The sequence below is a fragment of the Lemur catta genome, chromosome 17, assembly GCF_020740605.2.
Source record: "Lemur catta isolate mLemCat1 chromosome 17, mLemCat1.pri, whole genome shotgun sequence".
Classification (NCBI taxonomy): Eukaryota; Metazoa; Chordata; class Mammalia; order Primates; family Lemuridae; genus Lemur; species Lemur catta.
The window spans coordinates 25,564,756-25,625,703 of NC_059144.1; the positions used below are offsets into that span (position 1 = coordinate 25,564,756).

The 60,948-nt window shown below is 43.2% G+C and overlaps 6 protein-coding genes across 7 annotated transcripts; 5 read left to right on the forward strand and 1 right to left on the reverse strand.

Annotated features, from left to right (window-relative positions):
• Positions 1–976: 976 nt before the first annotated feature.
• Positions 977–4,619, forward strand: DEFB124 (defensin beta 124). The gene is made up of 2 exons (XM_045529502.1): positions 977–1,139; positions 4,402–4,619. Exons 1-2 carry the CDS (start codon positions 1,082–1,084, stop codon positions 4,557–4,559), a joined length of 216 nt encoding a protein of 71 aa, XP_045385458.1. The 5' UTR covers positions 977–1,081; the 3' UTR covers positions 4,560–4,619.
• Positions 4,620–12,931: 8,312 nt separating this feature from the next.
• Positions 12,932–19,615, reverse strand: DEFB123 (defensin beta 123). The gene is made up of 2 exons (XM_045529503.1): positions 19,411–19,615; positions 12,932–13,284 (listed from the first exon to the last, which is right to left on the reverse strand). The coding sequence occupies exons 1-2, from the start codon at positions 19,466–19,468 to the stop codon at positions 13,139–13,141; spliced, it is 204 nt and encodes a 67-aa protein (XP_045385459.1). The 5' UTR covers positions 19,469–19,615; the 3' UTR covers positions 12,932–13,138.
• A 4,298-nt stretch (positions 19,616–23,913) lies between these two features.
• On the forward strand, positions 23,914–29,652 carry LOC123622855 (beta-defensin 122-like). Its single transcript, XM_045529504.1, has 2 exons — positions 23,914–24,055; positions 29,455–29,652. Exons 1-2 carry the CDS (start codon positions 23,998–24,000, stop codon positions 29,598–29,600), a joined length of 204 nt encoding a protein of 67 aa, XP_045385460.1. The 5' UTR covers positions 23,914–23,997; the 3' UTR covers positions 29,601–29,652.
• A 2,978-nt stretch (positions 29,653–32,630) lies between these two features.
• On the forward strand, positions 32,631–34,000 carry LOC123622856 (beta-defensin 121-like). Its single transcript, XM_045529505.1, has 2 exons — positions 32,631–32,761; positions 33,763–34,000. Exons 1-2 carry the CDS (start codon positions 32,704–32,706, stop codon positions 33,954–33,956), a joined length of 252 nt encoding a protein of 83 aa, XP_045385461.1. The 5' UTR covers positions 32,631–32,703; the 3' UTR covers positions 33,957–34,000.
• A 6,946-nt stretch (positions 34,001–40,946) lies between these two features.
• DEFB119 (defensin beta 119) lies at positions 40,947–49,388 on the forward strand. 2 transcript variants are annotated; one of them, XM_045529506.1, is made up of 2 exons: positions 40,947–41,177; positions 49,110–49,388. In XM_045529506.1, the coding sequence occupies exons 1-2, from the start codon at positions 41,120–41,122 to the stop codon at positions 49,301–49,303; spliced, it is 252 nt and encodes an 83-aa protein (XP_045385462.1). In that variant the 5' UTR covers positions 40,947–41,119; the 3' UTR covers positions 49,304–49,388. The 2 variants fall into 2 exon arrangements, with proteins under 2 accessions (XP_045385462.1, XP_045385463.1); XM_045529507.1 differs by lacking the exon at positions 49,110–49,388 and adding an exon at positions 42,304–42,561 and having other exon boundaries at positions 40,991–41,177.
• A 7,723-nt stretch (positions 49,389–57,111) lies between these two features.
• On the forward strand, positions 57,112–57,398 carry DEFB116 (defensin beta 116). The gene has a single exon (XM_045528429.1). It carries the CDS (start codon positions 57,112–57,114, stop codon positions 57,364–57,366), a length of 255 nt encoding a protein of 84 aa, XP_045384385.1. The 3' UTR covers positions 57,367–57,398.
• The last annotated feature ends 3,550 nt before the right edge of the window (positions 57,399–60,948 follow it).

Consider the following 60,948-nt stretch of genomic DNA (forward strand, 5'->3'; position numbering starts at 1 on the left):
TAAGTGACAGCTTGCTGGGACTCAGTCCTAGTACTTTTAATTCAGTAGGTTTGGGTAGGGCTAGAGAATTTGCATTTCTAAAAAGTCCCAGGTGTTGCTGCTGCTGCTTGTTTTGGGGACTACACTTTGAGAGCCACTGTATTATTTAATTTAATCCTCTAAACAAGATAAGTAGCTATTACTGTCTGTGAGGTAGATACTGTTACTCTTCCCATTTTTAGAGTAGGTCTAAATACATATTTGTTTAAATAGGCCAGTAATTTCTGGTCCCATCTTCTTGGCAGTAGGAAGGGAAACCCTCATTTATTAACGTTGCCAGGGAAGCTTGTCATCATTTCATAGACAACAGCTTGTGGCTTGCAGAGGTAAAGTGACTTGTCCAAGGTTTCACAGCAATTAGGGGGAAATGCTGAGATTGAACAAGGTCTCTCTCAAGTCAAGGCTTTCCCCACTCTCTAAGTGGGGAAGATTTCCAATTTCTGACCCCAGGCATTGCCTCTGAAAATTCCATCCCATAGGCTCACACCTGTAATCCCAGCACTCTGGGAAGCTGAGATGGGAGGATCACTTAAGGCCAGGAGTTCAAGACCAGCCTAGGCAACATAGTGAGACACCCCCCCCCCACTCCCCGCCACCGCCATCTCTGAAAAAAATAAAAAAATTAGCTGATTGTGGTAGCCCACGCTTGTAGTCCCAGATACTTTAGGAGGCTGAAGTGGGAAGATCACTTGAGCCTGGGAATTTGAGGTTACAGTGAACAAAAATCGGGCTACTGCAGTCTAGCCTGGGCAACAGAGAGACTCTGTCTCAAAAAAAGAAAAAAGAAAGAAAAAGAAAATTCTGCCCCCAGCTTCAGAGCTCAACAGCCTCCAGAGGGTGTGGCTGACCAGTTCTCACATAGCTGGCTGACAGCCTGAGCAGCCTGGGGACCACATGGCCTCATCCTCCCACTTAGGTCTGCTGCCCACAGCCCTGCCTTTATTTGCAGCCCAGTAAAGGCTGGGCCAAAAGCAGCGGGGCTTGGCACACTCTGTTCCTCTCCTGCGTTCTCCCCAGCAGCCTCCCCAAGAGCCCCGTGGCCATGACACAGCTGCTTCTGCTCATTGTGGCTCTCCTGGTCCTGGGTCATGTGTCACCAGGTAACATCACCTGTGTGTTTGTGTGTGTGTGTAAAAATGAGGACGGGGCTCTTCGGTCCTGGAGGATGAGAGGGACCTAGATCAGCACTTAAGTTCTGGCCCCACCACTGACTTGCTGGGCAGCTTAGAACAAGTTGCTAAATTGGACTGCACCTCAGTTTCCTAATCTGTACAATGGGCAGATTCCCTCTCTAAATATTCATTTGAAAAATATTTACTGTGGGTCAGGTGCTGTCATGATTGCTGGGGATCTAGCAGTGAAAGAAAACAATGTCCTTTTTTTTTCAGGAAGCTGACATTTTAGTTCATGGAGATAGAAAATAAATAGATAAACACATAACATGTCAAGTGGTGGTAAGTGCTAAGAGAAAGGCAAGGTAAGGGATTAGAGTGGTGTGCACGTGTGTGGGGTGGTAGGAAAGCTGATGGGCTGGTCAGGGAAGGCCTCGATAAGGTCTTTTTCTTCTTGAAAACTTTTTCTTTTGGAAAATAATAAATATACACGAAAGTAGAGAGAATAATAAACAGGGTGAGTTTACAATTTTTTTTGCTGTGGAAAATTTTAAACTTATGCAAAAATAGAGAATAATGTAATGACATGAGTTTTTTTAAAACACCTTTTTTCTTTTAGAAAATTAAATAAAAAAAATAGTATAAAGGACCCCTGTGTACCCAACACTCAATCTCAATAATTACCAACTTGAACCAATCCTGTTTTGTTTTTTTCCTCCTCCAACCCCAGTGAATTGTTTTGAAGTAAATCCCAGGAATCTTATCATTTTACATAAGGTGGGCTTGAGCAGAGCTCTGAATAAAGGGAGCAGACAGGAAGATTGTTCCAGGTGGAGGGAGCAGCAGTGGCCAAGGCCCTGCAGCAGGAGGTGATAGCTGTATCTGAGTAGCAGTGGAGGCTGATGTGGCTGGAGCTGGGAACACGGGGGAAATTGGTAGGAGACGGAGTCTAAGAGATGAGGAGGGGAGAGCAGATCATGTAGGAGAAAAGAGCCACTTCTGGATCTTGGGGTGATTGGGAAGTTCGAGTGTGATGCTGTGTTAAGAATATTCATTCTAGGAATTGTCTTTGCCTGGGAGTCAGGGTCTGAGGCTCGGGTTCCAGACCCACCACTCAGAGGCTAAGGGAGCTTGGGCAAGTCCCTTCCTTTCTTTATCTGGAAAGTGAGAGTATTTACCTAAAATAGGCCCGGGTTGTTCCAGCTATCTAGACCATCATTCTGGTAATCTCACCTCCTGCTTATTGAGCATTTACTATGTGCCAGGTGCTAAAATGATCCTATCGCTGTCCTCTGAAAAACAGCTGTTCAGATGAGGAATCTGAGGCCAAGTTCACTCAACTGGGAAACGACTGAGCTGGAATCTGGACCCAGGAGGTCTGAGCTGGCTTCATGCCACACGGTTAGCCATTATACCGCACACCCTCATCAGGGTGTGGATTTTTTGCCTCATGGAGCTTTTATTTTTTTATTTTTTATTTTTTTTTGAGACAGAGTCTCACTCTGTTGACCAGGTTAGAGTGAGTGCCGTGGCGTCAGCCTAGCTCACAGCAACCTCAAACTCCTGGGCTCAAGCAAACCTTCTGCCTCAGCCTCCCGAGTAGCTGGGACTACAGGCATGTGCCACCATGCCCGGCTAATTTTCTCTATATATTTTTAGTTGTCAAGATAATTTCTTTCTATTTTTAGTAGAGACGGAGTCTTGCTCTTGCTCAGGCTGTTCTCGAACTCCTGAGCTCAAACGAGCTACCCGCCTTGGCCTCCCAGAGTGCTAGGATTACAGCCATGCGCCACCGCGCCGGCCATCTCATGGAGCTTTTGAGGCCAGCACCGCATCATTTTAAGATTCTCCACCTTGCCAGGATGGAAGCATGGGCTGGTCAGCAGGGCTGAATAAAACCCGTGGATAGGCCGGGCGCGGTGGCTCACACCTGTAATCCTAGCACTCTGGGAGGCCGAGGCGGGCGGATTGTTTGAGCTCAGAAGTTCGAGACCAGCCTGAGCAAGAACGAGACCCCATCTCTACCAAAAAAACAGAAAGAAATTATCTGGACAACTAAAAATAAATATAAAAAATTAGCCAGACATGGTGGCGCATGCCTGTAGTCCCAGCTACTCGGGAGGCTGAGGCAGTAGGATCACTTGAGCCCAGGAGTTTGAGGTTGCTGTGAGCTAGGCTGACGCCACGGCACTCACTCTAGCCCGGGCAACAGAGTGAGACTCCGTCTCAAAAAAAAAACAAAAACCAAAAAACCTGTGGATAGGCCCAAGGCAGCCCAAATCCATCATTTGAGGATTATGTGGGATCTCTTTTAATCCAGGCAGATGTGGGGAAGACATTCTAGTTGTTCTGAGCTACTTGCTTTCTGCTGGTCTGGGGCCATATGTCTAGAAACGTCACTGTAACAGACAAGGCTGTCTAAGTCCTGGTCTTTCCTCTCCTTCCCCCATTCACTCTAATTGGCCATCACAGCACCCTGATCATCTCCACTGTGGTACTTACCACAAAATCTATTTGTTGTATTTATTTCGTTGCTTTTCAACTGCTTTCCCTGCCAGCTGGAAGCTCCTTGGGGGCATGAACCATGGCCATATCGTTCATTGTGGTAATTCCAATTCTCCATGTTTGTTGAATGAATAAACCAAAGAGAGGCTCCATCCCATCTTGTGACCAAAGACCCTTGGAGAGGATATAGGACCTGTTCCCCCAACCTCTTACCTTTCCCATGACCCATCATTGGAAACTCCCTCACTAAAGCCTAACGTTAAACAGATCCCTGTGTGTTGGGACAGTTTGTGTGATGGTTATGGGTGTGGATTCTGGAGTCAGATTTCCTGGGTTTGAATCCTAGTTCTGTTCCTTAATGGCTGTGTGACCTTGGGTAACTTTATTAACCTCTCTGAGCCTCAGTTTCCTTACCTGTTTAGCGGGGATTGCAGTAAGACTAACTATACTCATATAGTGTTGTTAAGAAAAGTGTTTAGAGTATACCTAGTGTGTGGTTTTACCTGGACAAGAAATGAGTCTCTAACTTGTAACCAGTGGTCTAACCTATGACCTGTGGACTAACCTGGCCTAAGATCTGTAGTCTAAATTGTAACTAGTACCCTCATCTATGACTAGTGGTCTAACAAATGACCAGAGAACTAATTTGTGACCAGGGTGGTCTAATCTGTGACCTGACTTGAGATCAGTGGTCTGACCTGTGACCCATGGGCTGTTCTGTGACCTGTGGTCTTCCTCTGCATAGGGAGAAGTGAATTCAAACGGTGCTGGAAGGGCCAAGGGGCCTGCCGAACCTACTGCACAAGGAAGGAATCCTACATGCACCTGTGCCCAGATGGGTCCCTGTGCTGTCTCTCCTACGCATTCAAGGCTCCGCCGGCCATCAAGCCTGAGTATGACTAGCCGGTTCTGGGGCTGGCACCCTTGCTGGCCAATAAAACACATGCTGCCAGCTGTCTCTTCTTTCTGCCTACTCCTCTGTGCTCCTCTCCGCCTGGGTAGGGGGCAAGGTCCAGGGTGTGGGAGAGATGGTCTGGGGAGGGAGGGGAGGTGCCTGCGGAGAGTGGGCATTGGTGACCGTTGTAAATGGTTCTGGTCCTGGCCACATCACTCCCTCTCTGTCCAACTCCGGAAACATGACTCACCTCTGTAAGCCTCCTCAGCCTCCTCATCCATAAAATGGGGATAATTACAACATCAGGAGATGAGCATTTTATAGAAGGAATGCAAAAAGAAAGGTAGAGTTAATAACAAATTAATACTATAAAGAGTTAATATTATTATAATAGCTGGTAATAATAAGAGTCCATAATAGTAGAGTCAATAATAAGCTTCTGATGTTCAGGGTGAGATGGTGTGACTTGGAAGGCCCTGCTGAGGGTGAAAGGATTCTTCTAGATTCCTTTTTCTGCTATTTTAGCATTTCAAGAGTCTGCCTAGGTGGACAGAACTGTAAGAATTTTACGAAAGCAGTTTTCATGTAAATGGGAAGAGGTAATGGAGGGAATGTCTATCTCTTCCAGGCCCAAGGACCTGTGGGGACAGGAGGGCAGGGAGCAAAGTGAGCAGAGTAAGGGAGGTTGATAGACATGCGGGTTAATCACCCTGGGGCAGTTAGGATTGTGTGTGTGTGTGTGTGTGTGTGTGTGTGTGTGTGTGTGTGTGCGTATGTGTGTGTGGCTGAAAAAACAGGAAACTCAACTTGCAGGGCATTATTTTTCCCATGTAAAAAGAAGTGTGGAGGTAGCAGCACTCGTGCCAGGCAAGCATGTCTGGGATCCTCTTGGGTCACAACATGGCTTCCAAAACGTCAGGCCTTATGTCCTTGTTTAACTCAGGAGAGGGAGGAAGGTTGGTATGGGCTGCATTTCTCCTTTTTATCAAGAAAGCCCAAACTTTCCCTGGAATCCCCTCAGCAGTCTTCTGCTGACATCTCATGGCCTGAGCTGTATCATGCAGCCACTCCAGATGGGAGGGAGGTCAGGGAAGAAAGGATTAAGCGTTTCCAGTTCTCTAGCAGACTGGAGCGTGGGAGGAGAGGAGTTGGGAAGACCCCCAGTGTCTGCTGAGACTGAACTCAGAAAGAGGCAGGAGTGTTGGGTAAGTTGAGGGACAGAGGGATTCTTGTCCACTGTCCTTTGAGCTCTTCCGAGAAGACAGCTGTTCTGGGTAGCCGTGGCCCAGCCCAAGTGAGAGAGTGGACCCTGTGTGGTCAGGCTAAGAAAGAGGCAGTGACATTCAAAATCCTAGGTGTCTGGGTCTTGGACACTACCTGCTGCAGCAGCAATTAACCCTTTAGCTTCTGGCATGAGAGGGACCTGGGGATACACCAGAGGCAGTTGGGGTGGAGGAGGGGGGATGGAAGGCGCTTGGGCAGCAGCTGTTTACCAACCTGGGCTGAAGCCTTAAATTATTTTAATCTCAAGGTGTACCAGCTGGCTGTCAGTCCTGCTTCCCTACCTCCCTCTGTTCCTGTGTGGTCTGGATGGAGAACTGAGAAGCAGTGGACTGTTTTAGGGCCCAACATGGTGGGGATGAGGTGGGAATAGAGATCTAGAGCCCCAGAGAGCTCAACAGAGCCATGAGAGCTGACATGAGGTGCCATTGGCCTGGTGTCCCCACTAGGCCTCAATGACAGAGACTAGACCAGTTCACCAGCAGCAGGTTGTAGCTGGAAAGCCAGTGCACATTCCCGGTGACAGGCCCAAGTCACCCAGACCCCAGCAGATGCCAGCCAGCACGGGCGATCACATCTTCTCACCCTTACCCCAGCCTTCATATTTGGAGGGAGCAGGGGGTGGAGGGAAACCTGAAAGACCGAGCAATTCTAGCAAAGAGCCTAAGCCTCTCTGAGTTGAAGAAACCACAAGAGAATATTTAAATTGTTGGATTAGACCAAGTTTTAAACGGAACTGAGCTAAATTTAGTTCTGCATTCTGACCCCTCCCCCTCGGTTGTTTTAGAAAGAATAAAGCAGCTACCTTGTCTTTGCACAGCCTCAGATGTAGTGTCAGGGGCTTTGTGATGTTGCCATGAGGATGGTGATGACTTCTGGGAGTGGGGGGGTGGTGGGGGCAGGTCAGACTCAAGTTCATACCCCAGCTCTGCCATGGGCTGGCCATAGACCGTGTGACCTGGGGCAAGTCACTTCCCAAGTCTGATTGTCACATTCCTCCTCTGCAAAATGGCCTATTGATAGCTGCTAATGAGGTAGCTGTGGGGTCAGATGCATTTATCTGGCACTTTGTAAACGTTCGGGAAATGAAAGCAGCTTGCTGTCACTTCCACTTAGCAAAATACACACCACTGGCCTTCTTATCCTCCTCCACACAATTCCACTTTCTTGCAGAAAAGCTGCAAGAATAGTACAAAGAATTCCCGCAGACCTTTCACCCAGTTTTTACCAAATATTAACATTTTCCCACCTTTATTCTTCTCTGTCTCTCTCTCTCTTTAAATGTATTAAAAATATAATATACATCTTTTGTGAATTGTTCAAAAGTAAATTGCAGACATGATGCCCCTTTGTACCTATCATAAATACGTCAGTGGGTTTTTCCTAAAAACAGGCATTTTCTTATACAGCCATATGCAATATGATTATAAAATCAGGACATTGACACTGACAAAATTCTATTGTCTAATCTTCAGAACTTACTCAGATTTCACCAACTATTCCAATGAAGTCCTTTATAGCAAAAGAAAAATCCCTTATTCAGTTGTTTGATGTCCTTTAATCTAGAGCAGTTCCTCGGTTTTTTATGACATTGACACTTTTGAAGAGTGCGGGCCAGTTATTTTGTGGAATGTCCCACAGTTTGAGTTTGTCTGATGTTTTGTTATGTTTGGATTCAGCGTATGCGTTTTTGGCAGGACTATGACAGAAGTGACGCTGTGTTTGTCTCAGTGTATCATGTCAGAGGCAGCCATTGGCCTTCTAGGGGCTGAAGCCAAGACCAATACACACGACAGTTCTCTGAAACTTGAACCTCACACATGCGCAGCTGTTTCCACCTGGTGTTCAAACAGACCCTCATCTAAGCATATATCCAACGTCCTAAGTCATAAAGATGCACCCCAAAAGCCAAAGAGACAAGGCAATTCCAGGGTGGAGGATTCCTCAAAATACCTCATGGGTGACACTTGCAAGCCTGGAGAGGCAAAGTGACTTGTCCGAGGTTATACAGCTCACAAGGGAGAGAGCCAGGGCTTGGACTTAAATCTTTGGATGTCAAATTAAGGCTGTTTCCAAGATGGAAAGATAGCCACAGATTGGTAGGGCAGGCCACTGTGATGCGGAAGTTTTGGGAGAAAGGGAGCCCCCTGACGCTGGAGGGGGTACAAAGTGAGCCAGGGGGTTGGGGAGTGCAAGAGAAGGAATTTTTGCTTTGGGTAGGTGCTCAGAAGCAGGACACTACTCAAGGAGGAATGGCTGAGATAGTGGAAATATCAGTTACCCTTTGCTTTACAAATATCATCTCACTTAATTCTCACAGTCATATATTATTATCCCTGCCTTTTCTTTCTTTCTTTTTCTTTCTTTCTTTCCCTCCCTCCCTCCCTGCCTCCCTCTCTCTCTCTCTCCCTCCCTCTCTTTCTGACAGAGTCTCACTGTTGGCTGGGCTAGAGTGCCATGGTGTCAGCCTAGCTCACAGCAACCTCAAACTCCTGGGCTCAAGCGATCCTACTGCCTCAGCCTCCCGAGTACATGGGACTACAGGCATGCACCAACATGCTCGGCTAATTTTTTCTATATATTTTTAGTTGTCCAGCTAATTTCTTTCTATTTTTTTTTAGTAGAGACAGGGTCTCGCTCTTCCTCAGGCTGGCCTCGAACTCCTGAATTCAAATGATCCGCCCACCTCGGCCTCCCAGAGTGCTAGGATTACAGGCGTGAGCCACCGCGCCAGGCCTATCCTTGCCTTTTCTATAAGGCAACCGAGGCTCTCAGTTAGGTGAGTTGCCCAGGTCTTATACTAGTAAGTGGTGGAGCTAGATGTCTACCCTAATCCTCTATTCAATTTTGTCTGCCAGCGTCACTCTTACTTTTAAAATAACACTTTTTTTTTTTTGCTAATTATAAAAGGAATACATGTTCATTGGAAAAAAACGTTAAAAAACCAGAGACCCACATATAAGAAAACTAAAATGACCAGTATTTTCACTGCACAGAAATACCCAGGGATAATAAATATGTAAAATGTGATAAAAATATAATGGAATCAAACTGTAGATATTTTGCATCTTATTTTTTTAACTTGTCAATACATCATAAATATTTCCATATGTGCTTAGATATTCTTCAAAAACAAGATTTTTAGAACTAAAATTCCTCCTGAAATTTCTCGAAAAGCTTCCAATTTTTATAACTTGAGTAGTATGTTTAAAACACATTGTGGGAAAATAAGAAAGTATAGATAAACCTCAAAAATATTCACCACTCTTTCATAATCTCTGTTAGCATTTTGGTACATATCCTTACATATATATTTAAAGCATTTTCACATACATCAGACATTCTCCTAAGGGAGTAGTTTCTCATTCTGCCGATCAGGTAGATAACTTTGTGGGTGCAGGGAAAGAAAAGAATAAGGAGGTTATAAAAATGGATATTGTAGGGGGTTCAGGCAGGCATTGGGTGCCCTGACTTCTGCCCCCACTCCCTTTTCCACTTGGTTTTTCAGTGGTAGAGTGTTCAGTGGAATTGCTTATGATGCTAGGGCTAGTTTTGAGTGTGAGAGCCAGGCAGCAATCACATATGGCTCAAACTACCCTTGAAAAATGCTCAGGAAGGTACCTTTTTGGAGACTGACATGCACAGCAAGTTTTCCTCCATCGATGGAATGCATCACATTTCTCTGGTGATGCACTCAAGGAAGTGGTTGGTTATGTTTAGGGACCAATTTTGTGAAATTCTTTCCACAGTGGAATGATACAATACAGTGTGATGCCAAATGCTTTCCCTGCATAGGAGATAATACAATTCCCACCTTCTGCTCACTCAGGCACTGGTTCAAGATGGGATTCCTCCAGCTTGTTTGGACAGTTATCGCTTTATTTGCAAAACATATATGGGACAAAAGATTCCATATCCACAATATATAAAGAATTCCTACAAATCAATAAGAAAAAGACAATCCAATAATAGAGTGGGCAAATATTTGAACAGACATTTTACAAATGAAGCTAGATAAGTGGCCAATAAGTCCATGAAAAGATATTCAATGTAATTATTAATCAAATTAAAACCATAATGAGATATCATACACACCTAACAGAATAATTAAAAAAGACTGACAATAGCAAGATTATGAGGATATGGAGCAACTGGAATGCTAACACAGTGCTGGTGGGAATGTAACATGGACAGCCACTCTGCAACTGGAAACACTGGTGCAGAGTGACTTATAAAATTAAATAAATGTTTACATATGTCTAAACATATGTCTATACAAAGACTTCTCTAGCAATGTTATAGCAGCTTTATTCGTAGTAGCCCATAAGCGCAAGCAACCCAAATGTCCAACAGGTGAATGGATAAATTGAGTTATAGCCATACAATACAATACAACTCAAACAGCAACAACAGCATAAATTAATCTAAAAAACATCATGTTACGTGAAAGAAGCCACATACAAGGAGTGCATACTGAATAATTCCATTTATAAAGAAGCAAAGCTAAGGTGAATTTAAAAGAAAAAAAAACCCACCAGAAATCTTATTTTCTTTATATTTCTCTTTTTTCCCCCAAGTACATGTAGTTGAATTTGGGTAAGTTATTTGTGCTTATCATGCAGCTCCGCTTGTCTCACAAAGAGTAGAAAATAAAGCCCCAAGAGAAAAGAATCACTTTTTCAGAAGGCTAGATCAATGATTCTCAAGGGAAGATACTGCCCTCTAGCGGTTATTTTGGGAATTTATGGAACCGTTTTTGATTGTCAAAATTCATGAGCACCCTATTGGAATTTAGTGATTTGGGGCCCAGGGAAGTTAGGTGGCATGCAAATGTGTGTGACTGTCCTTGAAAATGAAGTATTGGCTTATTTCTCAAACAAAATTCAAATATCCTACCTGCCATTTATGTAGGTGAGAAATCCATTTATAATTTTCTGAGCCCAGAATTAAGCTGTTTTGCAAGTATTTTTTACCAATTGAATTTTCCTGAAATGAAACTACTGTGTAAATGAAGGGATGATTATACTTTATGTCGGTTGGAACTTTACCCAAGCAGTTCACAATTTTGGAAAACCAGGACATGAATAACAACACTATGGGTAGTATGCGAGTTGTGCACATAGCACACCTATTTGAGTTTGCATTGATAGCTGTTGCACTCATGTTATTTATAGGTACAAGATTTATTTTATTAGGTCTTTTGTGTATTTATGCATCAAGATATATATTATAAAATGTTTTTTACTCCTTTTAAAATAATATAGTTAGGGCTTAATTTGATTTTTCTTGAAATTATGTGAGGTAGATTACAATATTTATGGATTTTATTTTAGGGCAGAAAGGGGGCATTGCAAAATATTTATTATAAGAAAGGGGCATCGAGTCTATTAGGGTCCAGTGAATGTCAAGCTCTCACTAGCAGATTAGTGAGACCTCATGAAGGGACGGAGGGGCTGTCTCCTTCTCCAGAATTTCACTAAAAGGGCCCACATCTTGCATTTTGGTGATGTTCATTTCCCTCTAAGCCTAGGGGCTCTGCATAACATGGAGAGAGGAGCAGACGTACTCCTCCCTATAGAAGTTTATTGCAATGATACATGGAACTGTGAATACACAGGACATTGTGCATGTTCCATACATTCATACCCTTCCAGCCCTGCTCATGGCCTTGGCTGAAGTGAAGACATAGGCGGTTGTATGATGTCAAACACAGACCAGGAATTCTCTCCCCACCCCCTCCCCAGCGCTAGCATCACCCCCTCAGCTTCATGGGGCATTAGATTTCGTAAGGAGCTCGCAACCTAGATCCCTGGCTTGTACAATTTACAGTAGGGTTCGCGCTCCCACGAGATTCTAATGCCACCGCTGATCTGACAGGAGGCGGAGCTCAGGTGGTGATGCCAGCGATGGGGAGCGGCTGTAAACACAGACGAAGCTTCACTCACCCATCTGCCCGCCGCTCACTTCCTGCTGTGCGGCCTGGTTCCTAACAGGTCACAGACCAGCCCCAGTCTGCCCCCCGGGGGTTGGGGACTGCAGGCCCAATTTATCCGTAGAGATTCCATTTGTGGTAGACTCGTACATTGATGATCCACCAATGAATCAAACCTAGTGTTCGTGCCCTGGTGTAGTCCTCTTCCACTTTGACTCTGGATCATATGACTTGCTTTGGCCAATGAGACTTCAGCAAACGTACTACAGACAGAAGTTTGAGAAATGCTGCAAGTTGAGGCTCTTGGACCATCATACACGAAGCCAAGGTTAACTTCCTTGAGGTGGACGTGCCATGTGCAGAGAGAAGCAGTCACAGGAGTGACCTCATGTGAGAATATCAGAACCACTCAATCAATGCACAGAACTGGGAGAAATAATAAATAGTTGTTATTTTAATCCATTAAGTTTTGGAGTGGTTTTGTAATACAGCGATAGAAAGCGGATACACTATTTTTCAGTATGTTTATTTAAATTCTCCATCCTTTCATCCACCTTATCAATCCTTTCTTCTAATTTCTTTAACATATTTATAATAGTTATTTTAAAGTAATCTTTTAATTCCAACAGCTGTGCCATCTTTGAGTCTGCTTCTATACGGTTATTTTTATTCTTGATTATGGGTCATATTTTCCTGCTTCTGTACATGTTTTGTAATTTTTAAATTATAGGTCAGAAATTGTATTTAAAATAACTGTAAAGTCTAGAATAAATATTATTTTTTCCTCAGGGAGAGAACACTCTTTCCTCTGTCAGGCAGTTGGGACTCTTTGTTAACATACCTTTGCAAACCAAGACAACAAAGTTCTCTTATTTCTCATGGTGCAAGGAAAGTTTTGAGATTTCAAAGTAATTATTTATTAGGTGATAATGAGGTCACAGAGATTAATAATATAACCAAAAATAGTTTGTAAAAGAACAGCAGAGTTACTGAGAACAAACTAAGTTAACCTCTGAAAATGAACATACTTATATCTTAAGCCTTTGGACTTAAAGAATTCTAGAAACACAGGAATACATAAGTACATATTTTGTTAGCTGCCAGAAATATGATGTCATCTTATGTGGATTCCGGAATATTCCACTATAGACTTGTGAGAGAATGAGATTAAAAAAGGGCAAATAATGCTTTATTATGCAAATAGTCTTCACATCCCGAAGCCCCTGAAAGGGAACTTTCTGAGAAGTGCTGGGCAGACTGACAGGCAGACACAGGGGTCATCCAGAGGTGTTTATTGGTAGAGCTCAGGCATCCAGTGGGGTCTGACTCAGGGCAGCTTCATCTGCATTTTCATGGCTTCAGGCTTCAAACCACCTAAAATGGCCAAGGCCTGCCTCTTGGCTGGTACTTGGGCTTCACACAGCACATTTTACTATTTGTGCAGTAAACATAGACCCTTTCCTTCCTGGAGCATCTGTGGCGGCATCTGCCACGAAGATTCCAGCATTTTTGGGTGTCACCTGCCATGAAGAAGAAGGGAGACAGTGTCAATCTTAAGAAGAGGTGGGCCCTGGGTTCGGAAGGGCTGTAAAAGAATTAAAACAGATGCCATAGAGGGTCCCCAGTTTCCCTTCCCCTTCTTTCTACCTCTCACTATTTTCCCTTTACCCCAGTTTTTGCTTCCCACCTGCCCATGAATCTAGACTAAGCCACAAACCTGGACGCTTGCAAAAGCTGCCCTTGAAAGAACTGTTCTGACAGTCACCGGGATAGGATTGTACCAACCATCCTGAGCAAGAGACATGACAAATGGAAGCAATGTCCAATCATTCCAACCACAATTTGGCAAGAGTTAAGACAAAACCTGCTACTTGAGGCAAACCAAAGAACATGTACCCCTCTTTTCTCTACAAAAACTCCAATCCTGCTTTGACTGAGAGTTGCCTTGGTGTGTATCAGCCAAATAAAGCCTTTGAGTCTATTTGAGTCACTCACTCAGGTTCCTTCTGACAGATCTGAGACAGAGGGGCAAAACAGGGAAAAGGGGTGGGGCACAGGTAGGGGGGGCTTTGTAGGTGTGATACAGATTCATATTCTCTCTGGACACCCGATCCCAATCCTTGCCCTCCATGGATGTCCCTCTCAGGGGATCAGGGGCACATGAACTATTGAAGCTCTGGAAGCCTGGATGTGAAACTGGCTCTAACACCTGTAAACTGGGAGATCTTCAGCAAGTTACTTCCTTTCCCAGAGCTTCATTTTTCTCTTATGGAAAAAAAAAAAAAGGCACAAAAGCACCTATTTCAGAGAGTTGTTGTGGATACTGTATAAAAAAAAAACATAAAATCTACCAGCATTAGAAAAATTCAGAAATAAGGTGACAGAAAGAATTAGGAATAAAGGAAAAAAATCTTTTCAGAAAAAAATCTAATCTGAAAGAAATAATTTCAGTGGACAATGTTTTAAGAGAAATCGAAGATGAAAAAGAGGGAAAAAATGTAAAAATTATAAGACACGGGACTTCTCCAGGCTGAGATGGAGTGACAGGGACCATATTTACCCTCTTGCTTTAAACAATAACAGGACAAAATGTATATGAAACCATGATTTTCAGACATTGGGCAACACACAGCACAAGGCTGTGATCCTTGAGAGAAGGGAAGTAATGGAGTTAGTGCTGTGATTGCACCAGTTTACTGCTCAAAGCAGTTTCGGGGTTACAGGGCAAGAAAGGGGAGCCCAAACAGAGCCTAGTGGTCTTACTGAACAGAGTGAACTGAGGAGATAGAAATTGATGTTCAAGGAGGTTAACTCAGCTGGAATTTGTGATTTAGAGATGAGAGGGAGAGAGAGAGAGAGAGAGAGAGAGAGAGAAAGTGAGAGAAAGTGAGCACTGTGGAGATCTGCAGAGAGTATCCTCTAGTCTTTGAGTACTTATCTGTGCATGTGCTAGAGGAAACTATAATACCAATGGCCTGGGGAAAAAAACCACCAAAAAGAAGTTGGTAGAATAATTAATTCCCAGTGATTGCATAGGGCTGGAAATAGCTTGTGTTTTCATCTGCCTGAGTGGAAAGACCTTGCAACATTTGCAGCATTCAGTATTCAGAGGGCTATTGCCTTAGTAGTGGGACTAAATTAGCCCTAGATAAGAATACCCTGTACTCATTCTGCAAAAGCTTAAAAGTCAGTCTTGAAAATATTTATCTCATTCCAACTAACCTAATTGTATTCCAGAAAAAAAATCCAACACTCTTTAAAGGAATACAACAAAATATAGCAACCAAAAGTGTCAAATCTGCTGGGTGTGGTGGCTCCCCTGGGAGGCGGAGGAAGGAGGATCATTTGAGGCCAGGAATTTGAGACCAGCCTGGGCAACATAGTGAGACTCTATCTCTACACAGAAAAATAAAAAAATTACCAGGGCATTGTGGTGTACACCTGTAGTCCTAGCTACTTAGGAGGCTGAAGTGGGAGGATTGCTTGAACCCAGGAGTTTAAGGTTACATTGAGCTATGATTGTGCCACTGTACTCCAGTCTGGGTGACAAAGTGAAACCCCCATCTCTAAAGCAAAAAACAACAAACAAAATTGGAAAATCTACAGTGCATGGCATTCAAATATTTTCCAGGCATGCAAGAAAAAAAAGGCAGAAAAATATGACCTATATCTAGGAGAAAACCAATCAACTGACCCAGAAATGACAAAGGCGATAAAACTGGCAGACAAGGATGACAAAACAGCTATGGTAAATATGCTCTAAATGCTCAAGAAGGTGGAGGGAAAGCTGAGAATGATGAGAAGAAATAAAGATGCAAAACTATTTATGTAGAAATACTTCAGAAGAAACACTAAATATTAAACGAAAAACATAGTGATATTAATAGTAGATTTGACTGAAAAAAAAAAGGTAAATGAACTTGAAGACACAGCAACAGAAACTATCCAAAATGAAACATGGAGAGAAAAAAGACTGAAAAAGAAAAAAAAAAGAACAGAGAATCAGTGACCCATGGGACAATAACAAGCCATCTAACAACATATATAATTAGAGTACCAAAAGGAGAAGAGAGGGGAGGAACAGAAAAAATATTTGAAGAAATAATGCCTGAAAAATTTTGTTTGATGAAAACTCCAAACCTGTAGAAATGAGAACCCTAGTGAACTCCAAGCCAAATAAAACATAAAGAGAAGCATGCAAAGGCATACCATACTCAAATTGCTAAAAATCATGTTTGCAAAAAAATCTTAAAACATCCAGAAGAAAAGACATATTAAGTACGTAGGAAAAAAGATAAGAATAATACAAGACTTCTTGTCAGAAACTGCACACTAGAAGACAGTGGAGAGAGATCTTTAAAATAATGAAAGGAAAAACAGTCAGCCCAAGATCCTTTACACAACAAAAATACCCAAAAATGGAGAAATAAAGATTTTTTCAGATATTCAAAAACTGAGAAAATTTATCACTGAAAGCTTTCACTACAAGAAATGTTAAGGGAAGTTATTCAGGCAGAAGAAAATGATTCCAGATGCAAATCTGAACGTCTACATTAAGGAGTAAAGAGAGCCAGAATTGATAAATACGTGGTAAATGTAAACAACTTTCGTTCACATTCCTTTAATGGATAATTGCTTGAAGTAAAATAACAGCAATGCATATGGGGTTTATAGCATGGGTGGAAGTGAAATGTATGATGACAGCACAAAGCCTGAGAGAGGTGAAATGGAAATACACTATACTGCTTTAAGGTTCTTACACTATGTGTGAATTGGCATATTGTTATTTGAAGGTAGACTGTGATAAGGTAAAGATTTCTATTGCAAACCTTGGAACTAATTCAAGATCTGGCTTAGGAATTGTACAAGATGAGCCTAGACTATCTTGTCACTCCAGATAGCCAGCCTGAACCTGTGAAACTGCTTTTGTTAATTGCTGAGAAACCCTCTGTTTTCAAGTTATGACTGTCAGAAACTTTGTATTTGAAATCACATCAGCAAGAAGGGAACATTATATTCTTCCCTGGGAAACAAGTCTTTTAATACAGAAAACCAGTCATGATTTCAGAGCCAGCTGCAAAGTGTCAGATAAGGGGTTTTGGGATACAAAATTTCATGTTTCTCTTAATTTTGTACTTTCCATGGAAGTGGGACCTTGAATCCATTTCTCAGCCTATGGCAATGTTAACCCCTTATGCACTGCCCTGTGGCCCTGCCTTGCCTTGAAGTCTAACAAACACTGCTTCATTTACACTATATTTCAGTCTGCCCTTACCCTTACTTCTATAGTAACCCTATTTGTTTTTTCATTCACTCAGGGAAATTGATAGCTTTTTTGAGGAATTCTTATCTTCAGCAAGGATACAGACTATCATGTCGCCACCTGCAAGCAGATGAGAAATGGCCGAGGGAAGTGGATGAACATCTCTCTGCTCTCCTGTAGCATAAAATAGATCCAGAAGGTCCCCAAGCTCCCTTGTCTCTGGTTGAGATAGGAAAACCAGTGACAAAATGTAGAAGGCAGTAAAGGAGGGTGTGAATAGCCTTAATCCAGGAACCAGATGGAAGATTTGATTGAGATGAAGGGCTGAGTCAGCGGGGCCCTCAACACGGCCAAGAGATTCCATCAGCCATGGGATCCAGCAGCGAGAGGATGCTCTGGCCACACCCAATGAGGGATATTATTCCAGGAGTCAGTGAGGGTCAGCACAGGGCCCTACCCTACCTCCTCCTGTTCCTGCCCCAGGGCCTTTGCCCTTGCTGTTCCAGCTTGGATGCTCTGCCCTACACATCCACATGGCTCACACCTTATGCTCCATTAGGTCACAGGGAGCCATGTCATGAGCACCTCCCTAAAAATGGCAAATCATCTCCCCCTGGCATTTGCTATCCTCCTTCCCACCTGTTCTTCTCATTGTGTTCGTCAGCATCATGTACCAGATGTTTCACTTATTTTTAAAATTCTCTGGATCCTCCAGGAGAATGTAAGCTTCAGAGGACAGAGGTTTTGCTCATCTTGTTTTGTTCTGTTTTCACTGCCCTGCCTCCAGCAACTATCACAGTGTCCGGAATCTATTCCCCTCTATCGACTGAATGAACCAATTAACTAATCGATGACATATCAACTCACTTTCCCCTAAACCCAGATATTCTCCCAGGAAGGAGAAGGGGGGATGGAAGCAAGGAGACATGCTGAAAGACTGAATATTTATTCAAAAGAGTCTGAATTAACTTGGAGATTGTTTTAAACCAGAAAAGACAAATACTTCACTGCTGAGCTTTGGCACAGCCCCTGTGTGGCTTCTCCTGCCCCTCCCTCCACTAACTCTCTCACCCTCAGGATGGAAGCTCCTGGGAAAGTTCAGATGAGTTATAGAAAATATAGAAACTACAATTTTTTTGTTTGCACACCAAAATTTCAGTGTGTCCGGTGTTGTTCCCTTACCCAGATCTTACTCCACATTTGATGTTGTCATAGCAGTGGAGAAATAAGGAAATTGACACTCTGAGGAGCTGAGCTGCTTGTTGGGGGTCACAGAGTTAGGAAATGGGGGGCAGGTTCTAACTGGGTTCTGGGCTTTTCTTTCTGCCCCAGGTGAGTGGTGTTTCAGGGCCACAGGCCGACACAAAGACCAAGGTCAGCTAGTTTGGGAAACTCACGCATTCTGACTCTGTGGAAAGGTTAGTTAACAGCCTTGGGACAGGCAGAAGCTTCTGCCAGATGATCAGGAGGGCAGGTAGCTCAAGCTGGAGTTGGTGGGATGGGCAGATCCGGCCAGGGCCCTTCTCTGCTTACGCCTTCCCACGGCTGCCTCTCCTGGCATTCAAGGTCCGGACCCAGACTTTGTATGCTCTCTAGGCTTTACTCCTTGCCGCGCCCCTAGCCCACGCCTCTGTTTTGTGCCAGTTCCCCGAAGGTGCCATGCTCTCTCCCATGTCTGGACCTTTGCATAAGCTGACCTCTGTGCCTGGGACACCCTTCCTCTTTCCACCTCTTCTTGCCTTTCTACTTTCTGCTCACTTCTCAGGACTCGGGGTATCCCTCCAGGAGGACTCAGGGTATCCCTCCAGGAGGACTCTCCCGACCCCTCAGGCTGGGCTGGTCCCTCCAATGTGCACCCAGTGCCCTGGCTTCCCTCTGTCACAGCCATGTCACCCTGGGTGTAAGTGCTGTTTAATTGTCTCCCCCAGAGAGGTCCCTCAGGGCCATGTCGTTTATCTCTGTGGTCCCAGCTCCCAACACAGAGTCTGGCACACAGGCAGCAACAGTAAACATGAGCTTTTCTCGCCCACTAGGTGGCTGCGATCTTTACAAAGCCTACATCATTCTGGGGACTGTTCCACAAAAGCGCCATTATTGCCTCTCCGCTTTCCTTCTTCTCTTGCCCACCTCTTCACTCTTCCTCCCACTCCAGGCCGCCTGCACGTCTCCCTGGAACTGAGCAAAGGGAGGAGGGACGGAGTGTCCGAGCGAGAAGCTCTGCACGTTGTAGTCGGCACCTAACATCCGGCACCTGCTGCTGGCGAGGGCGCCTCCTAAACGTGGCTCCGAATGGTGACCCGCAGCCCGCCCTGCTGCCCTTGAGATTCCCTGACCAGCCCTTTGTCTGCAAACCCTGCCCCTTCCCCGGGGAGGTCCAGGTTACCTGGAGTGAGCTGGGACAAGAGCAGCAGCGCAGCCAAAGCCAGCAGAAGGAGCTTCATGGCTGGAGACCGCTCAAGGCGAAGCCGCAAGTCGGAGGCGAGGACGGCAGAGCTGGCGGGAGATGGGGGAGTGCCCGCCCGGCCCGCGCTCCCTGCGATCCACCCGGCGCGCTCAGCCCCCACGCCCCGGGCCACGGCGCGGAGCCCACAGCCCTGAGCTGACACGCCTCCTGTCCTGTGGGTCAGCGGGGAGACGTCAGCCAACAAGCTCAAGGCCCTTGGTCTGTCCTTCCAGCCCGCCCTGGGCCACCTGAACCAAGGCTCCGCGAGGGGCGCCACAGACCCCGACTCCAGAATGTTGGGGAAACCGCGGAGAAGGTGCCGCCGCGGTGGTTTGGTTTTTTTGAGACAGAGTCTCACTCTGTTGCCCCGGCTAGAGTGAGTGCCGTGACATCAGCCTAGCTCACAGCAACCTCAAACTCCTGGACTCAAGCGATCCTCCTGTCTCAGCCTCCCCAGTAGCTGGGACTACAGGCATGCGCCACCATGCCTGGCTAATTTTTTTTTCTATATATATATTTTTAGTTGTCTAGCTAATTTCTTTCTATTTTAGTAGAGACGGGGTCTCGCTCTTGCTCAGGCTGGTCTTGAACTCCTGACCTTGAGCGATCCTCCCACCTCGGCCTCCCAGAGTGCCACCGCGGTGTTTTGAAGCATAAATACAGGCAGGTGGGCAGAAATGGGGTTCCAGGCGGAGGAATGTCGCGACAAAGCTTCACGTTGGTGTCGCAAAGAAAAATAGGATGTAACGAGCAAAATCTGGGAGGAAAATGTCAGTAAGTGATGCCGCTCCGAGCACTAGGCTGTCCGCGCCCTCTGACTGTCCTGACCACGCAGGGTTCTGTACCCACAGGGTCACCCTTACGGACACCAGGCTGTGCCCCCTCCTCAGAGACCCACGAACCAGCCATGCAGCGTCCCTCCTCTGAACTCAGGCTTTGAAAACTCATTCTCTTTTCCTTATTTCCCTCAACCCTCGAGGGTGGGGGCTGCATCCTGTAGTTACTAACATGTTTCCTCAGGGAACCTTTCTTTGTTCTTTCGACCTTCCAAGACTCTGTACCAATTGCCTCTATTAAATACCCTCTGTTTTGAATACTTATGAGGCGTCTGTTTCCTGACTGGTAAAAATAACAGTGAAAACCATCTCTGTAGGGGCAGAAAACCTATTGAATGGAGCTGGAAACTGAAAGGTAAGTGAGCCAGTGAAGTCAGCAAGTTGAAATAATTCTTGCTGAAACCTTTCCAGTGAAGCAAGGAAGAAACAGCATCTAGGAAGGGACTCGGGGCAGAAAACTAGAAACCCGCCATTGTTGTGTTCTCCAATCCTGTTAAGGAGGCTCATTTTTTCCCAAACAGGTATTAGTTAAGACTCAGTCAAGGAAGCAGGACCACTATCAGTCTTATGGAAGAAAGAATTTAATGTAAGAATTAGGTACTATTCAATTCTGGGACAGCGAAGACCTGCAGAAGATCAGAGAGAAGTCACCGGCCAGCCCCAGTATGGGTGAAGGAAGCTAAGCATGTCCAGGTTGCAGTGGGACAGCTAAGGGAGTGGTGCTGAAATCAATGGAAGATTATTGGCTCTTCAAGGCTGCTGCCTGTCTGCTGAGTTCACAGAGAAGTGTTGAATGGTGAAGCTGGGCCCGGGGGTCCCTTTGGTCAGCAGGGCTGGCAGTTGAGAAGAGCTGATGTGGAACAGGGAATGGAGAGGACAGCCCCAAACTTTCAGACACCCCTGCATCTCGTCCCCATCCCCTCTCGCCAATGACACCTTTCAGAATACAAAGGCTGCTGCTTCACTTCTACCTCCCAAACCTCATGAAATTAAAAAAAAAGTTTGTGGCAAACTCTGACTCAGTTCCATACAGGGAAGGGAGGTGCAAAACATAATATTATCCTAGTTTGGGTTGTTTGAACACCTTCCAGGCTATACTACAATTTTCTAAACTGGGTGCTAGGGGATGGGTGGGGGATAGGTAGGAAGACAGTATCTGTTGGATTCTTTTCTCTCTAAAAGAAGAGATTTCCCCCTCACTGCCTAAAATACCTGGATATATAGAGGATTTTTGTATTGAGGGTGGACATGCAGAGTTGAAACTATTCAGTGACCTAGTCCTTTTTGAGTCTCTACTTGCATCCTCTTGCTAAAGTCCCATGGGCCTAAGCAAGTCACAAGGCCAGCACAAATTTAAAGGGTGGGAAAGTAGACTTCATCTCTCGATACAGAGCTGCAAAATATGGAGGACACCTTTGCAATCTATTACAGAAGGTACAAAAACAGTCTTACTTTTAGCTGATCAAATACATGCAGAGTCAGAAGAATATGCACAACTATTCTAAACCTCAGTCAGCATCAAGCTTCCTACTGCAAATCAGATGGTGCTTATTGGCTGGGAATCCAACAGTGAAATTCCAGTGGACAGACGATGGCTGCTATAGGCTGGATGTTTGTGTTCCCCCGCCCTCCAAATTCATGTTAAAGCCCATACCCTAATGCGATGGTATTGGGAGGTGGGGGCTTTGGGAAGTAATTAGGTTGAAATGAGGTCATGAGGGTGGAGCCTCCACAATGGGATTAGTGCCCTTCTGAGAAGAGGAAGAGATATCAGAGCATCTTCTCCCTGTTATGTGAGGATAACAAGAAGGCAACCATCTGCAAACCAGGAAGAGAGCCCTCACCAGACACCAAATCTGCCAGCACCTTGATTTTGGATTTCCCAGTCTCCTGAACTGTGAGAAATAAATGTTTATTGTTTAAGCTACCCTTTCTGTGGTATTTTGTTATAGCAGCTTGAACTAAGAAAATGTCTTTTTCTCAAAAGTTCCAGCAAAAGGTTCACTATTTGACAAATTCCCATATTTGAACTCATCACTGAGATCCTAATTAGCTGCATCTGTTCGTGTACCCACTAGGTCATGTGTCCACTTTTGAAGCCAGGGAGATGAGGCCAGCCTCACCTGAACTCCATGAGCTGGAAATGAGAGAAGGATAGTTCCCCAAAGGAAAATGAAGGGACTCATCCTAGAAGAGGGTGAAATAAATGCTAGGTGAGCAAAGAAAGCAGGTGGCCACTACAGTTTCTACAAACAGAATTCCTGGATTTCAGAGTGTGCAAATATTAAGGCTTTTGATGTTGCTGACTTTCTTTCAAAAAGTTTGCACCAACTTACACTTCTATAAGCAGAGTATCAAAATGCTATTTTCTTGATCCTATGAAATTCTGGGATTATCTGTATAAAACAGAGCTTCTTGCCAATTTGATAGGTGAAGAATGGTAGTTTGATGTCCCTTTATTATTATTTTTTAAATTCCTGGTGAGATTTGGCCTTTTGATTCCTAATGAGATGGACAGGTTGTGGTGTCTGGGATATGTCCAGACGTACACAGGTAGGACAGGGTCTTCTCTGCTCTCTCATCAGTATCTAATGGACCCATGTCCAAAACACTCTGATGTGATGAGACCCATTCAAGGGTTCTGGGGAGAATATCAAGCCTTTATAACCAGAGCAAATTTTTATGCTTTGGCTATACAAGGAGCAAGCCCAAAAAATGACTGTGCTTTGCAAGGACCATATAGCATATTGGGTGTAGGCATCAAGGGAGGAGTATGTAAAGAGAACTGGAGTCTGATGAGGGCAGCCCCAAGAATCCTTAGGTGCAAACCTAATTAGCATGACCTGTGTTGGCCTGTGTTGGGGATGAAAAACTAGAGTTCCACAGTGTTCCATTTTCTGTGCCTTTTCAGCACCCAGAGAACCACAATAAATGAGTATTCTGTTGATCTCTGCAGCTCATCTGCTCCAATCTCCTTTTTGGTGAGAATGAAGCTCAGAGAGGGGAACTGACTCTCTCAAGGTCACACAGCCACTAAGCGGAACAGCCAGGATAAAGAGCTAAACATTTTCAATTCTGCCCTCTCTCTCTCCCAATGCCAAAGTCCTTCCTAAAACTGAGCATTTGGGGCAGCAGTGGGGCCTCTTAGACAGGAAATAATCTAACAGATTCTCCCTATGATCTTCTTTACTCCTCAGCTTCCAAATTGGAAAACTGCATTTGAAAAAAGGAGTTTGCTTAATTTGTATTGGAACCATGATAATGGTGGATGTCTAGACCAGATAATGGAGGACATTGTAGGGTATAGTAAAGATTGTGGATTTTTTTCTAGGTGTGATGTGGAGACATGGAGGATTTTAGGCTGGCTTCTAACAAGGGCTGACAAATATTTTAACAGTATCCCTCTGGCTGTTGTATAATTTATTCTTGCTGGTCCCTAAAAGGTGAAGGTGGACAAAGGGAGGCATGTTACTCAGGTCTGTGGGGTCCACACTGGGTGCAGGGGTGTTGGGATGGTGACCAAGCATGAGGAAGGCAGGCTGTCCCAGGGCAGACTGTACCCATGGGCAGCTGGGGGCACATGTAAGCAACACACTTCCCAGTTGATTACACAGAGCGGAGAGTCCAGAGCTCTCGCCTATTTCCTGTCACTTTGCCAGACCTGAGACTGCTCTGTGGGCTACTTGAAGTCATGAAGCCTTTTTTGCTAACTTTGGCTGTGCTGTTGCTCCTGTCCCAGGTCATTCCAGGTAACTTAGGCCTTTTCAGAGGAGAGGCCAGAGGTGGAGAGTGGGTCTTGGTCAGAGCATTCCAGGGTGCTCTGGGAAGCTGGGCTGACAGGTAGCAATGTGAAATGCCACTCATCTGGAGGGAAGAGGGAAGAGCCTACAGATCCTGGGTTAGAACCTGCCTCACCATTTGTGAGCTCTGTGATCCCCCAGCGACCCACTTAGTTCCTATGAGTTTCAATTTACTCATTTCTCAATTTGAAATAATAAATTAGGGGAGGGTTCAACATTGAGGGGTCAACGTTGAACACACTGAAATTTCGATGTGGAACAAATGTAGCTTCTTTATGCTTTGTATTTCATTTGAATGTTCCCAGGAACGTCCATTCTGCTGGTAGGAAAGAATTGGAAATAGCACAGGGGATGCATATAAACTCAGAAGACAATTATATTCATCTTTTTTGATTTAAAAGAGCCTCTCAGATGAATTCATTTTGCTTTGGGTAAATGTTTGGTCTTTCAGTGTTTCTACTTTGATCCCACTCCCTTCTTCTTCCTGTGTTGGCAGCTGGATTTAGGGGACAATGGACATCTCACTACTTATTTATTTTATTTTATTTTATTTTTTTGAGACAGAGTCTCTCTCTGTTACCTGGGCTAGAGTACCATGGCGTCAGCCTAGCTTACAGCAACCTAAAACTCCTGGGCTCAAGCAATCCTCCTGCCTCAGCCTCCCGAGTAGCTGGGACTACAGGCATGTTCCACCATGCCCAGCTAATTTTTTTTCTGTATATTTTTAGCTGTCCAGATCATTTCTTTCTATTTTTAGTAGAGACAAGGTCTCGCTCTTGCTCAGGCTGGTCTCCAACTCCTGAGCTCAAACGATCTGCCCGTCTCGGCCTCCCGGAGTGTTAAGATTACAGGCGTGAGCCACTGTGCCTGGCCTCATTCCTTAAATAATTATTCATTCAGTAAGTATTGTTGAGTAGATTCCACGTGCCAGGCACTGTGATAGGTGCTAGAGATAGGGCAGTGAATCAACCAACCAACCAACTAACCAAGTAAACAAGCAAAATCTCTATTCTCTTGGAGCTTACAAGTCTATTGGGCAGGACACGAGCAGAGCAAGCAGGGTGGGTTTGCAATTTTAAAAGCGGTGTTAAGGGAATGCCTCACTGAGAAGGTGACATCGAACAAAGACCTGAAGGAAGTGAGGGGGTGAGCCATGTAGATGTGCTGGGAAGAGCATTCATTTATTAGCTGAACTACTTCTCAAAGAGATACTTCCCATCATCCACTATTTGGTTACCTTGGGGTTTAGGGAGTTCGGAGAGGAAAGGCAGGATGTATGCTTGACTTTTTCTTTGCTTATTGGTTAGTGAGATAATGAATCAGTTTTCTATCCACCTCAGCGGTTGAGCAATAAGTTTTACTGAAATATTATTTTTGTATTTATTTAATTTTTAAAGATGGGATCTTGCTATGTTGCCCAGGCTGGACTTGAACTTCTGGGTTCAGGTGATCCTCCTGACTCAGCTTCCTGAGAATATTATTTACTTTAGGTTCATGGTTCTAAGCCATGAGTTCAATATATGGCAATTATTATCCTTATTGATGTACAAATTGTGCTATTCTTGGCCTGTGGGAGCCTCTTCAGTTTGGCTTATAAGTCTTCTTGATATATCCCTATTAGTCTTTGATAGCTTCCTGGGTATCTGGTATGACAGAAAGTTTTTAGGCTCATCTTGTAATTTCCTGCGCAAGAACTGGAATCGCCATATCTTCAAGAAGCCCTGGTTTATTTTATTTTAGTGGGAGACAGTATTTTAAGAGTACAATATGGGCCGGGCATGGTGGCTCACGCCTGTAATCCTAGCCCTCTGGGAGGCTGAGGTGGGTGGATCGCTCGAGGTCAGGAGTTCAAGACCAGCCTGAGCGAGACCCCATCTCTACTAAAAATAGAAAGAAATTATCTGGACAACTAAAAATATATATATAGAAAAAATTAGCCGGGCATGGTGGCGCATGCCTGTAGTCCCAGCTACTCGGGAGGCTGAGGCAGGAGGATCGCTTGAGCCCAGGAGTCTGAGGTTGCTGTGAGCTAGGCTGACACCACGGCACTCATTCTAGCCTGGGCAACAAAGTGAGACTCTGTCTCAAAAAAAAAAAAAAGATTACAATATGAGTGCTAAGGATACTAATTTCTACTGATTTTGATTTGCATTTCTCTGATGATTAGCGATGTTGAGAATTTTTTCATATACTTGTTGGCCATTTGTGTGTCTTCTTTTGAGAAATGTCTATTCATGTCCTTTGTCCCCTTTTTAAGAGGATTATTTGCTTTTTTTAAATTGTTGAGCTGTTTGAGTTCCTCATTTAATCTGGATATTAGCCCCTTATTGGACGAATAGTTTGCAAATATTTACTCTCATTCGACAGGTTTTCTCGTCATTCTGTTGATTGTTTCCTTTGCTGTACAGAAGCATTTTAGTTTAATATAGTCCCACGTGTCTATTTTTGTTGTAATTGTTTGTGCTTTTGTGGTCTTAGCCATGAAATCTTTGCCTAGACTGATGTCTTGAAGTGCTTTCCTTATTTCTTTTTCTAATAATTTTATAGTTTCAGGTCTTATGTTTAAGTCTTAAATCCACCTTGTGTTGATTTTTGTATATGGAGAGAGATAGGGGGCTAGATTCATTCTTTTGCATATGGATATCCAATTTTCCCAGTACCATTTATTGAAGAGGGTGTCCTTTCTCCAATGTTCTTGGTGCCTTTATCAAAAATCAGTTGGCTGTAAATCTGTGAATTTATTTCTGGACCCTCTGTTCTGTTCCATTGGTCGACGTGTCTGTTTTTATGGCAATACCTTGCTATTTTGGTTACTATGGCCTTGTGATATATTTTGAAGTTGGGAAGTGTGATGCCTCCAGTTTTGTTCTTTTGATTTTTCATTCTTTTTCTTCTTTATTTTTGTTTGGCTGGATTATTTTAAAAGACCTGTCTTTAAGTCTGAGATTCTTTCTTTTGCATGATCTATTGTTGAAATTTTTAAATGTATTTTGTATTTCATTTAATAAATTCTTCAGTTCTAGAATTTCTGTTTGGTTCTTTAAAAAAAATTTATCTCTGTTGGTAAATTTCTCATTCATATCCTGAATCATTTTTCTGATTTCTTTGTATTGTTTTTCAGAATTCTCTTGTATCTCTTTGAGCCTCTTTAAAATCAGTATTTTGAATTCTTTATCTGGGATTTCACGAGTTTCTTTTTGATTGGGATCTATTGCTAGACAATTATTGTGTTCCTTTGGAGGTGTCATATTTCCTTGCTTTTTCACATTTCTTGTGTCCTTACATTGATATCTATGTATCTGGTGTAACAGTCATCACCACTTCTGATTTTTTAAAATTTGTTTTCCTAGGTGATGACTTTTTCCTGAAGATGTATCTATGGTGTTGGTTAGGTAGGGCACTTTGGCGTTGATTTTGGGCACATGCAGTAGTGCATTCTCTGTATGATTTCTTTGGCTGTAAACGGTTTCAGTGGTACCTATGATTCCCTTGGTGGCTCGGGTGCAGTTATTAGTGGAGGCTCTGGTGAATTTTTGCTGAGGACTGGGATGTCAGGTGGGTCAGTCTTGGGGCTGCAATGGTGGCAGTGGTGGGCTGAGCATACCTGCCGTTGAGCCCCAGAGCAGTGTGTGCTGGCTCCAGTGTCAGTGGGTCCATACAGGTGATTCGTGGGCTTCCAGGTGGCTTGCTTGAATGCCAGTAGTAGCAGTGGTTGGCAGGGTATGTGGCCTGGCTCTTGGGTCCCTGGGCAGCAGGTGTAACGTGGGAGATGGCAATGGCAGTGGTGGGGCAACCCACTGGAACTCAAGTGGTCCAAGCTGGTGTGACAGTGGCTGTGGTGGGTTGGGCGGGCCCTCCCCTGCCCCACAGCTGGAGTGTGGGAGTGGGTGCCAGCTGTGGAGGTATCAGCAGGTTGAGTCTGCCCGCCTCAGACCCCAGTAGGGATAGTCAGGTGCCAATGATGTCGTACAGGGCTGGGTAATCCCCAGCCCCCAGGATGGAGTGTTTGAGTACTGGGACAGAACTGGGTGGCACACTTGTCCTCAGGCCCCCCTGGTGCTGTGTTCAGGCATTGACTCTGATAGGCAGTGGTGGGGTTGTCCCTAGGCTACCAGCAGAATGCTCAGGTGGGGGCAGTGGAAGCTGTGCCGCAGGCCTCCTCCTGGGGACGGTGGAGCTGCTCTCAGTGGGGGAAGTGCAGGGAGGTTGCTGTGGGGTGACCAGTTTGCTGGGGCCTCGGTGCTGGACCAGCCTGCAGCAGCAGTGGTGGCGTTTGTGCTTGAGGTGTGTGAAAGTGCCCCTCCTTTTCTTCTTGGCCTGGTAGGAGCAGTGCCAGTGTCAACTCCAGGCCAGGATGTGGTCCTTTGGGGACTGGGCTTCCAGAATGGCCTTCTTTTCATTTATCTCATCTTTTCCTTTTGATTAAAACATACTCTTTTTCATTCTGTATTTCTCTCTCTCTCTTTCTCTCTCTCTTTTTTTTTTTTTTTGAGACAAAGTCTTACCCTTTTGCCTGGGCTAGAGTGCTTTGGCGTCAGCCTAGCTCACTGCAGCCTCAAATTCCTGGACTCAAGTGATCCTCCTGCCTCAGCCTCCCGAGTAGCAGGGATGACAGGTGCCGACCACCACGCCCCGCTAATTTTTTCTACTTTTAGTTGCCTAGCTAATCTTTTTTCTTTTTCTATTTTTAGTAGAGATGGAGTCCCGCTCTTGCTCAGGCTGATCTCAAATTCCTGAGCTCAAGCAATACTCCCGCCTTGGCCTCCCAGAGTGCTAGGATTACGGGCATGAGCCACTGCGCCCGGCCCCTCTGTATTTCTCTTAAGCCATTATCGGTTTCATTTGCTCATGTGTTCCTTCTAGTTAAGTTTCTACTTATGAAATGATTTTTAGAATTTTGAGTCCTTCCTGAGGTCCTGCCACTTCATATCTGAATTTATTTAATGCTAGTGATTTGCTTTTTAACACTATTTCATTTAATCCCCACAATAGCTGTCTGAGGGAAGTGTTACAGCTTCGTTTTGGAAAAGAGGAAACTGATGCACTGAGAAATGAAGTAACCTGCTAAGAATCTTGCAGTTGGCTTGTGGTGCAGACAGAGTTCAAATCCAAGTCTATGTGTTCCAACAGTCCATGGTCTTAAGAGAGAACATTCATGAAGGGGTGTGGTTGGGATGGAGTGTCAAGAGAGAATGTCAGACTATATCGCTACCCTAAATATCTAGAGGTGACGCCTCTTTTTTCTATGGCCCCCTTTTTCTGTCTGGCATTCTGTTAGTCTTCTTAATCCAGGACCTGTTTCCCCTCATGACTGACATCGACTCTCTCCTTTTTTCTTTTTGTATTAGGCAGCACCGAAACATGTTGGAATCTTCGTGGCTCCTGCCGTGAAAAATGCATTGATAATGAAAGGGTCTATGTTTTCTGCATGAGTGGTAAACTGTGCTGTGTGAAGCCCAAGGACCAGCCACACACAGTCACTAAAAAGAATTAGTGCTTTGAAGTCCGGGGCCACAAAAATGAAAATAAACTTGCCCTGAGTCTGACCTTAGTAGTTTCCTGAACTTTGTTAAAATACCTTTGGCTGACAGTTCTGTGCTTGTGTCTTATTATACCTAATCAAGCTCAAACAGAAGAGGTGTGGGTAAGGAAGGACTGCTATATACAGGAGAGGGAACTGGACCTACTGTGTGTTACATGTGCTATATCCCTTTCCTTTTTTTAAAAAGGAAATCTCATCTATTCATTTAACAATTTTTTTTATATCTTTATTGAGGTATAACTCACACAAATTGTATATATTTAAGGTGTACAATGTGATGATTTGATATACATATTCATTATGAGATGATTACCACAATTGAGTTAATTAACACATCCATCATCTCACAGTTACCATTTTTTTTTTTTTTTACCATTGTGGTGAGAACATTTAATATCTACTCTCTTAGTAAATTTCGAGTGTACAGTACGGTATTGTTAACTGCAGTCACTGCTATGGTTTCAATGCTTTTGTTCCCTCCAAAACTCACGTTGAAACTTCATGCCCAATGCAACAGTATTAAGAGGTATGGCCTTTAGGAAGTGATTGAGTCGTGAGCCCTCCAACCTCATGAATGGGATTGGGTGCCCTTATGAAAGGGTGTGAAAGAAGGAATTCACTCCTTTTAGTCCCTTTCATCCCTGTGCCTTGCAAGGACACAATGTTCCTCGCCTCTGGAGGATGCAACAATCAGGAGCCATCTTGGAAGCAGAGAGACTGGGCCCTTGCCACCGTTGGTATTGGACTTCCCAGCCTCCGGAACTAGAACAGAAATACATCCCTGTTCTTTATAAATTACTCAGCCTCAGACATTTTGTTATAGCAGTACAAATGAACTAAGACAGTCACCATGCTGTACATTAGATCTCCAGAACTTATTCATCTTATAACTGAACATTTGTACCTTTTGACCAACATCTCCCCACTTCTCCCATCTCCTATCCCCTGGCGACCACTATTTTACTCTCTGCTTCTGTGAGTTTGACTTTTTGAGATGCCCCATATAAGTGAGCTCATGCAGTATTTGTCTTTCTGTGACTGGCTTATTTCATTTCAGATAATGTCCTCCAGGTTCATCCATGTTGTCACAAATGACAGGATTTCCTTGTTTTTTTTTATGGCTGAATAATATTTTGTTGCATGATATACCATGTTTTCTTTAGCCATTCATCCATAAACAGACAATTAGGTCATTTCCATATCTTGGCTATTGTGAATAACACTGCAAAGAATGTGGGAGTGCAGATATCTCTTTGACATAGTGATTTTATTTCCTTTGGTTATAAACCCAGTAGTGGGATTGTTGGAACATATGGTAATTGTATTTTTAATTTTTTGAGGAAACTCCATACTATTTTTCATAGTGGCTACATCATTTTACATTCCCATCCAAAGTGTGCAAGGGTTCCGATTTCTCCACACCTTCACCAGCACTTGTCTTTTGTTGTTTTGATAATTCTGGCTTTCTGCATTCTCAACCCATTGTAGGATCATACTTTTGGCCCTCTTGTGGTTGCAGGTCCACATCACTGTGGTAGCCAGTGAGTTATGAGGTGGTTACACTTTACTTCCAAGGTCAGGGCAGATAATGGCCAGTTCAAGACACTCCAGAGCTCTCTTTTCCTCTGCCGTGGTGACCAGCAACAATTGAGTGGCCATTCCGTCAGTCTGGGTTCCACAGTGAGAAGATGGGAGCAGTGTCCCCAGCCAACCTGCAATGGGTATGCGGCATGAGTGGCAAATAAACCTTTGTTCTTTCAAGCCACTGAGATGCCTTCTATCTTTCTTTCTTTCCTTTTTTTTTGGTTACTGCAGCATAACCTAGTCGATCCTAATATGGTTAGGTATCAGAGGATAGTATCCTATACTGCTCTGTATTCCTGGTGCTCAGGAGAGTAACCTGTACATAATAGGTACTTAATCAAGATTTGATTTATTTAATCAAATAAATTAAAGAGCAAAGAGGTCGACATTTCCAAACCTCAGTGGCTTAAAACAGCACTCCTTTATTATGACTTATGTGTCAGCAGGTAGCTGGGGTTTGGCTGGATTGCTCTGCCTGAGGCTGGAGTGGCTGGGGCAGCTCCGTTTCTCACTATAGATTTTCGGGTCATCTGGAGTGGCTCCACTCCACGTATCTCTCATCCTCCTTGGACCACTGGGGTACCTTATTCTCATAGTTATGGCAGAGGCACAAAAAAGCAAGTGAAAACATTTCTCACCTCTTAAAGCTTAGGCTCGGAATTGGCACACTGTCACATCTGTCCCTATATTGTTGGCCAAAACAAATTACATGGCAAGACCAAAGTGAAGGGATAGCAAAATACATTCCTCTTAGGATGAAAGCAAATGTATGGCTTCAAGTAGGGTTAAAGCATTGGGGTCAATAATGCAATCTACCGTACCTTATAAGAAGGACCACGATAGTAATAAATGGATTTTCCTTTGCCACCTTAGGGGGACGCTACTTGTTCCTATTAAACATGCAGTGTTGAAAGGAAGGGCTGTGGCTTCCATGCTCATCTGCTCCATGAATGCTGACACTCTAGTTTCCAGTGGTGATGGCCATGGAGCTATCAAAATATTTTCCTCTATTCTGTCCTTCCTTTGGTATCTTTACAATGAACTGCCAACAAACATATGGGACATCCTAAGATGTCCTTATTGTTGGAAAGAAACTAAGGCACACAGAAGTATCACTCCTTTTCTGTCTTACTTGGTATCTCTCTTTTTTCTTGTTAATCAGAAATGAATTAATAATAACAACATTTTCCCCTTCTCGGCTCCCTGGTTGTGCTATAAAACTCTTCAAAGGCAAGGTTATATCTTCTCTTTATTAGCTTCCCTTCTCCCTCTCCCAGACTGTTCAATCAGTGTGGTTGATTACTTGCCCACCTGCTGGATCTCAAATGACTGTTCCGTTTCTGGTTCACTGATCATGGCTCTACCAAGCTCCTTGAGGCAATAAATACCAGTCTGGACCGCCCAGAATGGAGTCCTCTCCCCGTCTTACCAGTCCAGAAGCCTCCCGTCCCTCCCTGAGCTCCCCTCACTCATGAAGCTCCTTCTCCTGGTTTTGACTGTTACCCTGCTCCTGGCCCAGGTCACCCCAGGTAACCAGGATCTCTCCCAAGGGGATGTGAGTCAGGGAACCTGATGTACGTTCAGGGAACTCTGGTGGCTCTGACAGCTTGGGCTGGGAAGATGGCCTAACAGGCTCCGTGGGGTCCTTTGAATGGTCTGTCTAGTCTAGGGGAAGTTTGAGTTCTCTGGTACCAACTGATCTGTCCTGTGCCCATTACTTGACCTCTCTGAACTTCTCTCTGGCTGGCTGTGGAAAAGTTGGACATGATGACTTCAGGCAAAGAGACAGACTCGGGTATGGAGTCTAGAGGAAATGGGGGCTTTTCCAAAAACATTGCTTGGGAGGATTTGAATTTTAATCTATTGTTACCTCTATGAAAATGGTTTCCAAATTTCTGATTGTGGATTCTGATTCCACTTTTTCATGCAACCCCAAATTATCTGGGATATGTCAGGTTGTAGGTTCCGCAGAGCAGCTGTTCCTAATTCCCTTGGGTGGTTAAGGCCAGTGGGGAGTCCCAGGATGTTGTGAAGAAGAAGGCAATGTGATGTTCTTGAGAGTTTTACAGATGCCTTGAAGACTCGTGGATGTTCAAATGGGTTTATTTGAGATTCCTGTCACCTTTCATTGATATGGCCAGAGAGGGTACCAAAGGGCAAAGGGAAAACCTGGCTAATTGATACTGGGCACTTGGGTACCTTATAATATGGGAGAGAAAAAACCAGGAGAAAGGGGGCAACACTTGCCTCTTCCTAGGAGCTGGCCAATGTGCGGAAACTGCCCAAGGGGCTCCATGCCACTGAGTGGGGAGGACTTTGGGGGTTGTCACAGTGGACACAGGTGGAGAAGGAGTGGATAGTGGTCTAGAGTTTCCCCTAGACCTAGGGGATAGCTTGCAAGGGCTTCTTCCTCACAGATCTCCTCATTTTCCTCACTACCCTCTTCTCTTCTGGGCCTTAGCTTCTCCCTTCCCCAGCCCTGTGCCTTCTTTCAAGACTGATCCTGCCCCTGCTTCCCTTTTGCTTTCAGTCATGAAGTGTTGGAGTAAGTTAGGCAGGTGCAGAACGACGTGTAAACAGAGTGAAGTATTCTACATACTGTGCAAAACTGAGTTTAAGTGCTGTGTGGAGCCCAAGAACGTACATGCCAAACCAGAATTACCAAACACAGATTGGAAGCCTGGGCTCATCTTCTGCAGTCTGACACTCCCCTTCCAACCCTGAGTCTCAACATCACTGGATCCCTATTAAACAATTCCTGGCTGTTCCCTGTTTCTGTCTGACAGTTCCACCTAGTTACACTTGGAGACAAGTAAATAAGGAAAGGGTGTGTGTGTGTGTGTGTGTGTGTGTGTGTATGTGTGTGTGTGTGTGTGTGTGTGTGTTTATGTGTGTTAAGACGAACAAGTAGGTAGTAATAATCTCAGCCTTGCACAAAGCTCTTAGCCTGCTGGCCCATAGCTGGTCCCAGAGGATATAAATGAAGGATGTTCATCCTATCCATTTGACCTTGTTTTCTTCTAGACCAGCACTGCCAATAGAACTTTCTGCAACAACACATATGTTCCATATCTGTGTTATCCAATATGGCAGCCACTAGCCACATGTGGCTAATGAGCACTTGAAATGTGGCCAGTGCAACTGAGGAACTGAATTTTAAATTAAATTTAGGTTTAAATTTATATAGCTAAATGTGGCTAGTATTTATTGTACTGAACAGCATGGCTTTAGAATTTAGAGACATAAGGCTGAGGCAGGCTGTGGGCTCCGGTCTCCGGGTATTTTAGGGGAGCCAAGGAGGCAAGCACGAGTCTGTGATGAACACACAAAAACCCATTCTTTTTTTTTTTTTTTTTTTAAGACAGAGTCTTGCTTTGTTGCCCGGGCTAGAGTGAGTGCCATGGCGTCAGCCTAGCTCACAGCAACCTCAAACTCCTGGGCTTAAGCCATCCTACTGCCTCAGCCTCCCGAGTAGCTGGGACTACAGGCATGCGCCACCATGCCCGGCTAATTTTTTCTATATATATTTTTAGTTGTACAGATAATTTTTATTTCTATTTTTAGTAGAGACGGGGTCTCACTCAAGCTGGTCTCAAACTCCTGACCTCAAGCGATCCACCCGCCTCGGCCTCCCAGAGGGCTAGGATTACAGGCGTGAGCCACCGCGCCTGGCCCAAAAACCCATTCTTACCCACTGCTCCTCTCCATTTTCACATCAAAGGCTTCCCCAATTATACCTGAAAGTTCTGCACTCCAGGGACTCCCAGATGATGCCTCCTGTAAGCTTTCCTCACTGTGGGGAGAGCTGGTATCAGGCCCTGCGGGAAACGTTGCTGCACCTCTTTCTATCCTCCCTAGTTGGGGCCATGGGATGTTGAACCGATGGCTCATCATTTTCCAGGGCTGAACCAGAACTGAGACAACAGGGATTTTTACCACTTTCAGTGATCGAACGATGTCTACTCCTGAGAAACCAACCCCTTTGCTTGTCCACATTCCATCTCCCCTCCCCACGCAAGGACTTGACCTCCAATTATTCTATTCATTCTCCCTTTCTCTGCCAGACCATTTCTATCATACAAAGATACATAGTACCTCTTATCTTAAAACAAAGCACCCCTCATCCCATATTCCTGTCTGGACAATGCCCCATTTCTTTGTACTTCTCAAAACAAAAAAAAACTTTCAAAACGTTGTCTTCCTTCACTTTATCTGTTTTTAATTTCTTATTTACTTTTCAACTCAACTCAATTTGGCTTTGACCCTGCCATTTAAAACTTCTCTGAGCCGCAGGCCCTCACCTGGACACTATTCCTGCCTTTCTGTGAAAGTGAGGGGATGGTGTGGGGAAGCAAAAGGGGTCCATAAAAGGCTGGGATTTTATGATTTTCATTTCTTGGACCTTCATGTTGTACTATTAACCTAACAGAGGTAGGAGTAAATGAAATAAGGTTAATGTACTTGGCCTCTGTGGGACCTTCCTGGGGAACTTCATAACTGGTAGTTCCCATCCCTCCCGACCGTGGGGTGCAGGCGGCAGGGGGTGGGTGGCCTTTCAAAGACTTAAAAATGCAACTGCACAGATTTGAGGGAGTGGGTGGTGCCTGGCCTTCAGAACTGGCCAGATTGGGCTGTACCCATGTGGGAGGCACGTTACAAAGGCTGAGGCTACAGTTTGTTCCAGGCTTGGTGGATCCCAGGAGTTATCACTCAACAATCACTGGCCAAGTTGGCTCTCTGACAAGGCTCATCCCCATCTCCTGGCCTCGTGTCCTCCAGTGGCTTTGGCCAATGGCCACTTCCTTTAGCCTTGGCCCAGATCGCCTGGCTTAATAGAAGAATCACCGTGTGACTGTCCTGTTCCAGAGTCACAGAAGGTAGAGGCCTGAGGGGTACAGAGGGACTGAACGGGATGGCGCTCTAGGCTACTGCATTTGAAGATCTGAGAACAGACACACATGCACAGAGGTACTAAAAACACAAACACACACTGATGCACCGATTACATGTTTACATGCAAACTACATGAAGTATATACATATGTATACATACACATTCAAGTGCTGACATATGTAAAATACTTATAAATAACACAGAAAAATAAAATATACATAAAACACACAAAATTTGAGCACATACACCTATGCACAAATTTGCACATATGCACATAAGCACAAACATAAACCCAGATACCCAAAGGTAAAAGCTTCATAGCAATTAAATAATTTTTTTCAATTTCTTCATTTTCCTGAATCACCACAGTGCTCTCCGGGCAGTCCTGCACATACAGGGGTTCATAAGGGGGCTTATGACACATTGGAAAGACCTCTTGTGAGGAAGGGCCTGGAATCTCCGGGTTGGGAACTTCTGGTCTAGTACAATAATAATGGCAGATATTTATACTGCCATCATTAAGTATCAGTAAGTATTATTCTAAGTGCTTTATGTGTATTCATTCATTTAGTCCTCACATAAACCCTATGAAGTATACTACCCCCACTTTATAGCTGAGGAAACTGAGGTTCAGAGAGGTTAAGTAACTTTTATAAGGTAATACAGCCAGGAGACTAATGCCAGAATATAGAGCCATTCTTCTATGTTGTCTCATTCAATACTGAGTCCTGCAGAAGTTGAATGACATGCCCAAGGAGACATGGTAAGTTGCACAGTCTTGGACCAAACCCAATGCTCAGTGAGTTCGTCTCACGAACCGCCCAAACTCCCTCTTCCTGGTCAGCTCCATTGCATACCAAGAAAGTCTTCATGAGTACCTTTAGTGACCTTAAACACCAAGACATTTACACTGCTGCCCAATGGAATTCAAAATAAAACAACACTCAACTCTAAAATAAAATTTTACTCCTGTGAAATAATGCAAAACCTTTCTGTACACTGAAATTAAAAGGGGTTCTTTAGATTTTCTGACTTCGTTTTTGGCCCATGCCTTGCTGGTGCCCTGAGCACTTGCTCCGTCTTCCTGTGGGGCCACCCAGCCCCACTCACGGGTCCCAGCCTAGCAGCTCTCCATCCAGTGGGTCTCTTCCGAACCCCCCGGGGGCTTCTCTAGACCTTATCCATTTTCCCCAAACCCCAATCCCCGCCAGCAGAAGAACTTGGCTTGGCTTTCACTGAGGTAGTACAGGCCAAACCCACTCAGGGCTCCCAGTCCCTTATTCCTCACCTCAAAACCAATACATTGGGACTAAAATGTATTGAGCACTTACCACTCACGAGGCCAGGCAGTGTGTCAAACACCGGATATGCACTTTGTATCACTTAAAGGTCACAACAAACCGGGAGCCAGTATCTTATCCCCAAACTGGTTAAACAACTTGCCTGGGGTCACTGCATCAATTAGGGTTTTTAGCAAAGGAAATCTTTTGACTGTTGGGCAGTTCAGATCATGTCCAGGGCCAGGCCTAGAAAATGGGTAGGAACCAGGGAGGTAGGGTAGGTAGAGTCAGAGAGAAAAGTCACCCTGCAGATCCAGTCCAGTGGGGACACAGCTGCCACCAAACCCTGTTGCTTGGGACCCTGAACTCTACCCCCATTTGCCCAGATTCACCCTTGGACACCGGACATCACTGGGGCTCCTTTGCTCAGATAAATTCTCCACTGTTCCTCCTTCTGGGAGGTCACCATGGTGGATTAGCAACCGAGATGAACTTACTTCAGCCTCCACTCAGTCATTCTAGAAAAATCCCCTTCGTTTCAAAACAAGATCTCCCTCTGTTGAAGTCCGATGTTTCCATTTAATTCTTTGACTCTATCCTCTTATTCTTCCCTTGGATTTTTCTCCATCGGCAAACCCCTCTCTCTCTTTTGTAATTTTCAAAATCTCCAATTACACAGTGTATTTCCTCTCAGCTTAAAAAAATGCTTGTGTCTCCTACATCTTTACAAACACGATTCCAGGACCTTCTCCTTGGCCTGGGCCCCTTTGGAGAGAGTCCTGGGTGTGAATCCTGATGCCCTCGTGGCCCTGTTCAGTCATTTCACCTCACTGAGCTGCAGTTTCCTCCTTTGTCACACCTGTCTCCTTTGGGTGTTAATCCTAGAAGATGCTCAATACATAGTTGATATTTTTTGTAAACATCAGGCTGGGGTGGGAATGGGCAGTGACTACAAATGGGTATGAAGGATATTTTTGGGGAGACGGAAATGTTCTAAAATTAGACTGCAGTTGTAGTTGTACTGTATACTTACCAAAAATCACAGAATTGTACACTTAATGAGTAGGTTTTATGGTGTGTAAATTATACTTCAATAAAGCTGAAAAAAATGAAGGCCACAGAGATTTCTCCGATGTCACCCCCACCTTCTTGTTGCAGAGACTCCTCAAATGCTTCCAGGCAAGAATCACTGGAAGCTTCTTTCCAGCTGTCCTCCTTGCTTAGCTGGGACCCCTTCTCCCCCAATCAACTTTGAGGACACAAGAGGAGACAGGGTTGTGGTGAGGAGCATCATATTTGGGAGCCAGCCAGGCCTGGGTTCGAATCCTGGAGTACCCCATGTGATCACTTGGGCAAAATGTTCATTCACCCTTCTGAGTTTTAGTTTTCTCATCAGTGCAATGGGGGAAACACTCTTTCCAGTTTTTGTGAGGATGAAATGAGACAATGCATGTCAAACACCTGTCACCAGGCCACCAGACCTAGCGGAAAGTCAATGCTCATGAGCTGAGTCCTGCTATTACTTCTGCAGCCTGTGGGGAGGGAGGCTTCTCTGGGCTTCCAGCCTTCAGTAATGGTGCAGGCCTTGTCATGTCTTCTGGGAACTTGAAACAGCCTTCTTACTAACCTTCCCTCTCTTGCCTGTACTGTGGCAATTATCTTCAACCTAGGCTGTCAGGGAGATGTTTCCAGGCAAAAAAAAAAACCTGACCACATCATCATGGTCCTCTTCGGATCCCCCATTGCCTACAGGGTGGATTCCGAGGCCCTGAGCATCACCTCTCTCTCTGCCTTCCCTTCTGTCCCAGACATTTACAGCCACAGCTGTCTCCTGCCCACCCTCCCGACCTTCCACTGCGGAAATTGAATTTCTCTTCTCCGCTTTCCTCCCCACCTAGCAAGCCCTTGAGCATTTTGCCTGACTAAGCCTCAGTTTCGTCCTATGTGAGTTGGGAGTTTCTGATTCTCACCTCTCAGGATTGTTCTGAGAATAATAATAATGATAAAAACATGATGACAATAATAAGAATTGAAAATGACAACAATAGCTAATAATTATTCAGCACCTAATATGTGCCAAGTACTTTACTAAGCAATTTACAGAAAGTGTCCCATTTAATTAATTTAGATAGAGTTATGACACGTACTTTACCATAGAAGACTCAGAAAATTTACCTTACTCAAGGTCAACAGGTAGCAAGGGTCAGGGACAACACTCAAATCCAAGCCTACGTGAAACCAAAATTCATTCTTCAAGCTTGGTATGCAGTAGGTGCTCAATGAAGTCTCTTCTTTCTTTGTCTCCCTTCACAGTCTCTTGCTTCCATCTGTCTGAGGTCGGCCCTTAAGGTTTGGCTGGAGGGCTGTAGCCCACATATTCCCTCCACACTCTGGAATACTTGGGTTCCTCCCCACTAGATCACTTCTCACAGACTTACCCAATTATAAGTTATTTATTGTCCATAATTATTTATGAAAATAATATTTATTATTCATTAAGTCTACAAATATTAAATATTATTTACTATTTCATGCCAGGTATGTCAAGGATTGCTAGCTCTCCCCCAGTGTTTGTTCTTCCCTTCCTCTTAGTAAGAAAACTCCTGAATTTGAGCTAGCCATGATCGCTCAGAATAAAGAAAACACTTCCAGCCTCCCCTGCAGCTTGGTGTGGCAATGAGCTCTGGCCAATGGACAGCAGTGGAGCGAAGTGTGTGACCTCTGAGTGGTGTCCTTAAAGGGAAGTGTGTTGCGCTTCCCTTCCTTCTCTTCCCCCGTCCCGATAGCTGGACAGGGACTTGATGGTGGGAACTGGAGAAGCTCTGGAATCATCACGTGAAGCTGCCATTGAGGGTGACAGAGCATCAAGCCACAAGGAACCAAGTTGCCCACTGAATCCTGAAGCTGCTATACTTAACTGCTTACCCAGATTATACATAAAAAAGGAATCAGTGTTGGTCTTTTGGAATCATTATTGTTGCAGGGGGGATAGCTATTAAAACAAGTCGAATTAATATCTTAATACACCAGGTGACGTTATGAGAACTGGGGTTATAAGCCAAGTTTCTGACATTCTAAATGGAAAGACAAACACGTAAAATAAATTTAAAAAGAACAGATGGATCTATGAACGTCATAAAACAAATTTATTATCATCTAGAGTGGTTGGAGTTTCATTATCCAGGGTGACCAGGCAAAGCCTCTCCAAGGAGGCGACATCTGAGATGAGATGGAAGGATGAGCAGAAGTCATCCCTGGGAAGACTGAAGAAAGAGCTTTATGTGGAGAACAAATGACACCTGCTAAGGCCCTGAAGTGGGAATAAGATTGGCAAGTTCAAGGTTCATAAAGACATCCACATGTGTATCCTTCTGTTAGAAAGCTGAGAATAAGTAATTCTTAAATTAAATGTTTCTTGATATGTATTTATGTGATAATAGATTCCTTTGTGGGTCTCAGGAGGCCAAATGGCTTTAATTGGCCGTGTCCTTACTGGCAGAGATGCTGGCCAGTTTCCCACACTCTCTTCTTGTGCTTTGCTGAGACATCTGCTACATACTGTCCTTTGGCCTGGCTGACCTCATCGAAATCCCCTCCTGTTCTAATTCGCTGCCCACGGCCCTGCTGATAAAAGGGAGGCTCATCCCTGCTACAGGGAACTCTGTTTCCATCCCCTGCAGCTCAGCTGCCTCCTTCTCTTGGGTCCTGCCAGCCATGAAGCTTCTTTTCCTGTTGCTTGTCCTCCTCCTGGCCGCAGAGCCAGTGGCATCAGGTAACTTGGGCCTCTCTCAAGGGTCTGGGATCCTGGTTGTGGGCTTCTCCTCTTTCCCTCCCCTCTCCCTGTGGGTGGAAGCTGAAGCCTTCCTTCCTTTCATGCAGCTTTGGGAGGTTTTCCCAGGACCGTCTCATGTTAACATTTCTCCCTGATTCTTTTTTGCTGAGGTGGTTGGATGATAGATGTTTGGAGCATCTGGCACTTAGAGGCTGGAGTGACATTCTGGTGGGAGCTTGGGAGAGGGCTTAAGGGTGGAGGATTGGGTGTGTGTTGGGGACTTGTTGAGGACTTTGGGAGATTAGGCTGAAGGCTGGGGTCCAGTTATGAAGGGGGAGAAAAGCCTTGGGTTGGAAGGATAGGGGGAATATTACGATGATGTGGAGGTGAGGACCTGGGCTTCCCCGAAGGCTTGGGGTGGAGTTAGCGAGGGAATGGGATTTTGAGCAGAGTGGAGCTAGGGCTAGGGATTAGGCTGCGAGTTAGTACAGCTTGGGGATGGGTTGCTGGTGGGAAATCAGGTTGGTAACTAGATTAGATTTGGGTTTGGTTTGGAGTTGGGGATTGGGGGCAAAGGCTAAGAGTTCTAATTTAGGTTGGACTGGGTTTTGAGTTTGAATTGGGTGAATACGGGGTCAAGGAGGATTGGAGAGTGGGTTGGGTCGTGGCTGGAGCTGGGGCTTGCTGGCTGGGCTTAAGTTAGACAGGGCCAAGCTATGAAAAGGAGCTAGGTCTGTTGTAGTGTGAGTGAATCCCCTCGGTTCCCTAACATGACAGGTGTTCGCTGTCCTTTTCCTGTCATTCCCAAGCTTTGCTAGGAGGGTCATTCGTTTAACATCAGCTGATCCCAAAGTAAGGAGTAGGAAGTCAAGGGATGGAAGATAGACGGGTGGGAAGTCTGAAAAAGGCTCTCCTGAAAACTCCAGGGTTCCCAGCTGGAACACTTGCCTCAGTTCTCTCCCCTTTTACGGTCTCTTCTCTCCTTTCCTGGGACTAGGTCCAGCATTACCTACTCAACCTGCTTTCTTCCCTTCTCCTCTGTCCTCCTGCTCCCCCTCTGCCTCCTCTTATCCCTCCACTTGAGGAATACTAACAACCACTTAATGGCTGTTCCTACACCCCCAAGGAGAATGTTGGATGGACGGACACTGCCGGTTGGTGTGCAAAAATGATGAAGACAGCATCTCACGCTGCCGAAATCGTAAACGGTGCTGTGTCCCTAGTCGTTATTTAACAATCCAACCAGTAACAGTTGATGGAATCCTTGGCTGGACCACTGCTCAGATGCCCACCCCAGATAAGAAGACAAAATAGAAATCATGTATAGAAATGACTTTGTTTCAGGTTCCTTAGTGTTCTCATCCCATTAAACTCACAAATTTGCTTCTTGTGTCTGTCGATCATAAGGAATGATACCCCAAATGGATTGAGGGTGGGGAAATGGCACGGTAGGGCTTAAAGCGTAGTGGAGAGAAGTCCCTTGGGCTGGGTCCCAGCAGTGGGTGGTGACTACAGTCTTGGAGGTGGTTCCCCATTGACCAGCCCAGGAGAGGCTATTGAGTCAGGCGTGGACTGAGGAGAGCATGGCGGGGCCTGAGAGATTTAAAGGCACAGCAGATGCCTAGAGAGGGGGAGAATCCTTGGGCTGGGAGAATTGGTCCATCTTGGGAGTAAAGGGGCTGGGGATGGATGGAGCTGAGTAGAGCCCAAATCCTTGGGTTCCTGGGGAGATAAGGTGACATGCTTTCCCATGGTCAAGAGCCCACAGCCCCAGGGGTCAGAAGGTTTATAAGAACTAAAAAAACGATAAAACACATGAATTTACTCATTTATATATAAATTTGTTCATTATTCCTTTTTTACATTCTTTCATTGATTTACCTATTCATCTATTCACCTCAGCTCTGCCACTTGTCACTGGCAGACTCTGCCTATAAACCTCTCAGAAATTCATCTTCCAGCCAGGCGCAGTGGCTCACGCCTGTAATGCTAGCACTCCTAGGTTCAGGATTAATAAGTAGGACTTCTCTGACTTCTGGTAAGAAGGCTGAGGGGACACGGAAGATGATAATAAGAAGCTGTGGGTGCCACATTGTGTGGTGATGCAGAGTGACATGCAGCCAACAAGCAGGGGAGTTGTAGCTCCAACAAGTTAGGAGCTACAAAGCACCTGAAAAAGCTTTGGGAGTTAGTTTGAGCACCTCTGAAACCCCTTTCTGGGGCTGCTGTGGCCTCTCTCCAAGGGGAAAGCATGAAGCAGGCTGATCTGCCTGCCCCACCCTCCCAAATGTACAGTTCTGCCCACTCTTCTTTGGGATGCAACTTGGCCCTCCTCCTCAAGGAAGATGGAAAAGGACCTTATCTCCCAAGGATGTGACAGAAATGGTGTGGTTTTTGGTATCGTAATCTTCCTTGAATCTCTCTCTCTCTCTTTTTTTTTTTTTTTGAGACAGAGTCTTGCTCTGTCGCCCAGGTTAGAGTGCTGTGGTGTCAGCCTAGCTCACAGCAACCTCAAACTCCTGGGCTCAAGCGATCCTCCTGCCTCAGCCTCCTGAGTAGCTGGGACTACAGGTGCACGCCACCATGCCCAGCTAATTTTTTCTATTTTTAGTAGAGATGGGGGTCTCACTCTTGCTCAGGCTGGTCTCAAACTCCTGATCTCAAGTGATCCTCCCGCCTTGGCCTCCCAGAGTGCTAGGATTACAGGCGTGATCCACCGCACCCAGACCCTTGAATCTCTTTTCTTCCCTTGCAGGCCAAGGGGTGATGAGGAGGGGTAGAGACATTGACAGCAGAGAGCAGGCCCATCTGGGGTAGGGGTTGCCGTGGCAGTTGTAGAAGCACTGTGGCCCCAAAGTGGGGGAGACTGGGCATCTGCATTGACCCTTCCCTGGGGTTGGTAAGTAGGCCTGCTGATGCAGCTGATGATCAGCCTCTGCTCTGCACACCAGTACCTGTAATCTAAGTTACATATGATACTGAGGAATCCACTTTCTATTCTTGCCCAAGGTTCAAAGGGGTAAAACATATTTCCTTCTTATTTCTCCTCATCCTTGCTTAGGCAGTGTATGTTCTCTGGTCAAAGTGAAATGGAATGGGCCACTTAGGATATCATGGCATATGTGTGGGTGCATGTTAGACTTCGTATTACACCCATTTGGACATGGGACACCCTGTATACCTTGTGCTACATTCAAGGCCTGGCAAATAGTGGGTGCTGATAACCATTTGTGGAATGAATGAGAGGCCTTTGAATGCCAGGTTCAGAAGTTTGGGTTGACACTGAGGAAAACAGGGGGCCATGGCCCCAGCGGTCATTATCCAGACAATGGATCTGACTGTGGATCTGGGTAATCGATGTTCAGAGGCCCTGACCTCCCCTAGCCAAGCCCTGACATGTAGAGAGTAGTGTGGCGCCTGAGAGAGGGCATGGGCTTGGAGTCATATTGAGTGCTGTCTGAGTCCTTGCTTGGCTTCTAATAGTTATGAGGCCTTTGCGAGCACACTGCTTCTCTCTGAGCCTCAGTGTCATAGTGCAAGAAAAGGAAATAAACACATCTACTTCAGATGGTCATAGGAAAGGTTCAATTAACATATATCAAGTGGCTCATAGTAGATACTCAGCAAATGGTAATGGTCATTATTTTTTCAGTCAAAGGATCATTTTTGTTTTGGAGGCCTCAATCCCAAGGGGAAATAATTATAATGCGAATGGCTAGCATTTCCTGAATGCTTATTATGGACTGGAGACCATGTCTCTGGTTCCTATGTGTGAACAGCCCCCAAAAACACAAAAGCAAAAACAAAAACAAAAACACCTCTGGCTATCACTGAGGGACTTCTGTCTGCCTAATTTCATGGGAATATTCTCAAGCTGTGTTCAGAGGTGTAGTCCAGGCAGAAATGAATCCTTCAGCAAAGAAACTTTATGTGATAATAAAAAACAACAACAATAGTTAACATTTATTTAGTGCTTACTATGTGCCCTTCCCCAATTGCTTTCCATTTATTAAGCCATTAACCCCCACAACTCTAGGGGTTAGGGATTATCGCAGCCTACACTGCACAGATGGAACAGGGTAGAAGAGAGAGGTACAGAAACTTGCCCAAGGCTACACAGCAAGTAAAAATGGGAGTCAGGATTGGAACCCAGGGTTTCTTGATTTTAGATCCTGGTCTTTTAATCTGTCTATAGCCCCTTAGGTTATTTTATTTATTTATTTTTATTTTGAAGTAATTATAGATTCACAGGAAGTTGCAAGAAAGAGGTCTTGTGTACCCTTCATCCAGTTTCCCCCAATGGTTATATATATTTTACATAACCACACTACAATATAAAAATCAGGAAACTGATATTGGTACAATAGATGGGTATACTTATTTAAAAAAATTTTCTATTTATAATATTTATTACTTGAGTGTTTTATAAAATGTATGACACAAATATATGTGTGTACTTCTGTGCTATTTTATCACAAGTGAAGATTTATGTAACCACCACCATAATCCATGATCAAGATATAGAGCTGTTCTATCACCACAGAGATCTCCTTCCTGGTACTCCTTTAAAGTCATACCAGCTCTCCTCCCCGTCCACACCCTCTGTCACGATGCCTGATCCCTGGCAACCACTAATCTGTTTTCCCATCTCTATAATTTTGTCATTTTAAGAGTGTTGTATAAATGGAATCATATGTGAGCTTTTGAGATTGGCTTTTTTCACTCAGCAGTATGCTCTTGAGAGCCATCCAAATTGTGTGTATCAATAGTTTGTTCTTGTTAATTCTCAGTATTTCTAGCCAGCACAGAAAGGAAAGAGGAAGGCAAGAAAAGGAAATAAAATATATACAGCTTAGAAATGAAGAAATAAAACTGTCTCTATTTGCAAATGCCACAATGGTTTCTGTAGAAAATTCCAAAGAATCTACAAAAAAACAGAATAAAAGAAAAAAAAAGAAATATAAAAGCAAAACACCTAAAACTAATAAAGAAGTTCAGCAAGGTCACAGGATACAATATAAACATACAAGAATCAACTGTATTTCTATATACTAGCAATGAACATGTGGACACTGAAATTAAAAACACAGTATCACTCAGAATCACTTCAAAAAAAATAAAATCCTTAGGTGTATATCTAACAGAACATGTACAGAAATTGTATGCTGAAAAGTGTAGACTACTGATAAGGGAAAATAAGATCTAAATAAATGAAGGGACATGCCATGTTTATATTAATATTTTGTAAGACTCAACTAGCAAAGATGTTAATTTTCCTCAAATTGATACATGCATTTAATATAATTCCTATCAAAATCCCAATAAGAGTTTTTTAAAGATATGGGCAAGATTATTCTGTCTATACCTTGTCTAAAGAGAAATCTGCAAAGGAAAAGAATAGTTAAAACAAAACTGAAAAAGAGTAAAATTGGAAGAATTATTCTACCAGATGTTAAGACATTATAAAGCAATAGTAATCAAGACTGTGGTATTGGTGGAGAGATATTAGTAGATACATAGTTCAATGGAACAGAATAGGGCACCCAGAAAAAGCCCCACACAAGTACAGCCAACTGATTTGTGACAAAGGAGCAAAAGCAATTTGACGAAAGAAGGATATCCTTTTTAAGAAATGATGCTGGAGCAATTGAAAATCTACAGGGGGAGGGAAAAAAAGAACCTCCACCTAAACCTCACACCTTACACAAAGACTAACTCAAAGTGGATCATAGCCTTAAATGTAAAAAACTATAAAACTTCTAGAAGAAAACATAGGAAAAAAACCTTCTGACTAATGGCTTGGTGAATAATTCTTAGACATGAAAAGAACAACTGACAAAAGAAATAAAATGGATAAATTGGATTTTTCCAAAATTTAAAACTTTTCACTTTGTGAAAGACCTCGTGAAGAGAATGGTTGAAAAGACAAATCACCACTGATCAAGGGTATTTGCAAGCCACGTATCTGACAACGAACTGGTATCTAGAATATAGAGAAAGCTCTTAAAAATCAAGAGTAAAAAACAAACAATCCAATTAGAAAAAGACAAAAGGCATGAAAAGACATGTCAGTGAAGAGGTTATACAAATAACAGATAAGCACATGAAAATATATTCAACATCATTAGCTATTAATATTAGGGAAATGCAAATTAAGACCAGGATGAAATACTGCTGCATACCTATTAGAACAGCTAAGATTAAAAATAGTGACTTCCCCAACTTTTTCTGAATTTTGGCCCCTCAACTCTCCATTATCTTGTTGGCCTTTGATGCCTTCTGACAAATTAAAAAAATGTCTCCATCTTTCTTCTGCCAGATTTTATCCCAAATTTCTATTTTATTATTACTGGAAGTAGAAGGATACAAAACATTATTTTGGCCATTGTATATTAAAATTTTCATATCATTTTATCCAAAAACTTCACCTATTATCACATTGATCCTCTTTAATTTATAAACTATAAGTATTTTCAAAAACATTTCATTTTGAGGAGGTTTTTTTTTTTTTTTTTTTTTTTTTTTTGAGACAGAGTCTCACTCTGTTGCTTGGGCTAGAGTGAGTGCTGTGGCGTCAGCCTAGTTCACAGCAACCTCAAACTCCTGGGCTCAAGCAATCCTCCTGCCTCAGCCTCCTGAGTAGCTGGAACTACAGGCATGTGCCACTATGTCTGGCTAATTTTTTCTCTACATATTTTTAGTTGTCCATATAATTTTTTTCTATTTTTAGTAGAGACGGGGTCTCACTCTTGCTCAGGCTGGTCTTGAACTCCTAACCTCGAGCGATCCACCCGCCTTGGCCTCCCAGAGTGCTAGCATTACAGGCGTGAGCCACTGTGCCCGGCCGAGGAGGTTGTTAAATAATGAATCAGATGGTCTAAAACAAAAATAAAAACAAAAAACACTGGAAACGACCAAAATGCCCCTCAATAGCTGAATGGTTAAGTAGTAAGCTACTACATCCATGCCATGGAATAGTATTCAGAATTAAAAGGAATAAACTATTGATAGACCCGACTTGGATGGGTCTCACGTTCTGTTGATTTGTCTTCATTCAAGTAATTTTTGCTGGAACCTGGACATTTTTGGTATTATGTTATGAGATTCTGGATCATATTTAAATGATCTTTGTAAGCCTGCCTCCTCTGACACTGCTCTGGTGAGGAAAGAGTGGTGTTGCCATGTGGGGGTGGGGTCCAGCTTTTCCACTTGGCTTCCCTTGACCTGGAGGGAGACGGGGGAGGGCTCCTCATTCCTGGAGGGCGAGGGTGAAAGTCCTCCTCTGTCACCACCCTATCAGGGAGATGGAAGGATGCCTTCTTTTGTCAGGTAGGGGCAGTCGAGGCCCCCCACTCGGGCTTGTCTGATGCCACCCTGGGAGGTTACACCTCATTACTGCTTGCAGAAGGGAGAAGACTAGACTCCACTCAGCCATTTTGGTGGAGGTGTGAGTGGGGCTGTAGTTTTGTCTGTGGCTTTTGACTGAAAGCAGAGTGGGTATTGTCTAAAATGCTCTGTCTTGCTTGGCTACACCTTTCCTGGTCCTTGGGCTAGAAAGAGCAGACTTTTCCTGGGACCTTTTAAGTCTGCACTTATTTGTGTTTCCAAATCCCCCACTTTTCCATCACAAGTCCGAGATATACAAAAAGAAAACCCAGGAAGTTCATGGCTGTTTCATTCCTGAGGTCCCTGCTGGGTTTGCCTTCTTTTTTTTCACCCTTCAGAGTATTCTTATATTTGTTTCATGTGTATTGCCCAGGGTTTTAAACCATACTTAGCAGGACAAATAGAAAAAATACATTTACTCCATTTTTCTGGAAGTGAAAATCACTGTCGCCCTTGAGGTTTTTACTACGCTCCCTGACTCATCATACCTATGTTACTGCTAGGTGGAAATTAATTATTTGTGTGTTTTGTTTTGTTTTTTGCCAGCCAGACGTCATGCTCTTCAATGCATGGGTAAGAGTGGAGTCTGTAGAAACTCCTGCAAAAAGGATGAAAGGCCCTACTTCCAGTGCAAAAACTATCAACCATGTTGCCTCCAATCCTACATGAGGATAAGCCTTTCTGGCGCAGAAGAAAATAATGACTGGTCCTATGAGAAACGCTGGCCAAAAATACCTTGAGTGATGGTGATCATCATTCTTAAGCTCTCTGGGAACCCAGACCTTATGTCAACACCCCCCCCATTAAAATTCATGCACTCTCCTACCCGTATCTGTCTTTCATCCACTGGAAATCACAGTAAGAGATTGGATTTTGCGTGGTGACATGTCTGTCCCATTCTGGATACAGCTCTATGTGAGAGAAGGCTGGAAAACTGGAGTGACAATTAGGGAGGGGCTAGACAAGCCAATGAGGATGGACAGAGAATGTATTTGAGTCCAGTGAAGGAGGGCTGAATGGTTCAGGCAGGGTCATGACTTAATCTGTGCTGTGTCAGACTCAGAGGGGAACCAGAACCAGTGGGATGGGTGCACATCGTGGCAGGTGGACGTCTTCCAGGCAAATTTGGCTTAGTTCATGGAAGAACTTCCATAAAGAAAGGCTTAGTGTCTTAGCAGTTACTCTTATAGATGCAAAGATTTAGAATTTTGATTTTGACCACTTATGCTGCCATTCAGAGGCAGGACTAACATAAGGGATGCCTTTGATATCCCAAGACACCTGTTGGGGAGACAGAAGGACACATGGAAAGATCAGTGTTGGAATATTTAACTTAGTGATCAAGGCTGTGCATAGGTCACTAGCAAGTGAGAAATACTAAAAATGGGTTATAAATCTGTCATGGAAATAATTTGACATTTCAAGAAGAGCACTGAAGAGTTTATCATTAGAAATAGTGAAAATCTTAGACTTCTTTACCCAGCTGTTTCTATCTAGAATTACACATGGGATGGGGGGAGGGTCACCATGATGTTTTCAGTGCTTCATCTCTGACTGAGTTCATCCCTCTGAGCTGTGATGAACCTTTGGGCCAGAGGTCTCAGTTGCATGTACTACCTCAGACGGCTCAACTGTGACTGTGTCGCTTTTTACTTCAAAGTGGCGTGTAGTGAACGTTAGTGTTAAAATTACATCAAACGGTACTGATGTCAAATCATATGAGGGTGTGGGAGGTGTCTCAGGAACTTGCCAGGGCCTTTTACTGTCTGGAACACAGCAGACTCGATGATTTGTACACTTTCCTTTCATCGCTTCTTCATTTTTGCGTTGTTTCCTGCAGTGCCCAGATTTGTTCCAGCATTTTTTTTCACCACCATAGGCTGGGTAACAAAAGGAAAGACCACTGATTTCACTGATGCTTTCAATTTTACCAGCATGATTGTATATCTGGCATCCTGTAACCACACTGTGGGTCATAATTAGACTATGCCTGCACCTCCTCCTGCCTCAGGCCAGGTAAATACTGTGTTTTTAAAAATGTCAGTTTCCGACCTCCCACCTGCCCATTTTTAACTTTTCTGAAAGTGAGATGAATCTTACCATCAATGAAAAGAAATTTGCTCATCATAAGGAATTGGGGCCAGTTATAATGAAGCTACCCGGGCATGTGCAAAGCTACCTGCATAAAGGAAGTTCATCTTGATGCTACAGTGATTAAGTTATTTGCATTGGTCATATTCTATGTGATGAAATTTCTTTGACTATCTTCTACGGCAAAACATACATGCAAATGAGTATGTGAAATATATTTGTGTAGTTTAAAGACTAATGATATAGCACCTCTTGTATTTTCCTGGATAGAGCTGGAACCCATTCTACTAAGTGAAGTATCCCAAGAATGGAAAAATAAGCACCACATGTACTCACCATCAAATTGGTTTCACTGATCATCACCTAAGAGCACATTTAGGAATAACATCAATTGGGAGTTGGGCAGATGTGGGGGGACAGAGGGGATGGGTGTATACATACATAATGAGTGCGACGCGCACCGTCTAAGGGATGGACACACTTGAAGCTCTGATTTGGCGGTGGAGGGGGGGTGGGCAAGGGCAATATACGTAACCTAAACTTTTGTAACCCCATGAAATGCTGAAATAAAAAAAATAAAGCAAACAGAAACCCTCAAAAAAAAAAAAAAGACTAATAATAAAATGAGTACTATGTGCCCATGCCCTGATTAAGAAATAGAACATTATTAGAACCTTAGAATAGTGCAGGTATTCTGATGTGATAGGCTTCATGCACTCAGATTTTAGGCCAGTATTTCTTAAACTTTAATGTGCATGGGAATTATGTAGAGTCTTGTTCAAAGGCAGATTCTGATTCAGCTGGTGGGGCAGGGTCTGTGTTTCTGCTTTTCTAACAAATCTCTAGATGATGCCAAAACTGCTAGTGTGTGGGCCACACTTTCTGTAGCAAGGTATCAAGCCACAGAAAAACCTCAGTAAGTTCCACATGCTCAATATCATACTTTCTATGTTTTCTAACCAAATGGAATAAAATTAGAATAAAAACTCTTATGTTTGGAAATTAAGTAATGTGGTAAAGAATAAAAGACAAGAAGAGGAGGAAAAAAGTGAGAAATAATGAAGTCAGAAGTAATGAAATCAGAAAACTTCTGGAAAGAATGACAAAGAAAAAATAGAGGATAATAAAAATAATCTGTAGTGAAATAGTGAAAAAAAAACCCCAGATCTAGCATATTAAAAATAAAAGAACTATCAACAACTGTATGCCAGTAAAATCAAAAACCTAGATGAAATGGGTAAATTCCCCAAAAAAGTTCCAGGGATAGCATAGGAAGAAAATACAAACTTGAATAAATCAGTAAGTGTTAAGAAATCAAAACAGCAGTGGAAGACCCTTCTTCCTAAAAGCCTTAGCCCCAGATCATTTTTTTAAGTTGTGGTAAAACACACATAAAATTTACCATCTTAACCATTTTTAAGTGTATAGTTCAGTGGCATTAAGTACATTCACGTTGCTATGCTGCCATCGCCACCACTTATTCACAGAACTCTTTTCATCTTGCTAAACTGAAACTCTGTTCCTGTTAAATAGTAAATCATTTCCTCCTTCCCTCAGCCCTTAGCAACCACCATTCTACCTTCTGTTTCTATGAATCTGCCTACTCTACGCATCTCATATGAGTACAATCATACAGTATTTTTCGTTTTGTGACTGGCTTATTTCACTTAGTATAATGTCTTCAAGGTTCAATCACGTTTTAGTATGTATCAGAATTTCCTTCCTTTTTAAGGCTAACATTCCATTGTATATATATGCCATATTTTGTTTATCCATTCATCCATTGGTGAATGTTTGGGTGGCTTCTACCCTTTGTCTATTGTGAATAAATGTTGCTATCTTAGAATATTTTAAAAGTAAATTCTAATTTCACAGAAAATTTAAGTAGCATTTTATATAACATGTTCCAGAAAATAGAAAAACAAAAAAGGAAAGCTAACTGGCTCATTTTATGAGGCTAGTGTAACTTTGGTTCTAAAACCAGAAAATTATAGATCTATTTTCTTTATAAATACAGATGTGAATATATCCTAAATAAAGTATTAGCCAACTGAATTTGATGGTGTATTAAAATATATCATGATCAAGTAGGGTTTAACCTCAAATGCAAAATCAGAAAATCTATCCATGAAATTCACCACCTTTATAGAACTAAGGAGATAAATTATAGAATTATCTTGGTGTAAAAAACATGATTTGGTAAAGCGGGAACAGAAGGGGAGTTTCTTAATTTGGTGAAGAAAAAAATTTGGAGAAACTTTAATTTCCATTGAGATGAGAAAAACAATGATACTCTCAATTATTGCTATTGTCTGAAATAACAGTGGTGGAGAGCTGGGCACACTGGCTCATGGCTATAGTCCCAGCTACTCGGGAGGCTGAGGCAGGAGGATCACTTGAGGCCAGGAGTTCAAGGCCAGCCTGGGCAACATAGTGAGATCCCATCTCTTAAAAAAATTTTTTTAAAAATTGTGGTGGATCCGGCCAATGCTAAAGGAAGACAAAAGCAAAACAAAAGTATAAGGATTAAAAGGAAAAGATAAAATTGTCTTTCATTTCAATAGTCATGATTACGATATAAAAAAGGAACCAATAAACTATTGTAATTAATAAGAGTTCAGTAGTTATGTCAGATGAAATATCAACTTACAAGAATCTTTTCTACATTAATAATAACTAATTAGAAAATATAATAAAATAAATGGGATAGCTATGAAGTAGCTTGTGTTAAACTAAGAATATCTAAGACTTCTATGAGGGTATAATTTAAAACTCTAACAGAAGATGTGATCTTCGATGGGATGATGTAAGCATTCTAAAGATTAACTATACTCTAAATTAATCCATAAATTTAATTCAGTTCTAATCAAAATCTCAGTGGAAGTTTTGACAGACTTGATTATTTTACTTTAAAACTTATAAACTTGTAATAGAGAATAAGTCCAGGTGTAGTGGCTCACGTCTGTAACCCCAACATTTGGGAGGCTGAGTTGGGAGGATTGCTTGAGGCCAGGAGTTTGACACCAGCCTGGGCAATATAGCAAGACCCATCTCTAAAAAAAAAAAGAAAGAAAGAAAAATTAGCTGGGTGTGGTGGTGCACACCTGTTGTCCCAACTACTTGGGAGGCTGAGGTGGGAGGATTGCTTGAGCTCAGGATTTGGAGGCTGCCATGAGCTATGATCTTGCCACTGCTCTCCAGCCTGGGTGATAGAGTGAGATTCTTGTCTATAAAAAAAAAAAAGAATGAAGACTGATAGCTAAGGCTACTTTTTAAAAAAGCAAGACAAACCTGGCTCTTCTAAACCCTGACATACTATAAGCCATTGTGATATGACAAATACAGTATCGTAACAAGAGGAAACAAAGAGAACAGAATAAAGAGCTCAGATATGTGCAATGACAACGACATCACAAATCAATGGAGACAGCATAGATTGTTAACCATATTGTGCTGGGAAAATGGCTCACTCTATGAGAAAGATAAAAGGGGATGTATGCATTCCATCTGGGGACTTAACGGCCTAAATGTGAAAAGCAAAACTAAAAATTTATTAGAAGATAATATCAGAGAATCCTTTGGGACGTAAGAATGGGGAAGGACTTCTTTAACAAAACCACCAAGCACAATGCATGAGGCAAAAAACTGTTGACTTTGATTACCAAAATTATGTATTTCTGTTTAATGAAGGTCAAAGTTTAATGCATTGGCAAAGTTCTATAGACAGGCAAATGACAGATTGGGAGGTAACATACCCAGCGGACTAGAGAACAATATAAAAAATAGATAAAGAACTTCCGCACAACAGCAAGAACTCACAGTTGCTCAGTAGAACAATAGCAAAGGATATAAATAGGCAATTAATGGTCACTTGTTTATTCATTCACGAAATGTTTGCTGAGTGCCTACTGTATACCAGGCACTGATCAAGATGCAGGAGATTACATTCATTAAAAAAGTAGACCAAACTTTCTGTTCTTATGGAGATTTCAGTCTTTTCAGGAGACAATAAACAAGACAGTAAGTAAGAGAAGAAAGTAAATGGAGAGCTATGACGCAGGGAAGTGGGGTAGGAAGTGTGTGATCAGAAGGCAAGTAAAGACCTCATTGAGAATGAAGGGAAAAGGTGAGTTATGAGACCAACTGGAGGAACAGTGTACCAGGCAGAGGAAGCAGCAAGTGCAAAGGCCCAGAGGCAGGATCTATCTCAGTTTTTTTTTTTTTTTGAGACAGTCTCACTCTGTTGCCCAGGCTAGAGTGCCGTGGCGTCAGCCTACCTCACAGCAACCTCAAACTCCTGGGCTCAAGCGATCCTTCTGCCTCAGCCTCCCGAGTAGCTAGGATTACAGGCATGTGCTACCATGCCCGGCTAACTTTTTTCTATATATATTTTTAGCTGTCCATATAATTTCTTTCTATTTTTAGTAGAGACGGGGGTCTCACTCTTGCTCAGGCTGGTCTCCAGCTCCTCAGCTCAAATGATCCAACCCGCCTCGGCCTCCCAGAGTGTTAGGATTACAGGCGTGAGCCACCGCGCCCGGCCTATCTCTCAGTTTTTGAAAAACAATAAGGTAGGTTGGTCCAAGTGCAGTGGTGTTTACAACTAATTGATCACAACCAGTTACAGATTCCTTTGTTCCTTCTCCACTTCCACTGCTCCACTTGATCAGCAAAAAACAAACAAACAAACAAACACAAAATAACAACAACAACAACAACAAAAACCCAAAAACCAAAAAAAGAAAAACAATAAAGTGGCTACGGTGAGTGTAGAATAAGTTAAGTGGAGAGTCATTAGAGAAAATATAACGGAGGCTGAGATCACATAGTCTTGCAAGTCACTGGAAGGAAGCCATTGACACATTTCGATCACAGGATAATAAAAGAAATGCAGATTAAAAGAGCAGTGTGAGATTATATCCATCAGACTGGTAAAAATAATGCTGAGTGTTGGAGGGATTACAGTGATAGAAAAATCCTCATGCAGTGCTGGTGGGAGGGTATGGATATCTCCCTGTCCCTATAAATGTCACTGATTTTTATTTTTCTTCCTTAAATGTAGGAGAGGCTGTCCAAGATAAAGCATGAAGACTTTATGCTTCTTTCATCATCTCAGCTCTTCCCTCCAATTAACCAATCTTACCAGAAAACTCAGACTTAAAACCCCAGAACATGCCAATGTTTCCTTCACTCCCTGTGTACCGAGTTTCTATGACCCATGGATTGCTTTTACAAAATCTTTCTCATCTCTCTTTCCTAGACTCCAAATCTCCACTAGAACTCAAAGCAGACACAATTGGTTCCATATGGATTACACAGAATTGTTCCTGATTGTGCCTGGAATTACAACTGGAGAATTACTCAAAACCCCAGAAGCTGGCAATTTCTGCTGGCAGTGTCCTGAAAGATACATAAGGGAGGAATTAATGGAGTCAATAATTTTAGACTTATTTAATCTGATCATTCGACTTCTAAGAATCTACCCATAAAAATCCTTGTCCAGATACATAGAGTTATACAAGTATGTTGCCGACGTGTTAGAAAATTAGAAAACATCCCAAATGACTATACATAAATTATGATTTATCCTACAATAGAACTATAGAACTTTACAAAGAATGAGACAGATCTTCAGATGGTGACATGGAAAGGCAGCCACAAAATATTAGGTGAAAGAAGAATGCTGTGTAACTATGCATCTAGTGTGGTTTTTTTAATAAAACAGAAATATTTAGATTTATTTTATGTGAGTTTGGTCGTATATTAAAATGCCTCTTGAAAGATATACGATAAAGGGGAAAATAGGTCCTCTTCAGCAGCATTTTCAATGTTCTGGTCAGGACTTTAGATATACTAATTAAAAAAAGCAGTGATGATAAAAAGCTTAGGCTTTCATTATAGAAGGGAGAAGAAAAGTCAGTTTTCTCTTCACATAACAGCTCTGCAGATATTTTCTTTTTCTTTTTTTGAAACAGGGCCTCGCTCTGTTGCCTGGGCTAGAGTGCAGTGGCATCATCATAGCTCACTGCAACCTCAAACTCCTGGGCTCAACAACCAGCTAATTTTTCTTAATTTTTGTAGAGATGGGGTCTCACTATGTTGCTGAGTCTGGTCTCGAACTCCTGGCCTCAAGCAATCCTTCCACCTTGGCTTCCCAAACATTTAATTACTTATTGTGTGCTGGGTGCTTTTCTGAGCATGCTATCGATGCTAATTTAGTCATTACAAAAACTTCAGGAACTTGGCTCTATTATTATGCCCATTGTGGAGGTGATGGAGGACAGGAGGGCTGAAATAACTTGCCTGAGGAGGGAGAGATAGGAAAGGACAGAGCCCACATTTGAATCCAGGTAGTTTTGATTTCAGATCCTGTGCCCTTAATACTCTCAGGGTTTGTGCTCTTTAAGTCATGTTTTCTCACCACTGTTATCACTGCTGCATGAAACTAAACCTAGCTATGTCTTTCCCAGGTGGCCTGTTCAGATCCCATAATGACAAGAGCCAAGAGCCTTGGAATCCATGTGAGCTCTACCAAGGCACGTGCAGGAACAACTGCAGGAAATCTGAAATTCAATATTTAAACTGCCTACATGATCAAAAGTGCTGCCTGAAATTTTCTGCGAAAGTAACCAGTTCTATCAATGCGAAGCAGGATTACAACTCCAGCTCCAACTTGTCAGTTGCAAACACATCAAGCCACTCTCCAATTTGAATGTCACCAACATCACCCCCTCTTGTAGTGATTTCTCCTCCATTCTGGAGCACTTTCCCCATAAAAATGCATCCCTTCTCATGTGTGTGTCTTTCATCTGTGAGTAGTCACCATTGGAGAGGAGAGATTAGGCTGGGAGCGCCATGGAGCATAGGAAAGGGCATTGGCCGAAACAGCACATAGGGTACTGGCATAGCTCAGGGTGGGGACAGGGTGCTGAAAAAGGAGAAGATCACCTTTCTGCTGTGCTTTGGCACCATTCTGGAGGCTGCGTAGGGAAGGTGACAACTGGATTGAGTCTGGATGATCCAGTGAACATGCAGAAGAGATCATTAAGTCCTTTAAGGAAACACTGCAGGTTCAGGATAGGGACCATAGGGCTGCCTTTGATATCAAGAGAACTGACCTGGTCTGCTTGGCATGATGCAGTATCTTCAGAAGAACCAGAACCAGATGGATGGATGCAATTGAACATACGAATTTGTTGGACAAATTAAGGTAAAACTTTCTAAGTGTCATAGCTATTGGAAAGTGGAATAAATTGACTTGTCACTGGGCCTTCTAGTTTTGGGGTCTAGACAACATTTCTGGATGTGAGACAGAGGTGATGGTAGTTATGGTGTTAGAGAGGGATTGAGCACAGAAACTTACACTGTACTTGATGCCTTTCTTTGCTGAGAATTGAGGAATAAATTTAGTTAAAACTATTTGACATGCTACAAAATTTTTATTGTGTTATCTATACTCCTCTTATAGGACTAATGTCTCATTTCTCCCCTCTTTGTATCTAAACTTCTAGAACTTGTGTTTCCAACTAAGTTCTCTAAGTACTGGATTCCCCATTTCTCCTCCAGTAAGAGAAATCTGGGTTTTGTGCTCATCAATCCATTGAAATGGCCCTGGTTTTTGTCACCGATGGCTTCCTTTTTGAAAAATTAAGCATTCTGTACATGTTACCATTCACCTCGCCTTTAGCTAATGTTTTACAGCATTTCTCAGTCCTTCCTTGAAACCTTTGTTTGTCTTGGCTTCTGGTTCCTGGGTGTTCTTTCTTAGTTATTTTTGGAGTTTCTTCTTCTGCCACCTGCCCCGTAATATTTCTTTGCCATTTTCTGTTCTTTTTCTTTCTCTCTTCATTATACAGACTTTACCTGCACTGTCTTATTGTTTCTTAGACAAATGACAATCCCAGCCCCAACCAATGGATCAAAGGCCATGAACTAAATGCCCATTTTATAGTTGACTTCTAACTTGCATGACGCTTAGAAGTCTGGTGAGGAAGTTTAATGCTTGTATCTCTCCCTAACATTCAGCCGTGTTTGTTAGACAGGGGGTGGGGTTTTGTCAGAAGCCAGGTTTCAAGGAGGGATGCAGAAATTTGCTGGCATAGCAGCATGACAAAGAAACAAATTTTAATATTTGGAGGAGAGTATTGGTCCTGGGTTGAACACAGTAGTTGAGCCATAATGTTTCTAGACTTTCCACTTTGGCAGTATTTGGAGAGGAAAACCAGTTGTGGAATTTCAGGTTTAAGGCACCAACTCCTATTTCCCTGGTTTCCACATGTCTTAGGGAAAGAAGCATGAATGTGGAGTCAGAAGGATTTGTCCCTTGTTCCCCATCAGTGCTCAGTAGCCATTTGATGTTGGGCAAATTCTGTATTCATGTATTCTACCCGGACTACATCTCTGACTTGCATATTGAATTACACATTTGTTATATTCTCTTAGATTTCTCAGCTATCTCAGACTCAAGATGTCCCAAAATGAACCCCAAATATGTTTACCTGGCCTTTCCTTTGTCTTCTTCTCCTCTGTAATTAGCACCTACAATTCCTCCTGTTGCTCCATTCAGAAACTTGGGACACATTCTTGTTTCCTCAGTGCATCTCAAGTCACCACGTTCAAGCCATTAAAATGTACTTTTAGTGCCAACTCTCGAACAGATCTCAATTTAATGATGAAATCAGCATTTGCATAATGAAAAGTAGAGGATTTACTATTCTTAAAGTGAAAATTTTTAACTAATTAAGAAACCCTTAGTGTTTTATTCCTTCAAAAGTACATTTTTACGCCTTTGGGGATCTTCATCTTTGTTCTTCTCAACAAGGGATTGTGATTCCCTTTGTTTAAAAATGTATATTTTTCTATATTTATTTCAATTGTTATTAATACTCCCATCAAATAGCATCTTTGAAGTTTGCTATTTTATAAGATCCACCTTCTTCTCCCCAGCACAGCATCAGTTTCTCTCATTTTTCTTTCTCAAGTTTCACTGTCTCCACTGTTCATCTGTACAAATCTCACAGGGATTTTTGAGTATGTTGTTATAAAATAAAGCCTGTAGTTTTGATGTGTTAAGCAATGGAGGTGAAGTGGTTCCCAGTCCTCTTTCCTTCCTGAAAAACAGTTCTAATAAATGGAAAACACTTATTTAAAATTTTTGAGTCTGGTCATTCTTGTAAAAAAGTTTGGCATAGTTTGTAAGATCCTAAGAAAAATGGAGGTGGGGTATAAGATGTGGACTGAATTCACATGTGACTTTACTTTCAAATCCTCCTCTGGATCTCCCTTCTGCTGCTCAAAGATACACCATGGCTCCACACCTGGGTGCAGAAGTGCTCTGAACTTCACGTAGAGATTATAAACTGAATCTGACTGTGTTTTCTGCCTGTCTGTTAACCCTTACCTGAGAAAAATCAGATCACTGTTTTATAGGTTAGACCTCACTCTGGGGGAGTCCTCAGTCAAATGGCCAAGAAGAAGTCCCATCCCTGATTATTTTAAACTACTGTGGTATCACTTAATATAATTTGGAATTGGTGACCAGAGATTACCCCTAAACTAGTGTTTTTCCCCCTGCTGTATCTTGAGGGCAGGATGTCCCAGAATATCTAAGAGAAAAATCTGGAAATCTCCCATTTGGGCCAGAAAGCAGTCACAGTATTTGTGGAAAGAAGAGGCTTACAAAGGAAATCAAAATTCTAAATTCTCTCCTTTACAGATAGGCCTATGAAAGGTTGAAAAGCGTCATCAATAAACCTCAAAGAAAAACCCAGGACCTGATGGCTTCACTGATGAATTCTACCAAGTATTTAAAGAATAACTAAGACCAGTCCTTCTCACACTCTTCCAAAAAATTTGAAGATGAGGGAATACTTCTAAACTCATTTTATAAGGGCAGCGTTAGCTTAAGGCCAAAGCCATACAAGGATACTACAAGAAAAGACAATTATAGGCCAATGTCTCTGATGAACACTGATGCAAAAAGCCTCAATAAAATAATGGCAAGCTAAATTCAACAGCACATTAAAAAAATCATTTACTATGATCAAGTGGGATTTATATCAGGAATGCAAAGATGGTTCAAATCTATAAATGTGATACACCACATTAACAGAATGAAGGAAAAAACCATATGATCATCTCAATAGATGCAGAAAATGTATTTCAAAGAACTCAACATCCTTTAATGATAAAAATGCTCAACAAATTAGGTATAGAAAGAAGTGACCTCAACACAATAAAGGTTATATATAACAAACCCACAGCTAACATCATACTCAACAGTGAAATACTGAGA

What these genes read in the sequence shown, in the direction of transcription:
- DEFB123 (XM_045529503.1), bottom strand. Translation starts at nt 19,468, where the DNA reads ATGAAGCTCCTTCTGCTGGCTTTGGCTGCGCTGCTGCTCTTGTCCCAG. An exon ending in CTTGTCCCAGCTCACTCCAG is followed by an intron (nt 13,285 to 19,410) that starts GTAACCTGGACC and finishes TCTTCATGGCAG; the next exon opens with GTGACACCCAAAAATGCTGG.
- DEFB119 (XM_045529506.1), top strand. Translation starts at nt 41,120, where the DNA reads ATGAAGCTTCTTTTCCTGTTGCTTGTCCTCCTCCTGGCCGCAGAGCCA. An exon ending in CGCAGAGCCAGTGGCATCAG is followed by an intron (nt 41,178 to 49,109) that starts GTAACTTGGGCC and finishes GTTTTTTGCCAG; the next exon opens with CCAGACGTCATGCTCTTCAA.
- DEFB116 (XM_045528429.1), top strand. Translation starts at nt 57,112, where the DNA reads ATGTCTTTCCCAGGTGGCCTGTTCAGATCCCATAATGACAAGAGCCAA.
- DEFB124 (XM_045529502.1), top strand. Translation starts at nt 1,082, where the DNA reads ATGACACAGCTGCTTCTGCTCATTGTGGCTCTCCTGGTCCTGGGTCAT. An exon ending in CCTGGGTCATGTGTCACCAG is followed by an intron (nt 1,140 to 4,401) that starts GTAACATCACCT and finishes TCCTCTGCATAG; the next exon opens with GGAGAAGTGAATTCAAACGG.
- LOC123622855 (XM_045529504.1), top strand. Translation starts at nt 23,998, where the DNA reads ATGAAGCCTTTTTTGCTAACTTTGGCTGTGCTGTTGCTCCTGTCCCAG. An exon ending in CCTGTCCCAGGTCATTCCAG is followed by an intron (nt 24,056 to 29,454) that starts GTAACTTAGGCC and finishes TTTTTGTATTAG; the next exon opens with GCAGCACCGAAACATGTTGG.
- LOC123622856 (XM_045529505.1), top strand. Translation starts at nt 32,704, where the DNA reads ATGAAGCTCCTTCTCCTGGTTTTGACTGTTACCCTGCTCCTGGCCCAG. An exon ending in CCTGGCCCAGGTCACCCCAG is followed by an intron (nt 32,762 to 33,762) that starts GTAACCAGGATC and finishes TTTTGCTTTCAG; the next exon opens with TCATGAAGTGTTGGAGTAAG.